Source organism: Haemorhous mexicanus, chromosome 7 (genome assembly GCF_027477595.1).
Source record: "Haemorhous mexicanus isolate bHaeMex1 chromosome 7, bHaeMex1.pri, whole genome shotgun sequence".
Taxonomy (NCBI): Eukaryota; Metazoa; Chordata; class Aves; order Passeriformes; family Fringillidae; genus Haemorhous; species Haemorhous mexicanus.
Window position 1 is genome coordinate 17775248 of NC_082347.1, and position 72089 is coordinate 17847336.

The 72089-nt window shown below is 40.0% G+C and overlaps 2 protein-coding genes across 3 annotated transcripts; both read right to left on the minus strand.

Annotated features, from left to right (window-relative positions):
* Positions 1-1527: 1527 nt before the first annotated feature.
* Positions 1528-5596, minus strand: LOC132329563 (pulmonary surfactant-associated protein A-like). The gene is made up of 5 exons (XM_059850766.1): positions 5199-5596; positions 4183-4263; positions 3417-3620; positions 2710-2787; positions 1528-2013 (listed from the first exon to the last, which is right to left on the minus strand). Exons 3-5 carry the CDS (start codon positions 3571-3573, stop codon positions 1637-1639), a joined length of 612 nt encoding a protein of 203 aa, XP_059706749.1. The 5' UTR covers positions 3574-3620; positions 4183-4263; positions 5199-5596; the 3' UTR covers positions 1528-1636.
* Positions 5597-10177: 4581 nt separating this feature from the next.
* On the minus strand, positions 10178-59337 carry LOC132329797 (pulmonary surfactant-associated protein A-like). Of its 2 annotated transcripts, XM_059851252.1 has the most exons (11): positions 59167-59337; positions 54757-54830; positions 37126-37231; positions 34943-35033; positions 33857-33956; positions 32044-32184; positions 24342-31886; positions 20048-20135; positions 12525-12663; positions 11437-11514; positions 10178-10738 (listed from the first exon to the last, which is right to left on the minus strand). In XM_059851252.1, exons 9-11 carry the CDS (start codon positions 12646-12648, stop codon positions 10362-10364), a joined length of 579 nt encoding a protein of 192 aa, XP_059707235.1. In that variant the 5' UTR covers positions 12649-12663; positions 20048-20135; positions 24342-31886; positions 32044-32184; positions 33857-33956; positions 34943-35033; positions 37126-37231; positions 54757-54830; positions 59167-59337; the 3' UTR covers positions 10178-10361. The 2 variants fall into 2 exon arrangements, with proteins under 2 accessions (XP_059707235.1, XP_059707236.1); XM_059851253.1 differs by lacking the exons at positions 20048-20135; positions 24342-31886; positions 32044-32184; ... (3 more) ...; positions 54757-54830; positions 59167-59337 and adding an exon at positions 14681-14933.
* Positions 59338-72089: the final 12752 nt, after the last annotated feature.

Genomic DNA, 72089 nt, shown 5'->3' on the forward strand with positions numbered 1-72089 from the left:
TCCCTAATACCTAAAAGACAAGCAGCTTACTTTGCAGAGAGTAACAGCAAGAAGGATTCACAGGCCTGACATCAAGCAGAGGGCTGAAAGAAGGCCAGGAAGACCATTCCTTGCCACAGAGCAGGTGGTGAAACCACGTGCCCAAAATAATCCTGTAACTGAATTAAAGCCAGCGCAGGAATGTTGTGAGTGGCAAGGTGCTGCTCTGGAGTTACAGTGATTTGCACAGCTACAAGGTCCCAGGCAGCCTCCTTGCTGGCCCCCAGGTTCACACAAGCTGTGAGCACACCTTCCCTCCCCTTTGCCTTCCATACCTTGGCTGTTCTGTCTCCCAGTCATGCAGAGGGTGAGGGGAGCTGATCTGGCTCTAGAGCTGGACGTGTCCTTGCTCAGGTTTCTGTGACCAAGCTGGGACTAACACAGTGGGAGTGAGTGTGGCTCATGTCAGGAATTTGGCTTTATGGAGGCACCCCCAGATGCTCAGCCAGCCTTTGCACCATGGAGCTGATGAAGAGCCTTCATTGCCTCATGTTGAAGTCAACTGCCCTGGAGAAAGGAAAAATCCAAATCTGACATCTCTGAGTGTGCAGCTATGCACAAAAAAAAAAAAAAAAAAAAAAGTCTAAACCTGGGGAATCCTCACCTTCAGTAGGTGAACAGACTCAAGCAAGAAAGCTGAGAAAGATTTCTCTTAATCCTTTAGCTTAAGCTGGATGGTGAGATGGTGAGCTGGATGAGACTGAGCAGCTTCTGCAATGAGTGCTGAGTCACTTGGCATCCTCCAACCCTGCCCCTGGGGGAATCCCAGTGAGGGCCTGACAGGCATCTCTGTGGTGCCCAAAATCGGTTGTTTCTGAATCTTATGACAATAAAGCCTAAAAAAATTTGCCTTGTCATGGCTCTGCTGATTTCCCCTAAATCACACAGGCCCAGTAATTTTCCTGCTGTCTCCCCTGTGTTTTCTTCCTCAGATCCCATGTGAAAGGGGACCTTGGTCTTCTTGTGCTCCTTGAGTCAGGAAAGGCATTAGGAATTCTGAACAGGTGGCTTCTGCTCACCTCTTTTGAGGTGCAGGAAGGCTAAAGCCCTGCTGACTGAAGTGTTCCCATGGGAAATGCAAGGAGGGTGGCTCTGTGCCACCTCAGCAATATTGCTGGTGTCTTCTTTAGGGCACCTGTTGGGGGTCAGGGTGGCCAGAGCAACGTGGGCTGAGCAGGGAGTCTATATGGGGAGTTTTGGTGAGGGAAACTTCCAGAAAGGGATCAAAATACACACAAACTAGAGGTTCATGGGTAAAGGAGTACTGGAAGATCTTGTGGCTGCAAGTCACTTCAGATATGCAGCCAAGAACTCTAATTTTTGATCTTGTAATTAAGATTAATCAGCAGACTAACAGCAGTAGGAACCCATAGGCAGCAGTATTAAGGCACTCGGTGGGCAATGATTAACAAACAGACAAAATGGCCTCTGCTTTCATCATACAGTTTCCTCTTTAGGGCTGGCATTTGTTCAAAAGACAAATCAGACTGGGAAAGAGTGCATTTTATTTTTTCATGCTGCTTTATCTAAGTTCACTAGCTACAAAGGAAGACACAAGTGATAGGGAAGCATATTCCAGACAGCAGCAAGGGAAGCACTAAAACTGGCAGACAATAAGGTGATTCTTGTTACACCTCTTGTCATTCCAGGTGCCATCAGTGTACATCTCCACACACTCCTCCTCCCCTTTGCCAGAAGGTTCGTTTGAATACCAGTTAGTATAGCTCAGCTGAGCACCGTTCAGGAGCTGGAATCTTCCTGGAATAAGGGATTGTTTTATCCCCAGGTAGGCGTAGGTGTTAAAATATTTCACAAAGTACAGAATGGCATCGTTCTCTCCAGGGCTCTTTGGAGTGGCAATAGAGCCTCCAGCCTCTTTACATTTTTCCACTGTAGCATCAAAATCAGCTTTTTTTCCATTGGTAGCAAAAATTTTTCCTCCTGACTCTGTTATCATCTTGTTCAAGCGAAGGACTGCAAGAGGAGGAAAAAGCTGTTAAATGTGTGCACTGTTAATTGTGTGCTCACTTTGCTGTCAATTTTAACTCTTGTTACTTTGCTCCATAACTTTAGATTAAACCCAGGAAAAGGTAAAGGAAAGGAGAACTTGAAATCAAAGAAATTTGAAAATGGAGAAGGGGGAAAAGGAAACATCTGTGTATTTACACAGATGACGAAACAGGAGAAACACGTAAGAATTTGGAGGAGGAAAGGAAATGAGGAATCTTTTTTTTAAAAAAAAGCATATGATTTTCTTTGAGACTCTCTATAAGACTCTGAGGTGGTTTGCAGTATACCAATGTTCTTGAGTGAGAGGAATCTTAGATCTGGTCATGATTGTCTTAGTATGTTTTTGGTGTTCTGTTTGTCTGTTGGGGGCACAAGGTGTGCATGGAGCAGCTCTGCATAGGCAGGGGTTTTAATCTGCCACATTCCTGCCTTGCTTGCACTCATACTTCAGAGCTGTTACCCAGGTGTCTCCCACTAGTTATGAAAATCTAATTCCCACTCCCCCATCCCCATTTGAAAGTTTTCACTCATTGATATACCAGTGAAGAAGATATAAAAAGGAATGCTATAAAACTGCAGAAAATTCTGCCTTCTTCCTAAGAAGCAATTTTTGCCCACCATTAACCCAGCAGCAGCAGAAAGTAAAGGCAGATAAAATACCTCCTTCCAGTCTGGAAATCCGATGTTCCAACTGATGGATGGGGTCCCCATGTTCATTGCCAGCCCGAGCTGTGAGATCTGTGAACAAAACCAGCTGTCATGCACTTGGCTTTACAGTGTCAGTCTTGGCTTTCAAATAAAGCAGGGCTCATCATGTGAAATTAATATGAACTTTTGAAATGTTTGTTTGACAAGTTTTGGTTTACTGCTGTGTTTTTAACAGGTGATATCTTCACACATTAATCTTTTTAAGGGTAAGGGATAAGTTCCTGGAAGTCACCTGTAGAGCAGAGATCCTTGTGGAAAAATGGAACTGGCAATCTGAGATAGTTTTCTCTCTAAGTGATTGAGCAAATCCAGGTAAAACTCTGGCACTTGTGCAGTAGGTTTAGCTGATTGTTAACTGTGTCTAGGGACTGAATCCTTGATAGAATCCTTCAGGCTGTTCAAGCACTTGCTTACAGCTACAACCTAGGACTCAGCAACAAGTTTCTTGTCTATGGAAAATTCAAAACTTTTCTCTGTGAGTTGAACCACTGCATCATTGAATAGAGATTTAAGCATCTTACTTCATATAAGGAAATTAATATTAAGTCCTGATTATTTTATTTCAAGTAGATCACAGATCAGATTATGGTAGATAGCACTGAGTTTTCAAAGCATAAAAATAGAACACAACAGATAAAAATGGAGATCACTTCACATACCTGGTATTTGTTGCTCATCTCCACTGTTGCTCCTGCCTCCAAAAAAAGGCTTGAAAGGGAATGATGGAAGAAATCCTGCAGGTTTGCCTTGAGCACAGAATGGGAGCAGGAAAAAAGCGACTGCTAAGATTTTGTGCAGCTGCGCAGACAGCATCATTTAAAGCTAAAGGTAAATCAGACTGGTTTAGTCTCCAGGGTAGAGTCCTGCATTTAAATAAAAAAGGGGAATGTTTTAGAATTTTTCGGAGTGTGAAGTCTTACATATATTACACTTTGCCTGCAGTGACATGAATGTCATTCATGTAGTTGCAAAGTTATCTTATTTCAGACAATTAAGATATTTTCCCAAAAGACAGTCTGCTAAGTCTACAAAAGTCTACAGAGCAAAAAACCCAACGCATCCCCTCAAAGCTCTTTCCTGTACATCAGACACCATTATATGCCATTTTTCCCCATACGAAAAGTTACAGTTTCATTTTACAGGAAAGCAATAGACACATGGCTGCTTTTGCAAGAAAATGTTTAAGACAAAGTAGGACATGCTGTCTTTGTCAGTTGGTTTAAGAGCAAAACAACTGCTAATACTTATTCTTCTACTGCAGCACCCATTTTTTAACATCTCTTCACCTAAGGTGCCATGGTCTATAAAAAGAGGTGAAATTGTTAAAAATGTTGATACACACGTTGAAATTGGAAAAGTTTGTGATACAGTTTAATAGATTCAACATAGTTGAAGCAGCAACCTATCTAAAGATGTTCAACTTACCTAGCAGCTCCAGTGTGAATTAGAAAGGCTCATTAAATGGTCCAATTTATAGGGCATGTAACTTGAGATTCATCTTCTTATCTACAGAGAGCACAAAGAATATATCATATGATATGAATTGGCATAAAAATGGAAATCTAATGAGCTTTAACTTGAATGATAGGGGGAATGTTTTCTTCAAGAGGTAAACATACTTAAAACATGAGGAAAGTGTTTGAAGGTACTTTTGTAACTTGTAGAAACACTTTCACAGGTTTTAAAACACCAACCCTGGAACAGAACAAATTTCTCAATTCATATTTGAAATACCTAATGTTTCCACAGAGTGGGTGTGGAAATGTCACAGAAGATAAGCCATAACAAGTTCACCTGAAATATAATATGCACCAGGAACACCACCATCATTTTTTGTTAGACTGAGGACTTACCAGTGATTAAGACCAAAGTCTCATAACTAAACAAAATCTCACAATTGTAGCAGCAAAGGCAAATGACAGTGGTGCATCTGCAGCACATGCAGAGGAGGCAGCTAGAGACACATGCTGAAATAACTTACAGAATACTCCAGGGGAGGCTTATGTGTCAGAAAGAGCAGTTTTCTCCAGTGGAGCAAGGACCTCTTGGTGAAGGAGAAAAGCTGCTTTATGCCAGTTCTGTAAGTACAGAGGCCCAAGCTAAGAAGCATCACTGGAATGGAGATGGCCTTGCCAAGTATTTTACAGCTGTACTCAGCAGAGAGTTGGCTCTGTGCAGTGAAGGCTTTGAGGAAAGGTGTTTGTGTCTATATTCCAGTTCAGCCAAGTCAGATGTGGCCACATCATGCTTGTGGTGTCAGGCCAGCATCCTGATGTTGCAGCAAGGCCAACAGCCAGGACAGCTGGGGAATGAAGTGCTGTGAGACAGGATGGGGAATGCCAGCAGGATCTGTATTAGTCTAACCAATGCTGCTGGGTCTAGGCAAGGCTAGGTCACATCCACAGGTGCTGTGCACCCGTGCCCTGATCTTCCACACTCACCTCCACCTCTGATGTGTGCCTCAACACCTTTGTCCTTGGTGGTGTGCCCAAGGATGCTGGATTAAATCCTGCTGCATTGTTTATGGAGTGCCATTGAGTGCACCAGTCCTGTGAAAAACAAACAGGCAGCACCCAGCTGTGTGCACATCGACAGAGGAGGGCTGTTTTCAATTTGCACGAGTTACCTTTGTTCCAAGCTTCTTGTCAAATTTCACGTTTCTTAGCTTTTGAGTGTTTGATGTAATGCTTTCAACATTCTTCTGGCAGAGATTTTTAACTTCTTGGGAAAAAAGCCCCACCAAAATCAAACAGAGAACATGAGACAAGCCAGTACCTGGGTTCTAGATGGGCCCTGGAAAAGGTCACTGGCAGATCCTGGCTCTTTGCATCCATGGTGAGAACAACTTGAACATTTAACTGCACCTGGAAGAAACCACAAGTTAGGCAAGTGTGAGAAGAGGAGGAGGTTTGGCCTGCAGTTGTGGGTTTTACATGCTGACTCAGGGCCTGGGAAACCAGGAGGGGAACAAAAGGTTTCTTGTGATAGACTCCCAGGGAAAAACTGATGTAGATTGGATAAACTATAAACCTTTCTTGTCTTGATTTTCATCAGCATATTAATAAGATGGTGCAAGTTAAATAGATATTTAAATACACCTTCATTTCTAATATGCTTGTTTATGATTGCCTAATAGACTATTTTATATAACTACCATAACTTGTAAACTATTTTCTGATCTTTCCTTGAACCACATATCACAGAAGTCTAGCAAGATTCAAGGACACAGATCTGATAAAGAACAAACTATTTTTGAGTATTGAGGTAACTTTTCTTCAGTTTCCACATCAATCAGTAAGAGGTTTCCTCGTTTCAGTGGCAGTGAAGCAAATGATGGATATTCTGAGTAGGTTGTGTTGTGCAGTGTATGTAGGCAAAGGCAAAACCTGCTAAGGACAGAGGTTGGTCAGTGCTGCTTTCTTAGCTGCTCTGAGAAATACAGACAGGGATGAATGGCTGTGTGCTCCTTCCATAAGCCTGTTTGTAAGCCTTGCCTTGGTATACTTAGTCTCCTGAAAGTTAGGCTTTTTCTTCCATAGTGCTATTCACAAGTAACTTTACAAATTGTTTTCTTATTCTCTGTTTGTATTTAAATGCCCCCAACCCCAGCAATATTTTCTGTGTAAGATGATTTTGTTCTGTTCTGCTGTTTCTACCCTATCTTGTTTCCACCTTGTCCTGTGTTTTCTGCACCTTTTTCTCCTCCAGACAATTGTCCCCAGCAACTCTCTTATGCCTGGGAATAACAGGAAGAGCACAGAGCATGGGGAGACACAAGGTCCCATTTCTCAGACGAGGTCTAAGGGTACTTTTGCTGAGCACTAAAAGCAATTCAGCAAGTTGCAGACACTTGGGATAGCAGACTTCAACAGGCATTTTTAAAAATTAAATGATGAGCAGTATTTTAGAGCAGAAAGTCTTCATTTTACCTGTGATCAGTGCACATGAATGCTACTGCCATCTTGCCCCATGGGCTTAGATGAAGGATCCATAAGGAGGGCTCTGGATGTGTCTGATATGTCACTTGGTGCAGCTCAGCTGAAAAAAAGCACAGAAGCTGCATAGCCAATGGAAAGCAAGAAAATATCTCATTTCTTTAAGAGTTAAATAGTTCCCATTGCCACAGCCTCCTCGAGGGTTAAGGTACCTTTGCTCTGCAGGGTTGTTCAGCTCCTGAGCCACAAGGGCAGAGATGGGTGAAAGCTTCATTCCAGGTTTCACTTGGCATCACCTGGGTTACAGCCCTTGAGGTAAATTCTGCCAAACCCTGGTTTCCTAACAGGGACTTCAAAAAAACATCCCAGTCCTCTTACCATGTTTTTAAGGTGCTACTCTAATGTCCAAGAATCCTGTATCTATTGTGTTTTGGAATCAGCTGTGTTTGTGTAGCTGTTGGCTAACAGGATTTTACAAAAGCGTTCTTCAACTTCCGATAATGAAAGATCGCTTGCAACCTGATACTCTGAGCTCCAGCCCACAATTTGTAAAAGATAAGGCAGCCCTGCCAGCCTGTGTCACATCCTGCCAGTTAGGTTCTCAAAAGGCTGAACTGGAACTCAGTTTTCTTAAGAAACATGGGCCATGGGGTTTTTTTAATCAAGTTTCTACAAAAATGAAAAAAATTTGTGTTTGCTGGAACCGATGGTCATTTTCTTCACATGTGGTAGGGATTGATTGATGGGGGCTGGTGTGAGGTTTTTGAATGATCAAAATTGATACTAGTACTTCTAAGCTGAAATAATTAATTACATTACACCTTTATAAAAGAGGATATCACTCTAGACCAGAGAAAATTCTCTCTGAAATAAATATCCATTATTTTTGGGTAAGTCTGACTTATATGTTAAACATACCTCATTAACTATATTCAATTTCTCTGATGTGAGACAGGATCCACTTGCCTCAAAAGGGTTGGAATTTTTGCCATCTTTTTACTTGTACTAGGATCTCAATTCTTAAAAAACAGCTTCTATAGCATGTGGGGAGTAACTAATTTTCTGATTTAAAGATCTTACCTTTATGTTGCATTTCTGTAGCAAATTATTATAAATGAAGAGAAAAAGATTAACCTGGATTTTTCCTGGTCTGGTACAGGAAAAAATACATCAGAAATTATTATTGCACTTTTAAGGAAAGGTTTTATCAAAAATTTTTATATTACCATAGCAGAACACAGAAACAATGTATTTTGTTTCTTCATGTGCCCAACCTCTCTGTCCAAAAAAACCAAAACCCAAACATAAACGGAGAATTCAGATCTTTCACAAAAAATAACAGACTGAAATGCTGGTATTTCAAATAGCACTTGAGGGTATAAATTGATAGAGTTATACACCTTAACACCAAAAAAAAAAAAAAAAAAAAGCCATATCAAAATAAAAAAACAACAATTTCTGGATACTTTTCCTCTGTGGAACTGCAAAGAATAATCAAGCAATATTACAGATCAAGTGTGAACCATAAAGAGGAAAGTACTGCCTAGCAGTTCTCTGGCTGGATTTGTGGACCTTTTATTTTTCAGCAGCATGTATGTGTTTTATTTGATTTTTTTTCTCCTTTTTTCAATAATAATGGCTAAAGCAGAAAAAATTGGGCTTTTAGACATTAGATACTTTGCTTATTGATATAATAAATACTAGCTTGTGACTGGAAAATAAAAATCTTATTTTTCTTAACTGGAAAAGCACCCCTCTGTCTTGAAGTCTAAATCTGTTTAGATGTAGATTTAGATATAGACGTTATGTGGTGTTAAAACATTTGTAAAACGTTTTTACCCATTAAGGGTCTTTACAAGAGATCTCTACAGTCATTTTGCAATCCCAAATGTGGTAGAAATAAATTTTTCATTAACTATAGGAATAGTTTACCCCAAAACAAGACAGTTGGGATAGTTGGAGACATATGTAAATGGATATGCTTTTTCAGTTCAGAGAGTAAAAGATGATGTTGGAAGGGATTTTTTGGGGGAAGGCTTTGGTGACTTTCTGTGACAGCTAAACACTTTGCTCTAACAAAGAAACTGCACAGTTAGACTCAAAAATTGCCAAATGAGGTTTGCTTATTAAAATACTAATATTTAACAGGTAGTTTTAAGCAAACCTTCAGCCCCTTTCTAGCAGATTTAGTGTAGCTGGTCAGATCTAAACCCAGGAAAATGAAAAGGTATAAATTTAGCCTTACTTTTTTTCTCAATGTAACCACAGAGTTAGAGTTGTCATGGCTCCATTCCCCTCCTGTTTGAAACTTTTGGCTGAAATGGTCCCATGATCATAGGTCTCAAAACAAGCTGCTTTGGAAAGCAGGTTTGAAAGCAGGTTCCCACTTTGAAATCTATCCAGCGTGGTCCTGGGTGTACCTTTTCCAATTCAGAATCCCAGTCTGCTCTCTTATCAGTGGGAGTGCTGCATGAACCTTGCAGATGAATCATCTCTTGCCAAAATTTTGGCAGGGCTTGCAGTGGATGGGACTAAACCCTACCCCTCTTCCTCATGGGAGCCTTGGGAACATCTGGGAGTGCCCAGAGTCAAGTCCAGCTCCCAGGGGCTTCCTGCACAGAGCCAAATGTGGGGGAGGAGATTGTGTTTAATGCATCAATTTCAAAGCTAGTGCTTTCTTTTATTTCCCCCTTCGGGTAGTGTGTAAATGAGGATGGATGAGCCCAGGTCTTCCTCACTGCAAGGTAAGAATGTGAGAATTTGCTGCCCCTGCTCACCAGCTGCCCAAGCAGAGTGGAAGTGAGAATATTCTGTGAAAAGTTCCTTCTTGGTCCTACCAGATTTGAGTTGAAGTCTGTCTGTGCTGCTGCTTGGTGTATAACATCAGCAGAGATGTTTGTGTTTGAACTGATTGAACTTCCACTCTTAGCTGCCTTCCCAAAATATTATCTGCTTTGCTCACTGTTTTGGGAAAAGACAGGTAGCCCTCTTAGCACTGCAGTCTCATGGTTTTCTGAGGGAATGTGCTGTTTTAGCAACAAAATGCAATCTTTGGCATTTTATGCATCTATCTGCTTGAACTGAGTGCAATATTTACCTTTGTGTTTTAAAGAGAGTAGCTTCTGAAACTAGAAAAATTAATTGTAACTAGTATTATTGATATTTTTATAAAACAAAAGGTGGATGCTAATGAATCAGTGAGTGGCTGAATGTGACACAGGTGCTGTGATTGAAAGTGAAGTCCAGTAATAATTTCTCCAGTGAAGTCAACCTCTGTGCATCTCTTTTGAGGCAGAAACTATTAAGTACTTCAAAATGCTTCCAACTATGAAGCCACAGGCAATTTTAATTTCAGCATTTCCAATCTCCCAAGTCAAACCTTGGAATTTTCCTCTAATCTTCATGAAGGTATGGAGACGGTCTGCCATGAAAAATGAATTCTGAGTATTCCCAACCCTCCAAAATGGAGAAACACATTGGGCACATCAGCTCAGGCACATTTTAATCATGTTAATCACTTAGCACATTTGGCATTTTCCTAAGGCTAAAAAATATCACAATATGATTCATCTTATATTTTAGGATACAGAGAAATGGCAGGAATTTAATCAACCTGAAACACAGATACTTCATTACCTCCATACTCTGAGGTGGCTGAAAGGCCATTCTTTAAAATTCACAGATTGTGAGACGGTACATATTGCACTTTTTGTCATTCCAGGTGCCATCAGTGTACATCTCCACACATTTCTCTTTCCCTTTGCCATTGGGCTCGTGCTGGTGCCAGTTGCTGTAACTCAGAGGCATGCCATCTAAATACTTCACCTGACCTGAAGTCTCCCCCTTTCTAATGCCCAAGTAAGCATATTGGTTATACTCTTTCACAATGTCCATGACAGCTTTATTCTCCTCCTCATTCCTGGGGGCAGCAAGAGTTCCTCCAGCCTCTTCACAGGATTGTAGTGCAGATGCAAAGTCCACTTTCTTCCCATTGCTAGCAAGTATTTTGTCTCCTACTTTTCTTATTTTCCCATTCAAAGCAAGCACTGAAACATGAAAAGAGTTTGCTTTGTAAATTTTCTAGGGCATACTGATGTAAAAGCAAAGAGAAATCAAGAGATGAAAACTAAAAGTTCTAAGAGGAACAGAGGGAAAAATTGAGCTAAGGATGAAGAGAAATAGAAATCTTTAATGTTATTTATTCACTAACTGTTCATTAATATATTTTGCTGCTTGTGACCACCTGTCCTTGTCTCCAAGACAAGGATGTCCCACCAACATCTGCTAAATATCAGCCCTGTTTTATTTTGGGTACTTTCTAAAGATGGTCTGCGTGCTTCAGATTTGAGCAAGGGAAACAGAAAAGTGATAATGGTTTTGGGAATCCCTTTTCAGTACAAAACAATTTACCACCTTTAACAATCTGGCTGCTGATAGATAAAAGTGGTACAAGACAGAGTTTCCATGAATCCATGTGGAAAGTGCAACATCAGGTAGTTGGAATATTTTTAAAAATAAACTCAATTTGAATAAATGTGCATTATGATTGCCAAGAGGAATCTGCTTCTCTCCAGGGAGACAAGAACCCTGACTTCCCCTGCCTTGAGTGAGAAAATGGAGTTTTGGAGGGTAGCACCCATTCCAAATGCAATTTCCTTCCTGCAAGTTGTGATTCTATAACTAACTTTGCCTATTGCACTTCAAATTGATTGTGAGCTGAAAAAGTAACAAGGGGAAGAATTACCAGCCTCAAGTTGGAAAAGTCGGTGCTTCAAATGTGCTAAAGCATCATGGTGTTTGCTGGCCAGAGAATCAGGCACACCTACAGAGATGAAAACAAAAGTTATACAGCTATACTCGGCTGTGCTGCTAGGAACAATCCCCTGGAAAAAAAACAATTATTTTCCACAACTAACTTGCAAATGCATTTTTTAACATCAGCAAGAGTAAAATAAATATTTTCCCAGTATTTTCTCACATTGTTGTTAGTCTATATTAAAGCAAACTAACAAAAATATCCAGTCCTCTGAAATGCTGATAATTCCCCTCTGCAGAAAAGCAACTGAAGCTTTACAGGTTGAAGCCTTTTGTTAGTTTATCTGTGAAACTGGCTTTGCCAAAGAGAGGTTTCATTCCAGTAATTGGTCATGAACAGGCATGAGGGATACTTTGAGGAGGAGACAGTTTCTATGGCACTGTGTGATTTTCTTTCTTTCTTTTCAAAGTGCTGGGTGTTTATCTTGCTTTAATGGGAGCCATGAACAGTGGGAATGGAAGGTTTCTGAATAGTGTAAAATACATCCAGCACTGCTTGCTAAAGATGGGAACCCACTGTAAAGGTAGATTCTTTTTTTCTTACCACTTCCCACAGTTAACAGGGGTCCTACATGTAGAATAAAGTCACTAATGTACTCCCATGATCATAATTCAAAATTCACAGTTAAACCAAACTGCAATGTAGAAGCACAAAATGTTGCTGCATCCCCAGCAATGTTGCAGCTCTTACTGCACTTCACAATCCATTAAAAAAACCCCATATTTGACCTAATACAGGGAGACTGGGAGTAATTCTGATCATGCTTTAGCCTTGTCAGCAGACCTGGAGAAAGCATTTCTACACATAAATAAAATATTTCTGTTTAGAGTGTTTCTTTCCCCAGAAGGGAGGGGAGAACTGTTTTTTAGAAAAAAATTAAACTGCCCATTTCCTCCATTCTCTTTTCCTTCCTGTGCTGAACACATCTGCTTCCTTGAGAGCACATGTCCTTCTGTGTCATCTGCTCATGCAGCCTTTGTGAGGTGGGTCTCTTGCAAAAGAGGAAGGTTGCTTACCATTCAGACCATCCCTTCCAGGGATACCAGGTAGCCCAGAAATTCCTGGGCATTTACTCAATGCATGGCAAGTCACTGACAAAGCAGCCAGTGTTATGAGGATGTAGGATGAGTAAGACAACATGATTTCTCAGGCCAGCTGTAAAAAAAAAAACCCACACATTTGTCAGGCAATGATTCTGGAAGAAATTGTAAACATGGGTTTACACAGCTGCACACTCCTCCCCCCCATCATCCCTTACTGAAATTTACATTTTTTCCTTGTTTAAATAAGGTTTATATATAGAGATTTCCCAGATTTATTTTGCAACCATTGTGTACTTTATACACAAAACTCTTTCCAGACTGATAAACTTGGAGTAGTGAAGATAAATTATCCCTTTCACTGTCACTGACTATTTGTTGGATGAATCCTTGAGAAATGATAGGCTCAGAGGTAACTGATCACACTTAAGCCATTAGCTGTCTGCAAGGAATGTAATCACTCAATTATGCATAGGATATTAACCTGCAAGGCAGATGTGCCACAGTGGTACTGGTCAGGTTTGGGAGCTTGTTAAAGCACAGCACTATCTAAGCACATCTATTTGGCATAAACTGATACTCTTTTACACATGGGCAAAACTTTATAGCTCAATTGACATTCCTATCCTGTTTTGAACAAAATTCCACAAGCCTGAAAATGTCAGTTAATCTTGTAGAAAATGAAGTTTTGCTGGTTGGCAATAGTCTTATTCATTTTATTTTATCCCTGCAGATAAAAAACATAACTAGGTTTATAATCTTAGTGCTGAGCTATCATGACTAAAAAGCATTTTAAAACTGGACATTGTGGGTTGTTTAAAGCAGAGTGAGTGTGTGTGCTGTGCAGCTGTGAAACCTGAAGGTCTGTAAGATACTATGGCATAGAATTATCCAGTTATTGACATCACTCAGTTAAACTAACAGGAGATACAAAGAAAGTTCAAGATGCCAGAATGGGTATCTGTGTCCAATGGGGTGATGCTCATGGGTTGACTCATACAAAACAAATAACTTAAGATCCATTACTTCACTTTTCTATTGGCACAACTCAAAGAGGATCCTGTACCTACTCTCTCTTATAAACTTCTATCTTAAAAAAAAAAAAAAAAAAAAAAAAAAAAAGCACACATACTAGGTTCTAAATCTAGCTCCACTTGAAATTTAAAATAAAAGCTTGGTTGGCTTGAATGCTGCAAGATGATTAACACCTAGGTTCATCAGGTACAAAAAGGTATTTGCTATTACATTTCAAAGTATATCTGCCAAGCAGAATCAAAATATCAGTTTTGTGTCATTTATTGAGGTGAGCTTTGAAAAGAAAAAGCATTGTTCATATCTTCCATATTGACTCTGTTATAGAAGACTTTTGAGATTATTTTTAAGCTGCATCAACAGCAACTTGTTTTTCTAGAGGAATGTCTCCTCAACCTCAATCTGATGTGACATACCCTTGAATATGCAAATACTCAATTATGTCATAAATTTGCAGCATACAGGATCTGTTTAGCTAATAGCAGTATGGCCAAGAATTTGCACTTGAAAGAATGTAAAATCAAATCCACGTGAGAGCACAGTGCAGCACTAAAGGTGCTGCTGAGTTTGGTTTGTTGAATTTGAAGCATCTCGAGTTGCTTACCCTTTACTGAAGGCCAGCAGACCCCTCTGGAAACCCAGGCCAGTGACTCAGAGAGAGCAGATTGTTAAAGACCCTAAGAGAAACCTACCTTGGGTGGCCAGGAATACTTACATCCTTGAGATAAGGAAATGCAATTACAACATGTAGCCTTTGCCTGGTGATGATCCTTCAGGGAATTACATTTGAATGGACTACTGCATCCAGCTCATAATTGGATTATGATGCAGAGTCAGACTCCTGATCAGTTATATAGCAAAACTGAAAAAACACAGCCCTTCAGTTTTAATCCAGTTTTAATGACCTTCATCAGTCATTACTATCTAGTGTTCTTCAGGCACCTCCTTATCTACCAAAATTGCTAGTATAAGCAAAGTAAAAAAATTACTAATAAAGGGAAATTTAATTTTAGAATGTAAATATGACCACAGAAATCAAAAGGAACAGGTTTGCCTTCTAGCTGAAATTTTGTGATTTATTAAAAGGAAATTCAACTTACCCTTCTGCTTCAAAATGAAATGAAAAAGCAGTTCACACAAATTCCTTTTATATAGTGTGGTGTTTGTTAAATGATATGGCTGAAGTGGAGACTGGATACTGAGGCTACGAATGAGCTTTTTCAGTTTTGCTCACATATTTGTTATGCAAATACTGAGGTCAGTTTTAAGGGTTGACAAATTTCTTTTTTTTTAACAAAATAAAGCCAAAGTTGTAGAAAATACAATCCAGAACTAACAGATAACCCCAGATTTGTAGACACAAAAGATATAAAAACGTAAAGTAACTTTTAGCAATTCTAGGCCACATTTTAAAACTGTTGTTTTATAAAAGCAAAAAATGGCAGATGACTACAAGTGGCTCTTGTGAAAGGAAAGATACTCTTGTGATTAATCTTAGGAAAGCCTGGTATCTTCCAGATAGTCTGACCCAGTAATCAGAATTCTAAACTCTCCTCCCCTCTCTGTATCTGATGTACTTCTCTTACCTTAACATAATTTTCTAGCTTTGTGCTAGAATGCTCATTTAGGTCTCTCTTGCACAAGGCAGCTGCTCCTCTCTTGGTCAGAGATGGGTCTTGGAAAAAATCTGTATACATGCACAAAATTCTCAAATGGAAATCATTTTCAAGGAAAAGAAAATGAAACCAGAGGTTTTGCTCCTGTTGTTTCCCAGAAATAAATACTGGGATTTTGTAGCTTCCTTCTGGTTCTGATGCATTCTACTCTAAAATGTTTGATCCTAGATGAGGTTTGTTTTATAAACCTCAGCAAGCCAACACATCAGGTCCTCACCTGAGAGATGGAAATACCTCAGCTTCACAGATTTACTGTGTTTTGTCAGTTTATACTGAGGTCTCTTAAGGATAGGATGTTTTCTGTTTTTCATTTGCATATTACTGAAACTATTTAAATTTTGTCATCACCCCTAACAATAGTGTTATTCTTTCTGAATCATTCCAGCAGGATTCACAGCTGCAATCTAACACCTTCAGGCTCCCTGCTCAGCAATTAGAGATGTTTAAGATCAACTAGCTGACCTAACCAAGATAAAATACCAAAGCAGAAGATACATTTAGGATTCCCCTTAGATGTAGTGCAGGCACTTAAATCCAATTCCATTCACAACTGTGAGCCTTGTCCTGCAGTTAAAAGTGCCCAGCATGGCCAGTTCTCCATCTCAAAAACCCCCACAAATAGCAAACTGACGATGTAGCAGGTTTCCTTCTTAGCAAATGATCAGTCAGCACTCACAGCTGTGTGTTCTAGACCATCTATCTTCAAAGTCCTTTCTCTACCAGATGGGCAGCAGAGCTCTGAGTGCACATTAGTCCTTTTACATCACCACTGGAAACTATTTCTCTCTGTAGTCCAGATGAGGTAGATGTAAAAACACTGGTGTTGAGTGCATAAGATTAGACAGTACCCAACAGAGAAAATATTTTTTTTCCAGTTCCTCTTGCAGTTTGGAAATGGCACAGGTACAGACACTTGAGCACAGTCAAAGACACAGCTAATTCTGTTTCTGGATGGCAGCAGACCTCTGGGGTACATAGGGAATTTCTTCAATTCCATAATAAGATGGAACCTAATGGATTCAGATTTTGAGAAGCAGTATTTTAAATTACGAGGTACCCAAGTTCTTGGGAATGTTACCAGAACAAAATCTCAGCAGATCTAATTTCTAGGCAACTCTGCAACAGTTGTAAGGGCTAGTTTTTCTGCTGCATCATTGCATATACATGCAGCTCTAATACATGAACAGGATAAGTCTCTGGAGATTTGTACTGTTTCTTCTACCTAAAACCGTTTATATTATAAGAAAATTAAAGAATTGAAAACATTAAACAGGGAGATGAGTAAAACTCCATTAGCTTATCTCTATCCCTTTATGAAAGTGTGGCATGAGCAAAACATGGCTTATGATCTAGGAAAACCTTATCAATTCTTATCTTTTGTTAAAAGTTTTGAAGAAAGATACATTTGATAACAGTTGTTCTCCCATGAGTCAGATCATACTTACACAATGGAATCTGATAAGAAATCTAAAACATAATCCAGTGTGAGAGATTACTTAGTCATTAGATTTACTTTCCTTAGTTATGCAGCAGAGAATGAGGGAAAACAAACATACTCAAACAAGGAAGAAAGAAAGTAAATATTTTTTCTGCAACCTAGCATCTCTGTAGAACAGCTGGGATGGGAATTCTGAAATTTCCAGGTAAACTTGTGTGGTAATGGCTGAAGGCCTTTAGCTGGGAAACACCACAAAACTCAGCCAGGGAATTTTCATGGTTTCAGAGGACTCCAGGTACTGCGTTCCTCCTCCTGTCATTAGGAAGAACCATAAGAATAATAAATTTAATGTGCTGCCAGTGGGTTTAACCCAAGCCCTGCTCAACTCTCAGCAAAGGAGATGGGGGAAAAATGGAATCTGATTTTCAAAATGTCATGTAGCCAAAAAGACTGCTTCTTTCTATAACAGCTCTGCATGCTACCCTCAAAAAATTAGCTGCCAAGGGGGTTCAGAATCAGAACTAATTTTATACAGCTTTCAAGCCTCTCATTTTCAGAACACAAGGTAAACTCCCCATTTTACTGTTTTGAAGTGAGCTGATTACTAATTATGGTAACTTAGCATTCCCTGATCTGTGTAAAGCTATGCCATGCTCTTTCACATAAAATAGTGATGTACAGCCTTGCTAGTTTATATTAGCAATTTGTGAGATAATTTAAAGTGTGTCACTGTGCTGCAAGTTCCTGATACTGACTCTGAGCAATTCTTGGTACAGCATCTGTATGGTAAGCAGGTGTGGTCAGTTCTCCATGTTCACCTCTTTCAAAACATTAACTTTTTATATTTGTATTCTAGCATTTCCACTGCAATTTATTTGCTGAGCTTTAAATCACACAGAGTTAAGTGTCTCTAGTTAGCTTTAAGAGGGCTCATAGGCATCACTCAAGACTTCATCAGAAATACAGGGCACTAAGCACATGTCACCTCTTATGTCATGAAACAACCCAGCAGGTGAAGTGTTACCTCCTGCCCTCCTGCAATTCAATTTTATTGACACAAAGCCAAACAAAAATATGGGAAGTTCAACAGTCCCCACCTTTGGAAAATAAGCAGCACTGATAAAATAGTTTGTATGCTAATTTACAGTGCACTGATGCAGGGATGGGGAAAAAATGTAGACAGTGAGGCACTTAACCACACTGCTAATACTGAAATAAAATTCTGCTGTGTGTGCCCTAGACCTTGAGGATAAACATATCACAGGAAGAATGTAATTGCTGATGAGACCTGTTTATATTTATGAAAAAATCATGGCATCAGAGAAATGCTGTCAGCTCAATAGTACACTGTTCTTCTGGGCAGTGGATCCTGGGGAGATTTTTACATCGAAGTGTACACAGGTGGATGGGGAAAAAGAAGGAATACTGAATATAGATCACAACTTTCCAAGCAGAGATGGGGAACAGCTTGGAGTATTGGATTTTCAAGAGCTGGCTTCACCAGACTGGACTGAACCTTAACCCTAACTGAAATCCCTTTCAATCTATCAATTTTCTATTCTAGGAAAAACAATTAAAACTTTGCTATCAAGAAAAGAGGTGACCAGATTTCCATTAAAAAAAAAAAAAAGTCATGGTTCTCTCCTGCCAAAGAACTTTCAAGTTAAACCTATGTTAACAGAAGTACCTGGCCTTTGCTTTCAGATTATATTAGGTTCCTTCTCTCTCATATACTTCAAATAATTGATTTAAACTACAGATATCAAAGTGGTCTCTTGGGTTTTGTGAAAATGGTAGGCAAGTTACTAGATTAAAGTAATTTTGACTGAACTATTGTTTCTATGCCTTGAATTAAAAAAGGAGAAAATCAACCTGAGCACATTAAAACAAAGGCTTCAAGCAGCTCTTGCTTTGACAAAAACAGACTTTTAGACACAGCCTTCTTCCTTCCTTTGGGCAGGCCAAGTGCTCTTCCCTTCTCCCTTCCCATATTCTTTATCCAGGTTTAGTAAAAATTTGGACCATACTCTAATCAGCTTCTGTCTTGTCTTTTCATAAACAGACAGAAACCAGAAATGTTTCACTCTAAATTCACAACCTAGTAATGTTTTTCAAGTCTGTTTATTGCCTGTATCAGAGCTAGAATAACTAAAGTTTAGAGAGATGCTATTCCTAGGATCACTGAGGAATCCTGTTGCTTTTCCCCTCAGAGCATCAATTCACCTTTTTATCCTGTAGGACAACTGTATTGTCCTGTATTACCAACTCTAATTCCCCCTTGCATCTTCTGCAGCAAGCTGCCCCCTTACAGGAATACTGCATAACAGCACAGGACACGACTCCTAATCTTTGGTCAACAGCACAAGGAAATTACTCCCTGCAGTGTCAGTCAGGTGTGTCCCAGAGGAGTAAACATTGCCTTCTTTCACTGGGAACAGTGCCAAGAGTATTGCTGCAGGTGTCCTGCCACTTTGTGCTCCCATAGACATGAACTGCACCATTTACCTCCCATCAAAAGTGGTAATAGGAAGCAATTTATGCTTGAACAGCCACTGGCCAACACTGCCTTGGAAACATGTGCTTGCAATTCATATCTTGCCCTTATGAATAGCCACCTGGCTCTTGTTATCAATTTAAAATAATCTAGCCTGCTGATAGGAAAAAACTTCTGCCAAGCTCTTATTATGTTGTTATTGCTGGGAAATGGCTGTGTAATGTCTCACTGATAAGTGTTAGAACACATGTAACCAAAAGCATTGTTAACCTTTTATTTGCAACAGAAATTCAAAGTCCTTGGGAGAAACTTGTGGTTGAAAACACATGGCAGAGTAGCAAAGGAAAATAACAAACTCACCAAGCTGCTGTTAAGGTCTGATGATCACAGTGAAATGAAGCTGCTTTGTATTTTACTGAAGGGACATAACCATTAATGAATTCTCAGCAAACACCCCCTATTGTGGTTTTTATTGCTCTTATGAGCTGAAAATTAAGATAACAGCTATTACAGATTCTATTTTCCACAGATTTTTTTCAGGAGAGTGAACACAAAATTCTCTGTGTTTTAGCTGATTGTGCTGTTGGAAGCACATAGAGCTTCACACACCAAATCTGCTTCCTTTGCACATGTTTGATCCTAATTTGTGCAAAAGCAGAGGAGCATTTTATAGCAGACAGCTCATAAAGTACCTCATCATTTCAGATCCCCTGAAAAGCAGATATCCTGAGCACCTGATGGGTTGGTGAGGCCCAGCCCTGCATCCACCCAGCTCCTGCAACTGCACGTTCTGTTTCAGCAGTGCTGACCTGCAAAGGAAAGGCTGTCAGTGCCCAAGGAAGCAGATTCATCTCCTTACCTTGGACTGATACATCTCAGCTGCCTTGAAACTACCTAAGGTGCAGTTATTGCAGAGGCTTCAGTGCAGAAATATTCTTGGAAGGTTCCTGCAAGGGTAAATGAGAAAAGCTCTGTTTAAAGCCCCTTGAAGTTCAGCTAATAGATAAAAACAAGGAACAGATGAAGACTCAAAGAAATAGAAGTAAACCAAACAGGAATGAACAGAGTTCTACACCCTCAGATTCTCTCTCAAGAGATGGGAAGATCTTGAATGTTGCTTGAGGCCAAAGTGATTCAAACTGAAATCATTTAGTAGGTTATTAAAACATAGCAGACTTAACTTGAATGACAAATCAAAGAGAATGTTTAATAACTCTGAGAAATGTAATAACCATGAATGTCAACTACTTAACTAATAAAATATCATTTTGTTATTCCATGGGGGTCACCCCTTACAGCCTTTAAGTAGCTTTATATGTAGTTTTGAAGATTAAACACTATTTTTGTTAGTAAGAGAAAACAAACTGTATAGAATTATTAACAATCATTTCAGCTACCTATTCTAGTATAAAATATACCTTTTATAGTATAATGAAAGCATTAATTATATTTATTTATAAATTAGCTTTGGCACTCTTACTTGGATTTGAGGATTCATTCTAGGCAGACAGGAACTGCTTGTTCCCCAGGACAGGAATCTACACAAGAACTCCTCAAATATGCTCATTCTTCAAGTAGTCTCACTGTTTGTCTGCCTCACCAGAACATCTTGGGACCCAAGCTAGAAAACAGTTTTTCCCCCGCTGTGCCTGTGTTCAGCCCTGTGCCAGCCCAGCCTGCTGGGTACAGCAGAGTGCCTCTTTCACAGGGTCAGGCCCTTGCCATTGTTCCTGTGGACAATCCCCTAAAGCTGGAGTGATTTTAAGTATTAACTTATAAAATTTAGTTTTCAAAACCTGGAGAACAACTGTGCTCCTATTTTGGTACCAGTGTCACCGTGCCAGTAGTACATTGCATTTCTCTTGCACCTATTTTCCCACACAAATGGGGCCCAACTGTTTAATCACTGCCATCTTTTATTATGGTTTTTCACCTTTCCTGAGGAACATACTTTGTGACTGTTACAGAGGTAAATGATGTAATATTTTCAAAAACTCACACAGTTTGCTAGAATAAAGACCAAATTCAGAACTATTTTGAGAGTGTTTGAAAAAAAAACCCTTAGGACTGCATCATTCAAAACCAGTGGAGAGCTCCCAGTAACTTGAGACAAAGAGTAATATTCAATTTTCAGTGAAGGTATATACATAATATACTTAAGCACTGCAGATACATTTGAAATATTTCTCAAACAGCTTTTATAACTGCTATTGTGTGAGAAGCTGAAAACTTTTCTTGTCATCCAGTCCTGCCGTATTGCTGCCAACACTTATTAAAAATACGGGTTTTGCTTCAAGATAGAATCTAAAACATGACTTTATAAAACATCAGGAATAGAAATATTTTCACTTTGCTTGGAGAACTTTTCCATTGAAAGGCTTTTCACTTTTTTTCACCATTAGTCATGAAAGCTAGAAATGCACTTCACTCATGAAAATGACAGATGAGATTCTCCAGAAGGTGGCAATTGCAGCTTGAAGCTAAATACCATGTAGTAGAAAATAACAGCCCACAGAGGACAATCAGAAGCTTCAAGATAATATTTGCTCCACTAGTTTTTGATGCATAAATAAAAGATCTACTTAACAGGCTTAGGAAGTCCCATAAATACACCCCTTTCCCCATTTTAGCTGCAGCTCTAGAATAAAAAGGGAAAAGGATTTAAAAAGTACATAATTTCTTCCTGTCTTTACCTTCTGTGAATATGTATGGTTGCTTAGGCAGGGTGGAGAGGGTGTAAGGGGACAGAGAAGTTAAATGCTTGTGTTCTGTAGGCAATGTAGTGATGGTCAAACCACTTCTGAATGGGACACCTCCACAGAGGTGTCATTGGACATGTAAAGTGCAAGACAGGAGATAATCAAGAGAGCAACTAATGTAGACAATATGATTTTGCTGAAGGAGTTTCAGGATTTCCAACTAAATTTGGTGAAAGTCTGTGTCTGTCCATCTCAGCTAAAGAAACTTGCATGGTTTAACTTCTCTTACATCAAAAGAAAACTACGAATTATAAATGTGCTTGGATCTAATTCTTGGGGCAGGATGGAAATTCGCATAGAACTTTTTTTTCTACACAGCTGAAGCACGAGGGGAAGGTGGCCAAGTGTAGTAGCACAGCCGTACAGGTGGGAAGAAAGGGAAAAGATTTCTTTCAGGACCCTCCCAGGTAAGCCCAGAAAGCCTGCTGGGGAAAGGAAACAGTGAAATTCAGGCTGCTGCACTGCTGAGCAGGTGCAGGTGTGTTTGCATGAAGCCCAACACAGCAATCTCAGGCTCTGCAATCAGACACCTAAACGTGGGCTGACTGCTGCTCTCCCTCACACTCTGCATTTAGTCCAGCTGCTTGAAATTTTATCTGAATTTAAACACCCTGGAAGAGGATGCCAACCAGTTGCACACTGTGGAGTCTTCCTCCCACTGCAAATGTGGCAGAAGTTTCTTGCAGGATGAAGACAAAAGCTCAGCTCAGAGGGACAAGCTGTGCCACTAGCTGAAGTCATAAACAAAGCAGAGCTCACAGAAAGCCAGGAAAGAGCTCTTACAACTGTCTACCCTGAAGCACTGATCTAAACAGCTCAACTGATGTCTGAATCTTCACTGGGGTCACAGGCCATAAAAAGAGATTTTAACTGCAGGTGCCTCAGGAAAAAGTCATTTGTGCTAGAGAGAGCACAGAGTATCCAGTCATGCTGCTGCTGTTGAGAGGTATAGCAGAGCTTAAAAGAGACACAAGGCTGTGCCTAGGTTTCCAGGCAATCTTGCATTATTTATTCCTCTGAGTATTTTTGGCCAAACTGCAACCCAGGAATCATTTTTCACTCCTTAGCTCTCCAGGTGCTAAGCAACAGCAGAGCCATTTGGCAGTGCTGAAGTCACAGGCCCTGCATAAACCTTCTCCTCTGCAGGTTTAAACTGAAGAGTTTGATGCCTTCACAACAGGACACCAGCCACAGCAAAGAACACACCTCTCCTCTGCTCTGACTCTACATTAGCCACCTGCTCCCCCATATTTATGTGTTAAAAGTAAAAAATAAAGCAGCAAGTATGAGTATCTGCTGATTGAATGGCTTCCTGTTTGCACCTTGTAGCTTCCACTAAAAATTGCCACTTGAAAACTAAAAAGAATGAAAAGAGCCTTTCAGTGATTGTGGTTTTTCACATGTGACAGGATAGCTCCTCCTGAGCATGTACTTAACCTGAAAGTGTGTTTTAGGAAGATAAACACAGCAGCTGATTAACAAATGCTGTTTTCATCCTGAATTACTTATAAGCTCTGTGGAGGTCATATTAGCACTATATGAGTTGGTTCTAATCAGGGATAGAACAGCAAATACAGATTAATTTATAACTAATGTAAAATTAAGTGGTCATCAGGAATGATGATTTAAGCCTTCTGGAAGTCAATAGACCACAATTTCAAACTCTTTCTTTTTAGCACCTACTGAAGAAAGGTGTTCCTCAAGGAAGAAATAGTGTCCCTAACATAAATGATGATAAAGGTCAGAACTTAGGGCACATCTGATAACACCTTGCTGAATTCTAAAGTTTCAACTAATATGATTTAGTAAGAGCTCATGTTCTTTTTCTAGGTGTGGCTCCTGCCCTGTGGACTTTTGTCCAGCCTGAGATCAGATGGCCCTGCAGGCTGTCAGATTCCAGCCTCACTGTTCTGCTCCTCGGGGCACTGCTTCAGGACAGGAGAGCTGACCAGGTTAGCCCAGACTGACAGAGCTACACTTGCACAGCTGCTTTTCCTGCAGAGATGGGCTTTCACCAGTGTAAGAAAGAGCAGTTTGGTTTTCTCAAAAGCAAACTTTCTGCACAGGAGGTGTTAGAGGTGGGGGAGCATTTCCCTTGAGATGGTTACACCAGGGTAAGCCTACAGGCCAGGAAATGCTGGAAATGAGAAGTGACACCAGAAGGAACCTAAAAGCTTAAGGACTGGGAGTTTATTCCAAGAAGTGCAGCTCAGATGTTCTACAGACCCAGTCCTTGCTGGGGCCAAATATGCCTTTCCTGTACACAGCCTGGTTTAAAAGTTAATTATCTAATAACTCTGGGCCATAGGAAATTGAGCATACTATAGGAACGTTTTCCCATTCTGCTTTTGAGAACTTCCAGTGTGTTTAGCTTAAGAGTACTTCTGCACTTACCTGCAAACCAGATTGTGCTTTGTATAGATGCCATTTGAATAAAGCACAGTGCTCTCTGAAAAGAAACATTAACTTAAGGTTACAAGATGCTTCATAAATTTCTCAACTCTATTGGAGATTTGCTGGGAAAAATAATATAAAATCAGTCCAAATTACACTCCAAAGCTGAACTCTTGAGAAAGTGGCTGATATGGCATCAGGAATAGTATTTCTGGGAAAAAAAAAAAAAAGAGTTGAAAGAAAGCACCATTCATATCTTCAAAATACTACTCCAGGTCTTTTGTTTTTTTTTTTCTAAATCAGTAGTTTAGTCACTGCAACTACTGGCTGATGCACGGGGGGCAAAACATGTCCCTGCTCTTAGTCCAGCTCCAGATGAAATGGTCTCACAGTGGTTCACAGTGTTTTTTGTGTCTCAAAAGAGACTTACATAATCATTCCAAATGAATGCATTGGAGACTAAATTATTTCTGATCCCTAAATCCAAATATATCTTTTAAATATTGCACCATTTCCTGTGGTTTTAGGTAATAAATATTGATTAAAAATTCCCAGGCAAAATTTTAAATGTGCTGTTTTTCATAGCTGCAGGACACCAATTAATGCAGAAAAGGAATTCAGTTCACTTAAGAACTGCAAAGATACTTTGCCAGTAATGACAAGGAGGGCATGAAGCAGATCAGCAGATAAATCATACTCTGGAAAATTCATATCCTTTACCAACCAATTTCAGTAATTGCTTTTTTGCTGTACCTGTATAATCTAGTGCAGAGAAAATAAATGTCATTATTTATAAAGGTAGACAGGGAATTAGGCAATGAAAATAACAGCTATAAAACAGATGAGCTGGGCATCAATTGCTCCTCTGTACAGACACATTTCTATGTTCCCTTGGGTCCATAACTTGCCAGTGTAGCCACAATCCTTCTCTCCTTAGAGGCACTTAGCTTAGCCTTAAACTAAGTGGAAGACAAATTGAAAATCTGCTCCTCCATGGTTAAACACTTACAGCCTTCAATGGAAACATTTTTCTTAATTGTCAAACTTGTAGTGCTGGGCTTTCTTGTCATGATGGGCACCTATTCCTAGTTAATACGGTCCATCATTGTGTTTTTGTAGTTCACCTGAGGTGAAAGAAGCTCCCATCAAGAAAATCATAAAAGCTTATTGGATCACTTCTCTCACATTAAGGACCTGTCACACAAACAGGACCTTTTGCTTTCTTTTCTACATGTGCTAAATTCCACTTGGAGAACATTTCAGTAGCAAGCTTTTGTATTTAAGACAAAAAACCAAAAAAATCTGCTTTCCTCTGCATCTAAATCTTGATTTATATCTTCTGTACCTCAGCTGATGCCTATAGATTGCCAGAACACCTCATCTTGCTCTCTTCCTGTGATTTTCTACTGCACACAAAGCAGCTTGCCTGACTGGTTTACTGTTTTATTCCCCTTTGTAGCTACAGCACAATTCATTTTCCAATCACACGGGAAGAGCTGCATGAAAACAGCTGAAACTTCAAAAAAGAAATTATTTCCATGTCAGTAGCTGCTGCAATGGACTTCTGTACTCAGAGGATAAATACAACTCTAGGCTCTCAGTGATCATTATCAGTCAATTTTAGAAGTAGAATAAAAGTGCCCCAGGAGCAAAGGCATCACTAAATACTGAAGGAACATAGGACTGGATGCTCTGTCCATTATTTACATCATAAAAGAATGGATCAGAAGCTGCATTTAGAGAGCAATCTCTCCAAGTTTACAGCTCAGCTCAAAGATGAAATAGACACAAATTTTTCATTTGTTTCAAGATTATTAACAAATGCTTCTCTCACTCTGTATTTATGAGGAACTCAGGCAGAAAGAACCACCAGCCTGCTGAGCATGCCATAACTTATTACCCTTGAACCACTAGGAAAAACACATTTTAACACATAATGATTGGAAATATGAAATCTGTATTTTACTAGGAGATTGAAAATTGCATGTCCAAGAGAGAACAATTATAAATACACCTTGTTTCTGGGTATTCCAGGCCCCTTTTAGGGACACAGCACAAGCACATCCATCATTTTACCAGGCCAAAAAGTATACTTACCTTTACCTTACCTTTTTTGTGTCTATTTAATTCAACCTCCAAAACCTGTGCTTCTGTTTCCAGAGCAGTTACTTGTCTCTGCAAGTCATCAGTTACTATCAGTGGTACTCAAGGCTGTTATTAAATAATTTATACTAAAATGACTGCACAACACCTGTCTCCAAGATGCTCAGCTCTCCTGTAATCTGATGCTACGTGAAAGAGATATTTGGTTTCCAGAGCAGAAATCACAGGCCACACTGCAGATTTGTTCAGGGAATTTGTCCAACTGGGAGTGCCTTATCCCTGACCAAAGTGAACACTTGGACAGGCTTTGAATTCCCAGGGCTGCCAAAGTCATCTTCTGTTCAGAGGGAAAAGCCCAGTTCTCACAGGCAAAACACACATGTGAGCATTTTAAAATTAATTAAAGTTGGAGCAAAAAATGCATGAACAGGCAAAGAAAAGAAAAAATGCTGTTTATAACATGAGACAGAGGGCTTGGTATTTCACCCACAGAAAACAAGCTGGTGACTCATTCCAGGCAATTTCTCCCTCCTGTTCTGTTGGGCAACTCATCTCTATGTAACAGATGGTTTCTTTATCTGCTCCTCACACTTCTGGAAGTCACACCTTTCCTGAAATGGTGCTGTAGGAATACCAGCCACTAACACAAATAAGTTTTGAAGAATATACTAAAAGGTTGAAAACCAGACTATAGAAGCATGAGAAATTTATTTCTTACTTCCATATTCTACTTCTGTTCCTCTCTCTCCTTGCGGTTCTAAAGTTCCTTTTATTCCTGAATGTCTCACTTTTCTAGAGAAACTCTACAGGCCTCTTGATTCTTCTCCTAGAATTTAATTTAAAATAAAAAATTGGTCAAATGTTTCCTACATTTTTCTCCCACTATGTTTCCTTAGTGCTTTAAGAGAGCACCAAACACTGACTCCTTCCCCCTTGCTCTTCCAGCTGCCCATCCTCAGGAAAATAAAACATCTCAGGAAAATTGAATTATTCCGACAGAAACCTTCATTTCCTAGGAAATGCATTACTTTGATGAAAAAGCCTTTACTACCCCTACACATGGCACTGAAAATCTGTGAAATAAATGTCCTCATGTTGTTCCAGAGGTGTATGTTCTCTTAAACCAGAAGGCCAATCTGGTTCAGCTCTAATCCAATCCCACATCACAGTATATGATCTAGAGAATGAGCTAAATCACAACATTATTAAGGATTCCTCTCTGGAGTAGTTTGTTGAAAGATCCTGCTGGCTTTGCTTATTTCAACCATGGAATTGCAGAGGGCACACAGAGGAGAAGTGGACCAGAAGATGTCTATACAGAATATCAGTGCATGCCACTGAAATTTCATGTCATAGTTCATATGAAGTGATAATGTTGAGAATTTCCTTTGTGGATGGAAAGCAAGCCCCTCATTCCAAGGTGGGTGGTTTACACTTGATAACACAGATGTGACATGGTAAGAAAATAAACAATTTCACGTGTACTTATGAAGAGTTTGGGCAGAAGCTGATTTGGTCACTTGGCAGAGAGTGTGACTTGGTTCTGCCACATGACAGAAAGCATTTTGGAGCCATTTGCTGTTTGCAGCAGCTCATGAAAAAATTACCTGACAAATCACACCTTGGGGGAATTCTGCTGTTGGGGCAGAGAGTATGAAGCAATCAAATTATAACCATCAGATTAGGAGGCAACACTAGCAAGCATGATTTCTGGTTTTGAGAGCTGGCCCCTGGAAGAAGGAGCAGTAATAATTTTGTGGGAGATAATAGGAAGTGATTCAGAGTACAAACGGTACAATCAGATTAAAATCTCATTACATCTCTATTTTATGGGCTGCTGTGAAAATGTACAATATTATTTTTTTATTTATTAAAAGCCAAGTATCTAGAGTAGCATTATGAATGCAGAAAGCATGTTCAGCTTCCTGAAATTGTGCAGAGCCCACAAAGGCTGGTGGGGCAGAAGAAAATGAGAGAAGTAAAGAGACAAAATGAAAGATTGAAGAAGGCATGAAACAAGAGTAAAGGGATGACAAGGAGTGCCAAAATTACAGTATTGCTAAACGGTCATGGCTCTGTACCTGTTCACCCTTTGCACCTTTGGGACCATCTGTAGCTGGTAAGACACTTGCTGCAGGAGCACTGCACTGAACTTCTGGGCAGGAATAAATTGCTTTTCAGGTTTTTCTGTGCTAACTGGCCTTATTACTCTTAGCTGTGAAAGCCAAGGCATTGAAAGGAAGAAAAAGAATCATTGCTAAGTCCACAGACCCGCGACAAATCAGAGTCATTTAATAAATTTCTCCATTTGTGTAGTTTTGAGGTGTTACCTGGAAAATACACTCCTGTCTTCAGGCAAAGGAATAGTGTCTGAATCATGTCTTATAGCCCCTGATGGCATATTGCAAAGAAACAACCAAGCTTATGACAGTCTGAAAGCCTCGAGGTCTAATGAAAATACCTAATATCACAACAGCCATTAATCTCACTGTGCTGCAAATTAATTTCAGTGTTTTGTTCACTATATGTCTAAATGTACAGCTTTATCTTCATGCCAAATGAGTCATACAATATTCCAGTTGAGGATGAAACATCAACAGCTCATTGTGTTTCTGCTGGGACTCTTCACACCTAATGCCTAAACTCAAAGTGTTTCAGTGTTTCTCTTATCAGAATCTCCACTAATTGCATACACCCACACCTTAAAGGACAAAAAGCTCAAGTATCTTTGAGCAGCAGTGATCTGAATGCCTCCCCTATTTCTCCTTTCATACTTAGTATATGAAAATGATACATTTTTCCTCAGAGCTGAGCTCCTTTTGGATTCCAAAAGATCTGCAATCCTTTGCTGCCCTCTCTGAGCAGAACAGCAGTAACAGATAGAAACACCGTAAGGTAAAGCTCTGACAGGCTGCACCACAGTGACTGCCCTTGTTTGCAATATGAGTGTCAAATGAGAGGCAATCATACCCCATGGATTCTCTTTAACTGAAAAAAACCCTCCAAAATTAAACTACCACAAACGTGTGGTGACAAAACTTCTAGTACATAAGCTAAATATTAAAGGCAAGTGGCCTTATTTGCTCTTAATTTATCCCAGCTCTACCAGTCAAAAAAAAGAGAAGCCTCAGGAAACACCATTTGGTTGACAGATTTGGGTAACAAGAGAAAAATCTCAACCAGCTTGAATTCTGCTATTCACCTCAATTATTTCTCTTTATTTTAAGCTTCAGAAAATATTTCCCACAGAGAGCAGCTTCCCTTGCCAGGTTTCATCTGATAAAGTAGCATATAGAGTATAACCATTAGAGTATTACTGTAAGAGCATTATAATTGGGATAAAAAGCAGAGGTTAAGAAGCACCATTTTTCTACATTCTTCTTTGTGCTTCCTCCATTAGGCTCCCATCAAAGTTTACAGCAGTGGCACGTATTAAAATAAAATAAGGAAGGTATTTAGCTAACTAGTATAACAAACTTGAATCCTGGTTTCTATTTCTTATCCAATCTCATGGACTCCAGGCAGTTCTTAACACCCTGTAAGGATTTCCTTCTGCTGGTTTTCTATACTATGTTAATTATCCAACACTAGGGAAGTTGGCCTTGCTGGTGTCTCCCTTGAAGGTAACAAGACAAAGCTCGAAATAAAAGAAAACTTGAAAACAAAATGTAAGCCTTCAGATAAGTCCACTCTCTGCAGGGATTCAACCTCACACAAATCTCTGTTGGTTTTGCCAGCCAGGAGCTAAAATCTATTTACATCCATAGTTTCCCAGGGTGCTCCAATCCTTTATTCTAGAACAGCCCAAGAGCCTGTTTACACTTTGGCAAAATGGTGGCAAGTTTTCCTAGCAATTGCATCACTTTCCAAGGCAACTGATGACAATTAGCACCAACAACAGCTTAGATTTAAAAAAAAAAACAAAAAAACCCAACAAATGCACCAAATTTCTCACAAAATTGGAATAAATCTCAGGAAGCTGAAAAGGAAAAAAAACCCCAAAAATAGGTTTTGCAATCCATACCTATAGAAGGATAGAGAATTCCACGTGGAGAATCACATTGTGTGTATTTAATGAGAGTCTTCAGGTCCCAAGGCTTACTCAGTTTGAGATTTCTCATCAGAGATCAGAATTAGGCTTTGAAAGATGACCTAAAACTTATATTTAGGAGGTAGCTAGTTTGGAAAGTCCTTTTTGAAGACAGATGTCTCAGGTAATTGATTTTTTCCTCCTTAAAATATGCTTTAAGCCATCATTGACCCAATGCAGGTAATGGCAGAGAGGGAAACCTGGTGAGGCAGCAGAAAGTCTTTTTTCCAGACCTGGTCCTGGAGGTGCCAACTCTTGGTCATCAGCCCAAAATCCCAAAGCCTGGCAGCAGAGGACAGCCCTGCTGAATTAAAGTCCTAGGTAACCTGTATTTCCACACAGACTACTCAGGGGCAGAATGCTCTTAGACTGTGAGATTGCACCCTCCTGACAGTCCTCCTGGTCAGCTGGCTGGGGGTAGCCCACAAAAGTCCCTCCAAACCACCATGTCTGCAGCAACCTGCAAAGGCTGCGAGGCCTCAGCACAAATACTCATCCCAGCATGGAACTCTTCACTTCCCAGCACCTTCAGCACAGCAGTACACAGGGAAGCTTTGCTTGCCTGGCAGCCTGCACAACAGAGTGCTGGAGGGAAGAAGTGAAACAGAAACCAGCTGAATTTTTAGCACGAGGACAAGGCTGCCAAAAGAAAAAGGTATATCCTCTGCATTTCTACTAAAAGCTGTTATTTTGTGCTTTGTTTTGGCAAGGGGTTGCTCACTTATCTCTGCCTTGCACAATCCTGGTGATTGCCTACCGCAGTCTCCCCACCCCTATTTACAGGGGCTGCAGATGACATCCTGGGCTGAGCCCTTTGCTCTTTGCCTGGCCTTGGGCTGTGGCACAGTACCAGTGAACTCTAGAATCAGCACAGCTGCAGGCACTGAGTTTGACTGTAAGGTTTTTCCCCTTTTTCCAGTCAGTGGATGCAGTTTTCAGTAGCCTAGGAGAGGGAGGGCTCTTTGAGAGCTGCTCGACTGCAGTGACCGCCTGTCCTGCAGCAGAGCTGGCACTGCCCAGCTGGCCAAGGTACCACTGTGTGGGCACAGACAGAACAGCGTGTGCTAGGTGGCTCTGCAACATTAACACCACAAAATTTAATGCTGAGGCAGAGACTTTTCAGCAATTTTTCTTGCAGAAAATTTCCTTACCAAGAGCAAGTTCTGTTAGATGTTTCCAGCTGCAAAAATTAAAGCTCTCAATCCCTGCGGCAGCGTCAGGAGGGGTTTTGGTCCCAGGATCCCATTTCTGGGGCTATTGTTCTCTGTTCTGGTGGCATCAGATACAGAAGTTATAGGCTGTCACTTTTTGCCTTGTATCTTTCTATTCAAGAGCTAGGATAAATTTAGTGTCTGTAAAGATATAATGAACACATCAGTTCAGTGCAGTGCTACTTGTCAGACATGATTTGATAAAAACATTGTAGAGCCAACATCATTAAAAAGAGATTTGGAATTAGAGACCTGTTGGATTTTTTTTTAAACAAGAAGCTGAGATTGCCACGCTGACCTTTGCTGGTTTGGCCAAGAAGCAGACGTGGGATCTCTCCGCTGTCAACACGCAGCATTCAGGGCTCAACTCGTAACCTTGTAACCCACAGAAATGTCTGGTTTGTTGTACAGCTGTTGAACTTCCCTGGAGGTTGCTTGCCTACAAAAGCAGAAGTATGAAGCAGACAGGATTGTCAGCAATTTCCCCACCCCTAGGTTCTCACCAGGTCAAGACATCATCTTGGTGAAACACAGTTCTTCCACACAGCAGAAATTTCACTAAACTCTGCCAAACCCAGCAGGTTTATATGAAGAACAAAATTTACAGGACTATTGTAAATATCTGCATTAAGCAACAAATAAAAAATAATAAGGGCAGGTGGCTTAGTATTCACAAACTATTAAATGTTTTTCTTAACGGAGTAAGTAATTTCTTTATCTGCTTATCTCTACATCTTTCTTCAGAATTACTTGGTTGTGATTCCATGATTGCATACAGACCTCCTCACTATTTAGATCCTTGAATGTATCTTCTTTCTGCAGACCATTATTTTGGGGGAGTGGTCTTATGTCTGTGTATTCTTGAATATCTAGTGAAACTCTGCAGATTTCCTTGGAGAAGGAAGCAGCTCAGCACAGGAGAACATTTGGCTTTTGAAGTTTCAAAGCTGCCTTTGGAGCCATCAGTTTTGAGTATTCTTCACCAGCAGCAATATCTTATGGGAATAACAGAAGTGGGAACTATACCCAATTATTTTCATCACAACATAGCAGGGTGACAGCTCCCAGACACTTGCAAAAGAATAAATGGTTAAAGCACGGGGTAGAAATGCACAGCTACCTCACTGATTCTCTTTGATGTCAGACCATCAGAGTGCTTTTATTCTGAAACCAGGAGTTCACAAAGCCTTTCACACTTTTCATTGAGACAATTAGAGACAGGATTAAAGACTTTTGAAGAACAAAACTCTAGGAATAACCTTGCCTGAAAAAATCCTCAGATCAGGCATCATGGAGCACTATTCTTAATAGGTGCTCACACAGTGAGCATAATTAGAGCCCTTAGAAATATATAAAATGGAAGCTGTCCTGTGCAGGATCATTTTCTTGTGAATTAGCAGTGATTTATCCCTTGTCTGTGTATCCTACCACACATCCATGCTTCTTCACAATCAGAAGGATGGAGCAGAGCTGAAGTTCTTTATTTCTTTTGACTTGTCAGCCTGCCAAAGGGACTGTGCACATGAACATCTGCTTTCTGTTTTGTTTTCTATCTGGAAATAGTCAATCCTCATTAGTGATATAATCTTCAAGTGTCCTGTGATTGCTTGGTATGTTAAGAGCAAAGTAAAAGCATCAACTTCTTGTGAGGGAGAAGGGAATTTCTACAGTAGGACACACTAGGAACAGTGCCACAGGAATAACACAGCTTGCAAGGCTGAGCATAATCTTGACAGAAGCAGTTAAGAGAGTGAGACAGTTCTGAAGCAGACCATACCAAAAAACACAAACAACCTGCTTAATTCAGGGGAAGTTCTGTTTGACATTCAAAGCTGATGTTTCCCACAGGACCCCTCACTTGGGATACTGACTATTAAGAACACCTGTATTGAGCTTCTCCTCCTCTTCTGAAAATCTGCTGAGTTTCCTGTCATCAGAGGTAAAAGACCTGTGAGCTTTAAAACATGAGCTTCTGAATGAAGATAAATAACATCAAGATGCTGCTATTACCATCCCCAGTCAGCTCTTCTACTTCAGTTACTATATAAAAGTTTGACTATAAAGTCAAAGAACTTCTCTCTTCAGCTTCATGGAGCTTTAAGGGATCTTACCTTACACATTTGGAATGCATCTGCATATGGGACACCCATCACTCCATAAAAGTTTTTATCCAGCACCAGGCCACTCTGCACCCAGCTTTCTGTTTGACCCCTGCAAAGAATTCATTGCTTAGTGAAACTGGAAAACTAAGCACAGTGTAAATCTTTGTATATTTACATCTTAATCTTTGAGAATAGCTATGGCTTTATCCCAATATTAAAGGAATTAGGGAGCTAGAGAGACAGAATATTGCAGGTTTTTGTCTGCTCCAGTACACTTGCACACAAAGGTGCTTTATGGTTAAACCTGAGTTTACACCTTGATATTTACTCAACTGAATCAAACAAAAATATTTTGATGCTGACACACCTGTATGATGCTGAACTGTTCAGCACTATATTGCTCTGAGCAAGAAGTGGTTAAATGCTGCCATCAAACAGGAACAAAATAAAAACAAATGCCTTCCATACAAAGCTCAGAACACATTATCTAATTGTTGGGCTAAAGGGGTCTATACACTACTGGGAAATTTCTGTCCTTCATTCAACTTGGAAAAACAGGAATATTCCCACTCTGTTCCTTTGCTTTTCCTTCATCTACTGTACATGAAATGTAAGAGGAAGGACGTTTTTTTCTGTTGAGGCTCCTTCAAACACAGGCCATGAGGAGGTGATCTTGATGCTTAAGGGCTCATAAAACACCATGGCAGATATCCAGCTCTTCACTCCGGCTGCAACAGAAGATGCAGAATGGCAGCTTTTGCCAAAGCTGCATGAGTTGTTCACATTTGACAACTGATCTGTCAAATAAAGATTTCTCAAGGGTTCTCATCATTTTGCAGCAAAAATTTATGAAGCTGAAGCCTACACTAGCGTGCAAGAGCTGACATTCACGTACAATTGAAGTATCAGAAGCTGCAAACACATTTACTCAAGTGCACATTGAGAAAGGTTTTGTGAAGATTGAGCTGATAAGAATCCAGATAAGAATCCCATATAGATTTAGTAATACAAGGTATAGAGTTGGCTCACACTCAGGAACCTTTAATATGCACAGCAAAACTTGTGAATCATGGTGTAAATACTGAGATTACCTACCAAGGTTATGGGCTCAAGGAAGTCCCTACAGTTCTTCATGATTTTTATTATGTTTCAGCAGGATTTTTTCTTCTTCTTGAAGTTAATGATTCTGGAAAAGATTAAAAGTCGTTAGTAGGGTCTTCAGGACCTGCATTTCAAGAGCTGATCCAAAACCACTCCCTAGGGAAAACAACAGAAGCTAACTAGGCAAGTGAAAGCGCAGCCCCCAGTGAATAAAGTGGCCTGTAAGGGACCTCTGGTGGACAAGAACAGTGTTAAATTTCTTTGTATTTCTTAACAGAGGAGTTTATCCATGTAACTAACTTACAGCCATTCAGTTGAATGTTATCTCATGTTATAGAATAATCAAAACCATTTTCCACTTGAACAAAAAGGATTTGATACAAAAAGAAAAGGAAATTAATACAGTTGAATCAAAAACTCTAAAATCATCTGTAACAATGGGATTCTTTATTGCTGTGTATGTACCACTAACAAAGTGAAGCTAAGGCAAATTTTCAGGTGATATAAAACTCACAAGCAGTGAGTTTCCAAGGGAAAAGAGTGATCCTTTGAGGACATATCAGTCATTCCAAAAAAACATTTCCCAGGTTGGGTGAGGTGATGGTACCTGTTGCTTCCAGCACATGCAGTGGTTGATCAGAGCCACTGTACTCAATCACAAGAGCTTATGTAGCTACTTATTACAGTGAAGAATATCCCCAAGGACCTTATCCTATTCCAAACTAAATATTTTTTTAAAGTGTTACAAGCTTGGGAATTTATTTTGATCTCATGGCTTGAAGAGGCTCCGAGCTCTGAGCTTTGGGACCTCTGTTTTCAGAGTGCATGTATAGTCTGACAGACCACAAATGTGCAGATCCCTCTAGGATCACAAATTCCCCTTTGGTAACTGGACTTGTCTTCCCTTGCTGCTCTTTCCCAGTCTCCACATGGAGCTAAAACTCTGATAGCTTCTCACGTGGGTATAACAACAGACATGGGAGATGGTTTGCTGTACAGAAATAACACTCTGAAATGGTTCCCTAGGAAAAGCAGCATGTCTTGGCAACAGTTGTCCTGGCAACGAAGTCCCCTGGCAGAGGGTGGTGGCCACTGATCTGTGGAAACTGGTCCATGACACATTTTTTCTCAGAGACCTGAGTGGATAGGGACTAGAATGGGAAAGCCCCCACATTTGGCTTCCCCCCATCCCTTGGATTGACAGGAAACTCTCACCAGTCAAGAAGGCTATTTGAATGGTTATGGAATTCTGCCTCTTGAACACAGCTATAGGGCCAACTAATTACAAGGTATATTAATGGACAGCATCCTTTCAAACACCATTGTTTTTTCTTTTTTTATCTAGTCACATTAGGAACCATCTTAACTCCCCATCAGGAAGGAAAATTGCACTGGAAAAATCACAGCAGAAAATGTCAGCACAGCCATAAGAGTACTACACAGCACAGATAAAAATGACAAAGCACATTTTTTTCTAAGTAGCTTTTCAGAAGACTGTGAAAACTTTTGTGGCCTGTATAGCTTTTGATTTCATATCCTATGTGGAGTGTGGCACACTAGGGCTAGCAGAAAGGTTGTGCTGCACTTGTAACTGCTCAGGCCAGACCTGAGCCTGATTGAAGCTTGAGGCTCATAACCAGGAGCTCAAATGGTGGTCCTTGACCTGTGCTCAGCAATCCCTGGTTGCCTGCTATGACCTGATTGCTCTTCCTGCTCGAGTGGCCTCACTGCCAGTTGCTCTGCCCTGGGGACAAAGCACATGCTCTATTCATTGCTGCACCTGCCCAAGGCATTTATTGGCCTGGCACTTGGGGCTCAGATGGACAATGCAGGAATGGCTCTGTCCCAGCAGCGTTTGCACACACACATAGGGTGGGAGAGAACAACACACAGAGTGTCCCTTCCCAGCCCCAGCACACTGGAACAGCAAACCTCCCTCACAGGGAGGGCAAGCAGCCCTTTGGCCACAGAGTTTCTGGTTCCCAGGAAATCCTGCTGCCCAGGAAAAGCAGGGACTCAGAAAAAAGCCATTTCATTTTCATGGGCTTGTCATCCCTGAGCTGTCCCTTTCAAAGCACAAGTGTGACTGGAGCCTCGGGGTGACTGAATGGCCAGCAAATGGTAGAGTGGTGAGCAGGAACTTTTGAAACGGATCAGCTGAAAGAAATGAGAAGTACCTGAGTCTATGCCAGCTCTGAAGGGCCAGTGTGAGGCTGAACGAGACTACACCAGGACATTGGGGTCCAGAACAGCAACACTTCCAGCAGGTGCTCAGAAACTGTTCTGAAAGAAACATTTCTGTTTCAGAAAACATGACTTGGCAACAAGATTATTTCCTCTTGAAATATTTCTCATGGTTTATTCTACTGCTTTAATCTGAATTACGCTAATTCATGCATAGGACGAGTCTATTTAGCCATGAATATTTGGACACATACATTTTCATATAGGAGGAATGCAAAAGAGTTTATTAGATGATAGCACAGCCATTGCATGAATTCAATATTTGCACAAGAAGCAGAGAAATGTTTCTCATCAGTTTACGCTTCCCTTTCCATTACCTGCACAGTAAACTCAAACACAATAAATGTTTCAGGATGATATTAGGCAGGTGGACTCCCAGAGATTTTCAAGGAAATGGAAAAAAGCACCTCAAGCAGTAAATCATACATCTTGAAACTTGCATAGTAAACACTTGGAGACATATAAAATCCCACTTCTAACCTAAAGGAGTAAACAACTTGAAAAAATGGGCTCAGACATAAAAATTGTGAGCTGACTACAAATGATCTGCAAATACATTGACGGCCTGTATTTGTTCAAATACATTATTCATAAGAAATAATTTGAGTTTTAGTTATATGCAATTTATGTTGCATAAACTTAAGCAAATACTTGTAACCAAAAGCTGTTTTAAAGAATTAATGAGCAATCTCTAAATAAATTTCTATTACTAAATAAAATCTTCCCTGATTTGCAAAGCCATATGCTTCTTTTAGCATATACATTAATAAGTACATCTATAGAGAACTGAGGCCTGAAATGCTGTGATAGAGAACTTAGATCTGATTGAGCTCTCACTAAGCAGGACTGGTGTGAGGTGAAACCACTGCTTTTGAAGTGTTCTTAAAATATTTAGGATTCAACAGCAACAAAGTCAACTGAATTCTTGTGCTAAACTGCTACTTCTCTAGAATCAACATTTCTGAATTTTTAGTAAACAAATAAAGAGAAAGGGGAATGTAGCTTTTCACCTCTACTAAAACAAACTCCACTGTGCATTGCTGCACTCCCTTGGACACAGAATTTGTCAGTGAACATTTCAGGCTAAGAGGCACTGCAGTACAGGGTGGCACAGTTTGAATTGCTGTACCAGAGCTTCCTGTGGAACAGCATGAGGGGCGGCTTCATTTACATTGTCTGCACTAACTCCATACTCCTCTGTGCTAACTCTGAACTGAACAAGTGCACTATGCTGAAGCAATATTGATATTATTATTGTGTAAATTCAAATATTATATAGAAGCCTTAATAAACCAGATGCTTTTATACAGTTGGAGATAACAGGGAATGTCTACAAACTAACACCTCCCCCAGTTATTACCCTCAAAAGTTGTTACACAAATAGATGAAAGAACTAGTCTGGCTTCCACAAATAGTTGTCTCTTAAATCTGAATTTAATGAAAGTACTCAGGCTGCTTGACCAACAGTTGAGACACTGCAAAGCTTTCCTCTGACAGGGATAATACTGAAATAGAAAAAGAAAAAAAAATAACAGCCAATATTTACAAACAAACTATATACAATTGCAATTACTCAAGCAAAGTAGCTCGTACCACTTACTTTCCATTAATATCTACCAGTCCTCTTGCATTCACTTCAGCCAAAAATGTGAGTTGTACAAAAACTTCCTATTCTGTCTTGACTTATCCATCCTCTTTATTTCAAAACCACTTTTAAAATTCTGAATAATCTTGAAGTAGTTTCCCAGCTTAGCCATGGGGCAGAGGCTGTTGTGCAGACTGACCTCCCTTACAGGAATGCTCCAAGGCTTTGCTGTTTCCCTGCAAGGCAGCCATAGGCTGTCACACAGAGGATGGGCAGCAATGCCCAACAACCCGTTTCCCTCCAGTGCCTCCTCTGGATCTGACTCTTTTGACTACAAGGACAACAGACAAAATTTTACCTTTTGTAATTGTCATGCACAATTTCCTCACATTATGGACTAAACCAAAATAGTCTCAAACCAAATGGAAATTTTGTTTGATTTTAACCCCCTCCCCTCTGGTTTGGGTAATTTATGGAACAAACCAAACAGCTAGCTGTTGTCATTAACCTTATAGCATTGCTTCTCATTAGAAATCAAAGCTGCTGCATGTCTACAGTAGCTTTCCACAAAATATGTCTTGGTATCTGGAAAATATTAGGGAGTGAATCCTAACTGCTCTTAAAAGCTAGCTGCCAAAAATATGAAAGTCACAAAGAGTTTTAAGACCCAGGATTTTGAAACACTAAATCTTTCCAAAGAGAGCGAGCCAAAGACATCCTGATGTGATGGCAGAAATGCAGAAATGGGTTTGTTAATATGTTCTGACAGCACCCCTGGAGTCTCCAAAACCTCTCAGCCACGTCCTGTCTGGCAGGAGCTTTGCAGCTCCAGTGCTCTAAGAATGACTGTGACTCTGCCAGTCACTTCTCCTGGACAGTCTGAATAATCTTTAAATGGGCACTGGTTTAAAAACAATTTACACCACCAGCTGAAGTGTATAATAGAACAGGATCTTCTGGCACAGACTGCTTCTGTTAGGAATTGCTCCAGTAGCTGAGCAATAACCTTCTGGAGAGCCTTTCTGCTGCAGCTCAAACACAGCTCTCATCTTTCTGTAAAGTTTGATGCCCCAGAGTTTTCAATAGCCTCAATGAGGGCTGTTTTTAGAATTGTTTGAAAGCCTACCACTCCTTTTTTTTATTTTAATGAAACCTAATTTAAATATGTTAGCTTAAATAGACAGAATTCTGAAAAATATGAAATAGATCCCCAACAGCTTTCATGCAAACAAGAGAAGACATAAAAAAGAATCATCATTTTTACTCAACCTTTTCTAATCTTATTTTTGATAACCATAGGCTACATTACAGCTCTTCAGACACGCAGGAATTGCCTAGCAAATGACAGCTAACTAAGGTCACAGGAAGATTTACTGTCATTAATATCACCTCACAGTAAGAGGGAATGTTCTCTTCCTGTTAGTGAGTCACCAAACACGGTTTCTGTTTGTCTAAAAGTGATAAGAGCAGCATACAAGAAAGTTAATTTTCACTGATGACAGGGTGAATGGAGACTCATGTAGCTGACAAACTTCAGTGTAGAATCCAAGCAGGAATGCTAAAGTAGTGAATTGTTTACTGAGATGCAGTACAGGCATAATGGGGACATCATTTATGCACTATAATAAAAAAGATTACATATGATATATTGGCAATGTGTGAAGCAACGTGCACATTTATACCAAGTGACAGCCCAGGGACAGGTAGATTAGAGTCTGAAATTACCAGCAGGATCCCTCTTTTCACTTTCACCTTTGTCCACTGTTCTCTCTTTACCACTCTGTTTCTATTGATCTCAGTTTGAATATTAGGATGCTTAAGCATTTCTCCTGGCTGCATATCATCCATTTCAGGTGATGGTTATGCTGAGCTGCTATTTATTCTATAGCACTACTCTCTGCTGACTGCCTTGGAGAAGCAAGGGGCCCAGCAGCTTGGCAATGAAGTGCTTTTGATGTCTCAAGTCACCTTCAAAAATATCAGGTTTTAATAATTTTCCACTAGCACTCCTGCTTTTTGGGAACAGAAGGATGAAGAGGACCCAGAAACACAATCCATCTAAATTACTTTCGGCACAGCAGAGCAGAGTGGCAGCTTCTGGGAGCCTGCTGAGCAAGGCCACCTTATTTGCCAAAGTGCCCCACGTGTGAGGGCACTGCACACAAGTGCATGGCCAATTTGCCAACTTGCTTTGATGTCAGTGCAGCTGAGTGCTGCTGTTCCAAATGAATGTTTATAAAGGGGTTTCCAGCTCTGCAGCCCTCAAAGATCTAGGGCTGCAAGATCAAATGTGTCCTGGAACCAGATACCCCATGAGATGGCCTTTGCATCAATACCCTTTTTACTGAAGAATTACTTCTGTCAGATCTCTGAAAAAGCTGCAGTAACTCTGGGAAATGGTTTTTTTCCTAGGAGGAATAGTGCATTTCTTGTACACAATAATTTGCTGTTGTTTATGCCATCAGTAATCACCACTGGGCATGCAACATCTTGGCTGCATCCCTCAGCTGAGGGCAAAACAAAACCTGTCCAAATCCCCTGCAAACCCCAGCTCCTTCTGGTTCAGCTTTCAAAAGGCAGCTGCATGAGGGAAGCATCTAGCAGAATGCCCTGCCTAGGCTTCATCACCTCCCCTGTCTAAACAAGGACCTTATCTCAACCTGGAAAGAGGAATTGGGCCTTTCTTCCCCTCACATCAGGTTTGTTTACTTTACCTTGTCTGCCTACACTTTTTATGGGCCTTTTACTTCCTGTAAGAAAAGGTTGACCCCTGCCACCCAGCTCTTCTAATGTCTGTGACTGCTGTGCTTTGTGCTCCACCAAGCCCACATTTTCTAAAAAGAACCTCAGCTCTTCATGACCCAGTGAGTTCAATCAGAAAAGCTGAAGAGAAACAGTGCAATGAAGCAAATGAAGCAAATAATTAATCTCACAACTTTGCCAACATTTGCAGCTTTCTCTTAAAATGACTAGGGTGCAGATTATAACTGATAAAATGAAACCCTGGTCTTTTACTACAAATGCAAAGTATAATATTTGATACCTATGGATCTTAACAGGAACTCCAGAACTGAATATATTCAAGAAGTTCAGACATTTGCATTTAGATCCTGCTTGAATGAATTCCTATGATTGCTGAGTGGCCCTTTAAGTCTTCCTTTTGGCCCTAATAAAATGATTTAAGTGCAAACGAGGCATTGCTTTCTGTGCAGTTTTCCCAGGCAGATTTTGGAAAGATACCCGATGGAAAGAGGTAAAACAGTGAAAAGATTTCAGTGCTATGCAGTTGATTTCTTCTTTCATCACAGGATAATGGACACAGAAACCAATTTTCCACATGCACCAAACAACTGACCAAGCACTGACCTAGATGCATCAGAAATAAATAAGTTTATCATTTCAGAAAAAAATTCAGTCGCTCTTCTGAAATAAAATTAACCCTTAATACTGCATTTATTAAGGGAGTTTCTGTGGTAAATAGCAGTTGCAATATGTCACTATTTGGAATCACAGATTTTTATTACCTTGTTTCAGAATGTATTGAGTTTCTTAGAAAACGTGAAGTGATGATATTCTATTTATAGCTGTGCCATGATGATGAAGTGGCATTACTGCAAGGTATAATTATGGTGAGTTAATACTGGCCTTATTAGAAGCATGTCTTGACTTTAGTCTCTATTACTAGCTGAGCTTGGAGGCTCCTCTGACTGGAAAATTGCTGTTTTATCTTAGTCTGCCTATCTTTATTATCCTCCACACCATTTCTGCTGTTCTAAAAAATTCTGCCAAGTGCAAACATTTATTTCCTTTTTCCTCATATTTGCATAAAATAGCATTAGATGATTTTGCCAGTGACATTTTTAAAGAGAAAAATAGGAAAACAAGGCAAAAAAAAAATTACTGAAATACCTGTCTTAAGAGGATAATGGCAGGATTAAGAACTGGGTGCAATTGTGGGATATTTGAGAGGCATTTCCTCCATCCTCCCCAGGCTGCTTACAAGGAAACCACAAGTGCTGGTGTGAAGCCACACTGAGGTGTGTGAAGCCATAACTGAGGTAGAATTAGTAAATATGAAAGGCTTTTGGGAAGGACTAATGCAGTGACTGATTTGTGAGGCAGAAGGACAAATCTGCCTCCTCTTTGCCACTGAAGCTGCCGTGGTGCTGCAGGACACCACGTGTCTGTGACCAGCTGTTGTGGCTCCCTCATCGTTCCCGTGGCACCCGCAGCTGCCTGCCAGCATGGACAGACAGATGTGCCACCATCGGTGGCCAAAGCTGAGGCAGGGGTGGTGAGTCTTGCTTGCTTGAATCAGAAAGGTTTAAATTTTTCTGCCTAATTAGCTGCAGTGGAGCTGTAAAGCACAGTGCCTCAAGGCTGGCTTTGAAGGCACTACTCTTCTAGCCTTCCTTCAGGCAGAGGGATGGATTATGTGACTTTTCATAACCCTTAGTAACCTTCTCTTCTACACTTTTTTTTCACTGGTTTAATGCCTTAATAGTACTTTCTTGCAAGCAGCTTCATTTCATGAGTACTCAATCTCTTATGACACCTACATTTGCATTAGAGTTCTATTTTTAACTCAACTTGGTAGTGGGAAATTTTCAGACCTTCTCTGAAGTTAAATTTCTATCTTCTAGCCCTCTAGAAACATAAGGTTTCTGCAGAACTTAACAGGAGTCAGAGTAATGGTTTTTATGGGTCCAGAAAGATGTAATTGTTTGAGTAGCTTCTTTTAGTTTTAACACAGGCATTTCTAATTACCTTAATCATGAGCAGAAATCCTTTAACTGTAGGTCATTTTGAGCATGCTCGGTAAGGATGTTGCCTGAGCATTCCCAGATAGCTAATGAATTGTTAGTTACAATTAAGACTGAAAAAACCTTCTTAAGTCTATAGAATTTCCCCCCCCCTTTTTTTTTTTTTTTTGACCTTTTATTTCCTTCTGGCTTGTATTCTAGGGAAAAAAATAAAATTGAAATGCTCATAGATTCTTCCCATCTTAGTGTAAAATATTGAACTGGGCTATGTATCTTACAGCACCATGTTTGCCTTAGAAAAAGGCATGAAGGATTCATGAAAAACCTTCTGAAACAACAACACTAGTAACAGATTTAATTCACTACCAGACCAGAGCCCATTTAATCATGGTAATCTAGAACTGAAAGAACCATAGAAGAATAATTACCTCTGGAATATTCCACCCTCATTTTACATGCTGCCCTCATGTTCCTCTAGTCTTTTACCACAGAACTGCATGAAATCAGGAGCTTTTATAAACCTTCAGATCAGCAATGCTCACAAACATTCTTTCCATGCTTGGCAGGTTGAGGACTGTACTAAACACAATTTTAATGAAGAATAGCTGAACATAGTTTCCAGTGAGATAAATTGTAGGAAAGCCACTTTACTGCACCTGGATCCATTCTGACCCCCACTTCCTTTCTATTTCTGCTGTCTGCCTGGAGCTGCATTCTGAGCAGGGCCACAGCCTGGAGCATGTTTGCAGTGCCAGAGATGCCACTTGTTCCTGGGACTGAAGTGCTCAGTCTGGCCTGCAAGGGTTAATGACCAAATTAGTGGAAGAGCTGTTGGCTCTCTTTAGCTGCCCATGCTCCATAAGGTAACTATATCACATCCAAGTGGGTTGATCACCTCTTTTTATTCTGAATTTCTGCCTTTTAACACATAAAACGAGTGCTCCTGTGTCACTCTTAAACTCTTATGAAAGTAACTCCCAGATTGTCTGCCCCTTGCTCAGAGTTAAGGGTTTGTCATGTCCCCTGAAAACAGGACAGCTTCAGAGATGGGACAGAATGTCCCACAGGCTTGGAATCCTTTATTCACTGAGCTTGTGAGGGCTTTAACTGATAATTTTGGGGTTATTTCTGCTAAGCCCCTGAAGTTCCTGTGAAAGCAAAATTCAGCCCTTATAATCCTGTCTCAACACCCTTTTTGCTGTTTGACTCATTAGCTGTAGGTAATGCCCAATTGCATCTGAGCTCACAGTTGCTCTGGAGTCACTGAGTTTGTTCAAACAGAACTGCACTAAAATCCAATTTCTAAGCTTATGATATTGTAATTAGCAGCCAAAACCCATCCAGACTGGATCTCTGGAATACAGATTCATTTTTCTTGTTGTGAAAAGAGGTAGATGTGCACAGGTAAGCTGCTTTGTATGAATGACTCCAGTGTATGTCAAGGACAGAATTTTAAAATTTCAATAATAAGATGGTGACCATTAACATACCCTCTGTAAATGAGGAGACATGTTTAATGGGTGCCACCTATTCTGTTAAATTTATCATTATTACACTAGGTATGCCATCAGAATTTCATCTATTTTAATATGATTCTGATTTTTAAAGGAACCTTTTTTGAATGCAGCTCCACCAAAAGAAGACAAAATGGAAATCAGAGGCAGAGAGTGCACTCAGTTACTTTCCCCATGATTTTTGTTGCTTTTAGAAGTTTCAAGCAGAAATAATTTTGGAGTTCACCCTCCCATTAGCCACTAAGCAATTAGTAGAATGATCTCCAATTCCTCCCCCATGCCACTTTATTGTATGTACATTTACCTAATTAATCTAAACAAATAATCTAAATTTTTTTCATGGTAAATAAATGCATTGTACAAACAAAGGAACAGCAGCTGATAACTAATTAACTGATATGTCTAATTCATGGCATAATAGAGACCAAATGTATATCATAATCAGGCTTCTGGAGTATTTGATAACACCAGCAACAATGCTTGTGAAAATTCTGCCCACACACATTCTACATTTAGGAGGGATCAAAAATATAATGAAAGCAAGGAAAATATTTCTGTGGAATGCAAGAGCTCTGGCTCATGCCTCTGAGTCAATTTGCATGATGCTGAACTTAGCAGTAAATACAAAATCTGAAATACAAACAGAAAATATTTTTCTTTTGCAATATATTCTCCTCAAGCTCATGGTCTTCAGATCCCATCTGGATTTCCCAGCATTTTTTACCCACTCCCAGCTGTCATTTTATCATCTGTTGTATAAAGCGGATATTTAATTATGGGCTGCTGTGGAAGACATTCAACAGATATATCCCTACCTACAGCAGAATGGTAAAAGAACTAATGATGCTTTTTTTCAATTTCATACACTGTTTTTCCCTGATCAAAATACAGGTCTTGTGATTTTACTAATTGATAGCCCAGAACTCAGAAATATTAGAGCCATCAGAGCTGAATAATCAAAATATTATTAGGGCTTTATAAGGCTGTCTACCACAAGTAGTCATTAGAGGACTTCAGCTGTGTCTTCCAACTATTTCCACATACATCTAAATTGCAATGACTTAGTCCTTGAGCCCTGATTAATAAAAGCAGGGTGTGCCAAGTTACTAACTCAGTTTCAGTAATTATGAGGCCTAAGAGAAAGATTCTGAAAAATGACAGAGAAGCTGATTTTTCTTAACCCAGTTTAAAAGGAATAAAATCTTGGCAGTATATGAAGCTAGCACTACTCAAGCACTGAAAAATCAGATTTTATACTGTTTATCAGAGGAGAATAATGACCCCAAGTCATTCCTGTGGCCTCACAGGAGACAGTGCTTTACAGGCTGCCCTCCTATATCTGGTTACAGAGAGTCTAAACACAAGAGTTTCTACCCTCTAAAATCTGACAGAAATGACAAACCTGAATTTATTTTAACATGTTTGTTAGTATTAGGTGTAGATTAGATCTTAACCTCTTTCTATTTCTTCCTTATGTTAGTCTCATATCTGATTTAGGGCTAAAATCATCTTGTCATCAGGGATCGTCCTTTCAGGGAAACCTGGAGAGCTTCTAATTCTGCTTTAACACGTTCCAAGACCTTGCAAGAGCAGGTCAGCATTCTAGTGAAAATGGCTCTGGGTTTCCCTCCTCTGTTATGCCATTGTAAAGTTACTTTGCAGAAACGCTGTGGAGACTCTAGTTTAAAGAAATGTACTTCAGCCTCCAAGCAGCTACAACACCACCAGGATGACAAGGCTGAATTGGAGTACTTACTCGAGTTTTTTAGCAGGTTAGAAGACACTGAAGCTTGGGCAGCCAGATTTACATTAGCCAGAAATGGTTCTCAAATAAAAATTGGCGAAGAGTCTTTATGATGGGATCAGAAATATGCCAGCAACGTATTTTTCTATTTATGCATTCTTGAGCAAAAGATTTAAACAGATTTATAGCACTACATAATTTAAATAGCAATCATTTGGATCCACTTAAGAAGCTAGAGCCATGAATAAACATAAAATAAATAACTGCATATCCAAACATATCTTTTCTCCTTTAAAGCAACCGTGTCTTCATTAGTACACAAACACTGGGCTGCTTGAAAGTGTGAGCAGGATTTGGGCTGGCAGTTTTCCTTCAGGGACTGCACCAGGACCGGGGGATGTGAAACTGGTGGTAGCAGCATCATTCAGCTGCTGCTTGCACTTGGGTAGCTGGATGCAACATAAGGCACATGCAAGTTTCAAAATGCCCAAGGGCAAGCTAAGCATCCACACTAGGAATTACTGCATTGCATGCATACATACAAACAGAACTTTCATCACTCATACAGCTTTTATTCTTTGTTTTTTCCAACAGGTCCTGGTAAATTTTAAATGTTCGAACACTTCCTCAGTCTTGGTCATTGTCACTTTATGGCTGTAGAAAGAGCTACTTTGTTGAATTTGTCCTCTAAATCATTTATAATTTGTACTAAAATGGGGGCACATTTTTAGCCCTGGAACATCCTTTTCCTGCCATTTCCATGGCACAGAGCTATTTGTGCAACCACAATCTTTAGGTAGCCAGTAATTTTTAAGAAAATGAATTGCTGTATTTGTGGCCTCACACTACACAATTTAAACCCAAGATTTTTACAATATTTATGATTGGCAGTCACAATTACATACTTGTCTAATGAAAAATTTTGTATCAGCTCTAACAGTCATTTATGTCTCAGGTTTTCTGTTTTAATAGCACAAATACAGGAAATGAGAAGAATTAAAAACCAGTGCTAGTGTTCAAAACAAGGTATGAACACATACTGCATAAAAAGAGTTCCATGATTGATATCTAAAATACAAATGTGTGAAGAAACAAAACTTTGGCAAATTATGTACTGCCTTATCTTTAAAAACTTAAGAGAGAGATAAAAGAAGTAATTTTAAAATTTTGTATGAAAAGATCCTCAGAATAACCCCTTTCCTTAGAATCAGACTCTTCATTCATGCACATGTTCACCATGGATGAATTAACAGGAGCTTTGGTGGTGTCTTAGCTGTGCCAGTTTGCAGGAAGCAGGAATGGCACCTGCCACACATGAAATTATGACAAGAGAAACCAAAACTAATGTAAAGCTTAGTGTTGACACAGGAAGGAAGGAAAAAGCACCCTGCATTGATTGCTGCCTCATGTGCTGCAGATTGTTCTGTATGCCACCTGGCTTTTCAACAATGAGGAGCAATTATTTACAAAGATCACAGAATCTCCTAAAATTTTCCTCAGAGTACTTCAGTTGGTGCGGGATTGCTACTCTCATTTAAGTTAGTTCTTTAGTTACTACCCTCTTTCTGTATAAAGCACAGACTAGGCTGGGATTGAATAGGGCCATCCCTTGCCTGTCCCCCCTCCTTCCCTTCACACTCTGCTCTGAGGATGTACAAAGATTAAAAAAATAAAAATTTTATATATATATAAATTTTATATATATATATATATATATATATATATATATATATATATATATATATATATATACACACACGTGTGGGTGTGTGTGTATAGACATTAAAATAAGTTGCTAGAAGGCTTATGCTTTGTCAGAATCTCATTACCCTGGGATTTCACAAGGGCTGACCCGTAAGAACAGACTTTAACACTGCTCTTGTCAAATGTTTCCCACTGGAACTGTTTCTTTATTTTCAGCCTCTGACAGCCTTTAAGAAATCCAAATTCTATGGCTCTCCAGATAACAAACCAGGCTTCAACCTGACCTCACTAAGAGCAGTAATTACGAAGTGAGAAAGCTGAGTTTATGGTAACAGGAACTTTTTTAGGAGAAACCCAGGAGGACAAACACTAGTACCAAGAGTTCATCTTGTCAGTCCAGCACCTTTCCTTAAACTCAAAGAGAAAGACCACTCTATTTCTATTTCCAGTTACCAATAGATTTCAAATAGAGATTACAAGATTGTTGCTACCCGTTCCATAGAAAGGACACTGCTTTTCAATTCTTTGTTTTCCCTTACAGCAGTGACAGGCAAAAGCTAAAAGATCACACAGGGCAACTAAAATAGTGCTTTTTCTTCCAGGCAGAGAATGAGAAAGAAAGAGAGAGAGATATCTGTGCAGGACAGTTTATAAGACTGAAATACCTCAGCAATGTTGGCTCTCTGAGCTATATTGAGGCCAAGACCTTTTGAGCAGTGCCCATAATCCTTGGGTCATTGACCAGCTTTACCTCCCACAGCTTATAAGCACTCTCTTGATCCCCCCTCTCTGATCAAGGCCTCAGACTCAGTAAAATCCTTTCCATCAAATCTTTTCCACTGTTTCTTTTCCCTCCCCTGCATTTGCCCAAAATTCCCCCTTACCCTATACAGCCTGTACAGAGTTAGTACATTACAGCATTTTGTTCAATCTATTTTAAGTAATGCTTATGATATTGCTGACTTAAATCAAAATTACATGTACTGCTCAGTTACTCAATGAGATCATGCTTCCTACAGGTATTTTGATACTCAGCAAAACATTTGTTATCAGACAGTCCATTCTACCCTCAGGCTTTTGCTCACAGGATAGACAGTATTTCACTCAGTACTCCTATAATACTCTATCAAATGAATCCTTTTATCTTAAAAAAAAAAAAAAAAAGGACAGAATTAATATTTTGATCTTAACACATCCTTTCTTTTTCCTATGGCTGCAAGTTAAGGAAAGTCCTAGCAGTCTTAGATGGACCATTAACTATAAAAAGTCACCACCAGGGTTCTATTTCAAGCCAAAACTGAAAGATCAAGTGGATAAAATTATCCCCCAGGTGAAACACTTCAATACAAATGAGGAGAAGCAGGGTATTCTGCTGCCCAATCATCTGATGACTGTAACTTCCATCTGTGCCTTGCTGAATCCTGGCAGAGGGCTGGACTGCTTAGTCTATTATTGCTCAGCCAGCAGGATGACTTTGTTATGGCAGGGGATGTGGGGCAGCTTCTCCAATAAAGGCAGGTATCACAGAAAATTGGTAACTGAAGAAATAGAACTTGAATGAGTTTATGACCTGGTTGTCTATTGGCAGACAATGCATCAAATAGGGATTGGAGTAATTTGTTCTGTAGGATATTTAGATTTTTATTCAGCACATATCACTGCCTCATGAATCCACTGTGGTTTCTTACCTTGATATACTGGGAAATTGAAGCCTTTTCTGTTTAACAGGAAAGAAAGGTACTTCTACTGCCATATAAAAATAGTAGAGATGAATTAAACGTTACACCTTAAATGAAGTGTATTCCAGACAAAGCATACTATCCAACATTCATGCTTAGGTGGTATGTCATGAATCAGCAGCTTTAAATCCTTCCTTTGAAAATATTTGCTGGTACTTTGTTTCTTTGAGTGAAATACGCTTTTAGAAGCAATTTTATGGTTGAAGATTGCACATGTCCCTTCAGTATAAGCAAGCCAGAAGTTTATTATTTAACTATGTCCTTTAATTATGGGATTAATCTTCAAAGCATTGTGAAGTACATTTGCAAAGTCACAGAGAGAATAAAAGGCTTATAGAGGATAAAAACCTCAGAGAGCATAAGAGGCAGCAATGGTATAAGTGAATGGTGATAATGAAAAGATACACATATGCTCCAGCTCTATTTACACACTAAGATTAGAAGGTATAGGAATGAAGGAACCATGGTGCTTTTGTCCCTTTACACTGGCAAAGCTACAGTGGCAGCTGTCTGTACAAGGCTACTGGAACGTTTTACAATCAGCTCTTTCCCAAAACTGCATGCTATGCATCAGCTGCCCGGGGTCATCCTCACTGGGGGAGCTGTGATGCATCACAAACCTTCTCGAGTTCTTTTTCAATACACTCAGAAGGCAGGAACTGATTTACTTTAGTGGACCCCACAATTATTTCAGACTATTAAGTTAAAATCTCACAATTTTCTGTCACTTCTCAGTGAGACCTCCCAGATGACACTTGGTCACCCTGAACCCTCTGATTCCTCCAGTGGAGGAAAGAAGATATTACAAGCTAATGTCAAAACCAGTTCAAAATTGGAACAAAAGTATGTGATGCTGGAATATTTGTTCCAACATCTGTTATCATTTTGCATAAAAATAATATATTTAAAATCAACTGAATTTGTACTTGACCAACTAAGAAAAGAAACAAGTCACTACTGGACTCCTTAAATTTCATGTCATGAATAAATTATCTACCTTGAAAGGAAACAAGACAGAAATTTCTTTCTAATAAAGATATCAGATCTCTTCCTTTGTCTGTCATACTGCAGGTGTTTGAGCTCAGCACCTGTGAATACATTATGCAGGATTCCTTTTTTATGTTTTTTTTCTTCATTAAAAATTCTTCATTGATTCATAACAATTACTCTTTTGACAAGAAATCTAACCTAGTGATATCAGGAACACTGAGCATAAGTTATCTGAGGATACTGGTTAATTAGTCTCTGATGGAGTTAATATCTGTGCAAATAATTAGCATAAAATATATGCAGCACTTATCTAAAATAAGTGGCTTATTGGCCATATGTCTAGCTGTGTACCTCATGCAGGACATACTTCTAGACAATAATATTTCTTTTAGGTACACAAATCAGTTAATTATTTTCCCTCTGAATTTCATTTGGCATAGTCACATGCTTCATAAAACAATAGAAATCCGGGAGAAAAAAAATCAGTGTAGGAGGGGGAATGGATCCAAATAATTCGGTCAAACGTCAGGGGGAATTCAGAGAGGCAGCCAGGGCAGGCAGGAGAGGATCTCTTGTGTTTAAAGCAATGCTGCCTGCTCACTTCATCTTAACACTACTGGAACGTGTGGTACCAACACTCTCACCTCTCCCAGAGCACAGCTCCTGGCTGGAGCCCTGCCTCTCTTCACAGCCCTGCTGCAGCCTCCAAATGCCCTGAGGAAGAGCAGGGACTGCCCGCAGTAACAACTGCACGAGCTGCTTGGTGCTGCAGAGAGAAACCCAAATGTGCCTGATGGATCCCAGCACCAGCGTTCCAACCCCAAATGTGCCTGATGTATCCCAGCACCAGTGTTCCAAACCCAAATGTGCCTGATGGATCCCAGCTCCAGCGTTACAAACCCAAATGTGCCTGATGTATCCCAGCACCAGTGTTCCAAATGTGCCTGATGTATCCCAGCACCAGGATTCCAAACCCAAATGTGCCTGAGGTATCCCAGCACCAGGATTCCGAACCCAAATGTGCCTGAGGTATCCCAGCACCAGGATTCCGAACCCAAATGTGCCTGACGTGTCCCGGGGAGCGGGGCCGGCGGGGCCGCGGCCGCGAGGGGGAGCGGCAGCGCCGCGGTTCCGCAGCCCGGGAGCTCCGCCACCCCTGACCCGGCACCGCCATCCCCTCCCGGAGCTGGAACCCTCGCCCTGGCGGTCCCACAGGCCGCTGCTTCGGGAGGCTGGGCGGTGCCGCTGGCCGGCGATGCCAGGGCCGCTCCTGGCTGGAAGAGCCGCTCTGCTGACAGCGGGAGACACCAGCGGGGCGCACCTGCTGCCTGGGCTGGCAAGGGATTAACTGTGTGCGACCTGCTTCCCTGCCATGAGTGGTTATATGCATGTCATATTTAATATCATTACTACCAGGTTTGGTGACAGTCAGAAAAAACTGGGATTTCTTCCTCACTTGCAAATACTTTGATTTCTCGGCTCCAAATCACGCTGTGCTTTCTAGCCTCAACAATACAGACTAAACTCATGAAACACCCACACTGCTGTCCTGCCCTCACCGATGTTCCCTCAAATACAGTCATGCTGCTGCTGCAAAGAAATCTATTCCAGATCCACTTGTGACAGCTGAGTGTCAGAGTTAAAGCACTTTGCTGGGGATAGTACAAAGTTTGTCTTCATTAGCACGTCTCAGCTCTGTGGCTAGAGCACATAGCAGTCTCCAGCACTGCTGTTTTGATTAAATGTACTCCTGGTACACTTCAAATAGATTTTTACACAGAACATCGTGGTCTCTCCAAAGGACTGTTTGACATCTGAGTTGCTCATCTGAATGTGGCACACATTCTGGCATTCCCATTTCATTTTGGGAACCAAATTTCACTGGGTTCCATACAAGTATTGCACACAGTGAATTTTCAACTCGAGCAGTGCAGAGTCATGAAACTGTAACTAAAGCTGCTGCTCCTTATGGCAACAATGAGCGAGGGTATCAGATGACTCAGAGCCTTTCCTTCTCTTATGCTGTCTTTATGTCATGTTTAGTTGTCAATTAATTAGAAGATATGAATTGAAATGTCTTCCCTCTTTTAGCAATACTTCTGTATGAATTTTAATCATTATGCAGCACAGAGCTCCAAACTGTGCCTGACATACAGCTGAACAAGGGTTATGTTGTTACATTTAAGTCCTAATCCCTTTTCTTCTTAAGTACAGACAGATGTGTTTAATCTATTTAAATTTGCCTTAATTGTTTGAGTCTATAGAAAGCTGACTGTACTTTCTGCTTTAATTTGAGCGATTCCAAGAAATTAATATGCACTAAGCTGTTTCCCTAGATATTGCAGACTTGTGTTAGCAGTTACAGTGACTAAGCAGACACAAAGTCCATTCCCTGGTGATGCAAAGATGCCCCACGGTGTTTGCCACTGCCTGTTTTTACCTTGATATCCAGAGACAGAGGAGGCTCTCACATGGTTTTAGGATGCAAGGAGCCATCTAACTCCTCTACTTCCCTATGCCACTTGTTCCCACTGACATCCCAAATGTGGCATCGATGTCAAATTGCCTGTACCTGATTTTCAGCCTGGACAGCACGTGAGGAAAACTGGGTTGCCCTTCCTTACACAGTTGCAGTGAATAAAGTAGTGACATTTGTCATGTGTCACCTGGACATTTACCCCTTCACATGCAACACTAAGCTCAGCAAAAGAACTTTATTCTGTGTTAAAAATAAAGGTAATGAAAATAAATGAAAGAAAGTGCAAAATTGCCTACAAGGTAGCCAGATGGGCAGCCTACTTTAATGTTCTCATTTGATCCGGCACATGAAAGAATTTTTATGTCCTCTTGCATTTCCTTTAAACCAGAACTTAAACAATGATTTTTGACCCTATTGTATGACAATTCCCAAGATAATTCTTTTTCCATCAAGGCATTAGTTTTTCACTGTGACCACACCCAGATTAAAATTTAAACACCAAAGTCTGATATTGTTTCTGTTACCTAATTAAGTGTGAAATATTTTAAATGCAACACTAACGGGATAACATCCTTAAGTGTTTTCTGTAAGCCTTCTGGGATTCAAAGCCTTCATCACAAATACATAAAGGCTACTTAAAAACTCTCATATATTAAATGCTCAAGACAAACCACTGTGAACTGAGGTATCACTTCTCCCATACTAGCAAAAAAATTTTTCCTTACATTTATGTGTTTTATTCAAATAATATTGTTCCTGGAACTGTAGCCAGTTTTGGAAGTTGACTCAAATTAGAAAGCTAAAGGCTGCTGAACACATAAAAAGTTCTGAGTGCATAGCTCTGCTCCTCTCACCTCACAAAATCAACTTTTTTTGTTCTCTAGTGCCAGAGAACTGTCATGTTGAAATAAACAGATGAGAAGCTACTATTTTTCACTCTTGCTGGCTACTGCACTTGTATTCAGTATCCTGCAATTCAGTACAGTTCTTTAGCCTGGAACACAGTGAAGACTTGCCAGCCTGATTGCCATGAGGTAAATCCTTACCTGCCAGTGCAGGATAGTGTCAGACTCCTGGGAAATGGAACAGAATGCACGACTTCCCCCGCCATCCTTGGTCACTAGGAAAAAAAGAACAGATCTGGGTCTTTCTAAGCAAGTGAGCATGTTTCCTGAACCTCTATTTACATTATTTTTATTGCCACAAGCATTTCCTCTCCCCTTTTGACTGTCTCCCTGGTTCACAGAGTTTTGTTTTCAGGAAGAAAATGTAGAATTGAGGGAAGAGTGAAAATCTAAGTTCTATATAAAGCCTAGGTTTGGTCCTATTTTCCTGATCTGTCAAACTGTCTCTTCTATTTCGTCAGGCATTCGTGTGCACGATCCTGGTCTCAGTGCCATGGAACAAACCTTTAACAATGTAACTTAATGGAAATATCCAGGTATGTACAAGGTGCAAATAAAGTCAGAATCTGACCTAGAGCTCATGCTTTACCTAGAGCTCATACTTTACCAGGTGTTTGTGTCTATCGCATTTCAGTTCCAGACTTGGTTTTTTTTTTCCTTCCCTACGACACTCCAAATAGAATTTTTTGGAATAGAAACTTCCCCAGTTTGAATGAATGGGGTTTTTTTTAAGTGAGAAAAATCCATTTGGCTGTATTCCAGCTATCTAAATAAAATCTTTACTGACTTTAAATTGTTTTTACGTATGTATTTCCTTTCACAGGTGTCACAGAGATTGCTGTTATTCATGACATTTATCATGCAAAGAATATATGCTTAAACTCAAATATTGTGACACAATTAAAAAAATTTTGTATGCAAAAAATTGCTTTGCTTACATGCATTTAGACAAGAATATATTCCAAATTAAGGAAAAATAATAACCATCTCAAGAAGTAAAAAAAGGAAAGCCATATTTTCATTTTAAGATCCCTCGACCACACCCTATATTTGGGGATACACCTGGAGATGGGGAAAAATTGTTTTTTTCTCAGATGTCTTTTAAAGGAGTCTTTCTAGTATTGAGTGTTTTTATCCATTTTATTGGGAATAGGATCAGGTCTAAATTTTATTTTGCTTCATTGATGTCTAATGTGCATAAATATTCATGAGTCAACACCTGGGGTTGGCTATTTTCTAAAATCTGTATAACTGTTATTGCAGTTTTATCTGTGGTCTGTGATGTCTCATTTGAATTCATGAGACCTGTTATAGATTTTAAATATATATGAATTGATATTAAAGTCTAATGAAGAACAAGAGTCCCACCTGCTACCTGCAATTTAGTACCACCTGCGTAAGAGGGAAGTAGGAATCTTAGCAGTGAAGATGGAAACTTGATTGTTTATTAAAACTTCAGATTTGTTTTGATCATTCCTTCTAATCCCTGTTGATAAAAATCATGTTCCAAAATGGCTCCTTTCCAGATTTCTGTAGAGATCTTGGAGCTTTAAGCCACTAAAAGTTTGGCAGAGCATCTAACTGCCATATTTTTGTTAGAGAGGAAAACTACTTAAATTCCCTGAGAGGAGTCTATTTTATTGGCAACTTTGCTCACATATCAGACTCTCTTTTATGCTTTCTTATTTCTGAGATCTGCAAAACAAATTTTATTTACAGTTTTCAGCTTAGTTTTGTGTCATGAGAATTGCATTCCAATTTACTTGCACATTCATACCACCTAAAAGATGAAAGGTATTTGTCATGGTACCAAGCAATATATTTATTCTCACTTTTAAATACTTTTCAGAACTGTTTTCCCACCAAATTCCATCAAGAGTTATCTCTGAGCTCAGATAGAGAGGAAGATTGAGCTCTCCAAAGTGACCACAGAGAGGTTGTGAGTATCAGGGGATATAGGACATGATGGCAACCTTGGTAGGATCCTGGTGTCCCCTGCCCAGGGATAATAGGACATCACAAGATACTTTTATAGTGCATTTTTAATTGCTCTTTAAGATTAGATTTGTGGGAGGGAGGCAAGTTCACCACTGATAGCAGCAAGGCTGGTGCTTCACAGTGTGGCATCCAGCCTGAAGAGAATAGAACAAACAGAATCATTTTCTTTGTGTGTGTCTAACCCCAAATCTGAAATCTGCTATCAGCTCTTTGTATGAGAACAAACTTGCTAATGGGCTGTGACTGCAACAGTTCATAATCATCACCATGTTCCCTGCAAAAGCATGAAAACACAGGGCTGAAGTCTGGTCCTTGGCTATTATCACTGTTCTCACACAGCCATTTTCCAGGTTTTTAACCAAAGGAAAAAGGAGAAATACTTGAAAGATTTCTTTCCTTGTTTCTTTCTCTGACAAGTGGAAGAAAACAAGCAGAAATCTGTAGTGAGATTATAGAGTACTGCAGAAAAGCTGGGGTAACAGGGACTCAGACACAGATAATAGAAAGGTAATTTTTATTTTTTAATTCAGATTGAAAGCAGACTATCACAATGAGCCAAAAATGTTCAATTTTCCCTAGGTGCATCAATCTCCTTTACTAAAGGCAGTTTTAAACTGTCAGCATTGACCCCTAGTTCCAGCCTCCATCATGCACCATAATTAAAGAATGTCTGTCTCCATACCACCAAAAAATCTGCAATCAGCTGCAGTATTTCCCTTGGCAAACACATTTAAGTGACATTCTCCCCGCAGCAACAGGAGGGATACACCTCTCCAGAGGTGGGAAGAAGAGGCAGCAGCAAAGCTGACTTGTTACAGCTCCTGCCACTTGCACAGAAGAAAAGCTTCTGCTGTGCTAATAGAAACCTGAGTGCCTTACAAATGGCACAACAGATGCTGTGCACTGATGAAAACAATATAGACAGTGATGCTGCAGGAACTCTTCAGGCAGAAACGTCATGTACTGAACATCTCACATGTGAATTGCCACAGCAATGATTTTGGGAACGTTTGGCCGTGCCCTAAGCTAAGCTCCTGCACTGTCTGAAGTATTCCTTGGGGTTTTCATTTCCAGATGGAGAAACAATAGCTCTAAGTTCATCATGTCATGTTCAGGATGACATCTTCCTCAGTGAAACACCCCCTGTCACCAAAAGACAGTGCCAAGCGTTGGGTGTCAGCCCAGTACATGGGGTGGAAATGGAAACCACAGCCTTCTGCTGCTGAGACAGCAGCCAAGAGTTGACTCATCCCAAGACCTTCCCACAAATCCTTGTACACTGCTTTTTACATTAGAAAACTGATACTGATACAAATATGTGCTGCCAGGACGAGGGTGGCAAGATGGGAGTAAGGAGAAATAATTATCCAGATAATTTTCTGCTTTATGAGTGCTCTCTGAGCATTCCTGGAAGTTTATAAGACAATCACGAATCTTAATTAAAACTGAATACAAAATAATATTTAGAACTAGAAATAAAGTTCAATACTACCTGAAAGATAAATCAGGACTTTCTTTGGCAAATGGGTTGCCAGAGGAATGACTGGCCAAGAATTCACTCAGAGCTAATCTGTGCTGGACATACTGTTTAGCTGCATTATCTGATGCTACCTCTTCTTCTGATTCAAGGTCTGCCTCATTTGTCAGGTCCTGTCCTTTATTCTCCAAACACAATGGTAAAGTGATTGCCAGTGATTTCATGCTTTTCTGTGCCCAGGACAATGGGGTTGTTCAGCTGACTGAAAGAGCTAACACGTACTTTATGATGAGAAAGGAACAGCCAGAGCCACCAAGGAAAGGTGGGATTCTTTTCATCATTCTATAGCATCTTCAGCAGCAAATAGCATTTCTAATACCATAGCTTTAAAGTGCCTGGGGTTTTCTTAAAGTAGAAAAGCGTGGCACGTTGAGACAAAAAGATTCTCGGACATTTAATCCAGTTAAAATATTCAAGATTCATTCTGAATTGTATTAGTCCACTGTGATTCAAAATGTTAAATGCTTCATCAAACACTATCAGACAGAATAATTTCAGTAGCCATCTGTGACAATGGGAGTGAAGTAATTGCACAGTGGGCTTCTACAACAGCATATAATCTCCTGAAGTCTTAAAGGGGGACCAGTTCAACGCTTGCCTGGCCTTTTGCAGGCATCCTCTGATATGTTGATGCCTTTCAGACTCATTAGAAACTATATCATAGGTAATACAATTAAAGGAAATCCTTCTTATTGCAACAAGCTTCAAAAAGAAAAGAGGACATTTGCAGAAAAAGAAATTAACTTGGAGAAAATGAAAATGAAACCACTACTGGCAGAGAGCACTAAAGACTGAGGCACAAACCTGCAGTGCACCTGCATCCACCATCCTTCCAAAAGATACCTGCTGGTCAATCATGTCTGAGGGGCAGCTTTAGTAAAAAATAAGTAAAATTTTTAGTCTCTGTCTTTTCTCTTGATTTCAAAAGCTGTAGAATGTAAGGGGTGAAATGCACTGCCATTAAAGCCAAAAGAGTATCTCCTGCTTATTTCAAAGTAAGCTTAATTTCAACCAACCTTGTATTTTCATGGCTGGAAAGCAAATGACTTCTGCTCTGGGAGGAGCTCCCACAGTTTGCTGATGCTATTGAAGATCATGCTCAGCCCCACTCAGAGGCTGCAAGACTTCATGGACGTGGTCAGCATTTGACCCTCAAAGTGAATGGCCTGCACAGTCCTTGGGCTGAAATCCTGCAAAAGGCAGAAATGAAATTACTGAGTGCCCCCTGCCAGGGCAGCATCCACAGAGCACTGTTACACCTCCTGTGAGCACAGCCACTCGTCCAGCTCTGCTTGGGCCCCTGAGAGTGGCACCTCACTGCTCCACACCAGAAAGAAAAGAGCCTTCCACCAAATCATCACCAACCTGCAGGAGCTGCAGGAACAACTCTAAAAGAAGAGTTAAACTACTATAGGAAAAACTTAGAGAAATGAGGCAATGGCACACAGACACGTAGCTATAGGCTCTATTTATAATTTATGGTTTACAGATTTATAGTGTGAAACTGCAGTTTTATGCAGCAAGATTTACAGCGTGAAACTGCTGTTCATACTGTCAAGTATGAAAAAAGCAAGTTTCTAGGTATTTTTTTCTTATTAAACAATAAAGTTACATAAGTGTGAACAGCATCTTTTAAAGTGAAACTAACAATTTCACTTTGAATATGGGAACATTTAATAAGAGATAAATATACTCACTGTAGTTAATGAGCTGTTCAGTCATATTCTGCTCCTAAAATATCAGCTTGAACCCCAGCTCTACTGGGATCAAATCCCACTTAGGAAAAAATAAAACGGAGAAAAGGAAAGCAAAGAGCATCCGGATTATAAAACAAACAAACAAGAACTTAAAAAAATAAATTGTGAGGCTAAAGAGTGATGGGGGGAAAAAAAGAGGATGGAGACACAGCATTTTACTGGAAAATACAATGTTTTCTCAAGCTGAAATCTGTTAGAGCTGATGTTAGAGTCTTTTTTGTTGTACACAGGATTTGCAGTGAGCTCTGTAAAAATGTATAGAGTGAATTTAAACTAGTATTTTAGGATCCATCTTCCCCAGTACATGTCTGGAAAATGTGACTTTAAAATGTGCTTTGCATTGGCAGGGGAACAAAAAAGAAAAAAAAGAGAAGAGAAAGAAGGAGGAAGAATAATCACGACAGAAAATAAGAAAAGAGAGTCAAGAGCTTCAAAAGAGAGGTTTACAAGTAATTCACAGAAAGCCAGTTCCACAGTAGAAATTACATCTGAGCACAAGCCTCTCTAGAATGGTTTTAAGAATTTCTAGGATCACAGTAAGATAGGTGTTCTTCCTTTTGTAGAACAGGGAAATCTGAAGCTAAAATATTCAGTTCCAATCACAGTTATCTCAATGTTTGTGCCAAGGCAAAAGGAAGTCAACTGAGACTCCAATATGTTTGGCTTCAAAATTCTGGTTAATTACTTGAAGGTGTACTGGCCTTCATGAGTGTTGGGACACGATCAGCCCCAGTTCACAAAAGAGAAAGTGACATTAAAAAAACTCTTACAACTAAAAAATTCTTTCATGTGATCACTTTTGTTGTGATCCTGCTGTTCTAATAGCACAACTGAGAGTCCACAAAGACCTTCTATATATGAATGACTATTATTTTCAAATGCAAATAGCATTGCAAGCACATGGATTTTAAACCATAAATCACTACAAATCAAAGTGGGCATCATTCACTTCTCTTCCAGTGAACTATCTCTTTTCCTGAGTATCTGTTTTTCCTGCTGTTCCTTCTACTGCTCTGTGATGGTAGGTATAGGTTTAATCACACTTGATGGAGTGCCAAATTTTAGGCAAACAGATCCAGTGATGCTCATTAAGAGAGTCTGGCCCTGTAAGTGCACAATGGGGGTGATCTCACATGGCTCAGAAGATGGTGACATTTAGAATAGTGTCTAGAGGCTGTAAGCACTGTGATAGATATTTTTCCTCATAAATCACAAAAGAAACAAAACTACATCGAAGTCTAGAGTATCTGGAAGAAAGAGAGTAAATGATTCATGGGGAGACATCACATTTGCAAGATCATGCTGTGGACAAACTCACTTCCAGCCACATTCACAGAAATGTTGTTCTTGGCTTAACCTTAATCTGCACAGTGTGTTCATCTTTCTGCTCAGCCTAACACCAGACTCACAGCCAAGACACACCAATTATCTCACACAGCAGATGCCGAGATCAGATTGTCTACAGTATTCTGGGGCTCAGATCACAAATACTGTCACCTCAGTGTGGCCCTGGATTTACAGGTTCTAAGCATTTGTGCAAACACATCCCAGTTTTGGATAACTTGCAGTTCATGAGGAAAGGGGCCTCAACGAGGAGCTCTTAGCAAAGAGCAATTGCAGCTGGGGAAGAGGGGAGGGAGCCAGCCCCCCTGCCTCCAGCAGCCTACCACACCCTGACCACAGATCCTTGCTGGCCTTACTGGGTGCTAATTCCTCAATTAGGGCTTCCCATTTCTCACATTAGAGCTCCTCCATGGCTGGGTGAGGAATGCAGTGCAGCCACATAGGAATTTTGATATCCCAACTTTTACTTTCTGAGCAGCTGCCTGTTTTCTGCTTAGTCATTCCACACTGCCAACTCTTGGTCTGCTTGCATGGCCTGTTCCCAAGGCAGGAATAAAATGAAGAGTGAGGCTCACAGCTGTTGGCATCCTGTATCTCAAGATATCTGATATCTTCCTCCCACAGGCAGACTTTCCATGGTCTAGCTATGCCAAGTTTGTTTAAACTTCAGAGGCAGGCTAAAAAGAGTAGGGGAAAATTCTCTTTATCCCAGGTATAATGTGTTTTGCATGACACAAACAGTCTCTGCCTTCCTAAGCAACTCACATAGTGGGTCTTTGTTTAGCCATTCCCTGATGGGAAGGCACTCTGCACAAGCCCTTGCAAAATAACTCCCCTGGGTCCAAGCCCCAGGCTCAAGGTGGAAGAGGAGCTGCTGCTGCTGCTGCAGGTGAGGCTCAGCATCTGGCAGGCTGTGAAAACAGCCAGGCCAGGGCCAGAAGCAGCAATGATCCTCTCCCTGCTTACTTCAGTTGCTAATGGCAGCACTGAGCAGAACAGAATATTTTTTTCATCCACTGAAAAATAAAACCACTGCACCTACCAATCCCCGTGTACTGCTTATGAGAGAATGATAAAATGCAGCTATGGTCTATGTTCTACAAATAAAGCTCCATGAGAACTGTTTTCTTCCCCTCCCTTCCAAAATCCACTGAGCAATCTGCATTTCACATGTGTTTCCAACTACTGTGTTGGTCAGCTAGCACACAGATCTGAAGGAGGAGATGGATGGCAACAATATAATAAACAGTTCCCAGGAATGGGTACAAACATCAGCTTTGTAGCTCTCCTGTGAATTGAATGGATTCCTGTAAGCTTTTATTTAACAAACAAGTAGCATGAGTGGAGAGAAAAACTGAAATGATTTAACATACTTCTGAAATGCTAACGCTGCTCTAAATGCTTCCTTCTCCCAACTGTTTTTCCTTAGTGAGCAGATTTGGATCAGGTGGATTACCTGGTCTAGCTGTGATTGTATTTCAAGCTGGTGTCAGCAAGAAGAGCAGAAAACGCCCAGGATGACATGACTGCACCAAAGAGGTGCCTAATGCCCTCTGGTTGTAATGGCCCATTAGTGCTGAAACATTACCCACTTCTGATGGCAATCAGCCTGTACCTGCTAATCACTGCACATACGGTGTCGTGTTGGCTTTTGCTACTTGATTTAGTTAGATATGTACGTAGGGCTATGAAGAGATCTTAGAGGAACACAGCAAAGGAGTAAATAAGACAGTTTGTAAATATTACTGTTCTTTTCTCATATAGCTCATTTGTGTACGTGAGATACATATCAGAGGTGTCCAGTGGGGGAGGGACAAAATGAAAAGCAAAGAATGGGTTAATGAATTAAAAAGGAGGGAAAAAAAAAAACCAGGAGTGAGAAATAGCTTTAGTTTTGCTGTATTATGTCGATTGTGCCAGCTTTCTTCCCCTCACAGGGTATCATTCATAGCTGGAAAAGTCTTTGGTGGATAGTCCTATATTTACATCACAGAGAACCCGTAAGACACAGCACCCCTGCCTCCATTTCACACATTTCCTGAATCATCAGATGGAAAGAACAAAACATTAAAAAATGTGTGAATCCTACCACAATAAGAAAATATCACAGGACCTCTGGCACTAGAATTATTACAGCTGCAACACTTACTGCTGTCTGTTTACATTTGCAACAGAAAAGGACAGTAAAAAGGAAGTTTTATGTGGTTTAGGAGCTGTTTAGAGCTAGGCATGAAGGTTTTTCAGCTGTCATCTCTTTAGAAATGGCATGTCCTGAAGACTGACACATTTCATTGGAATACAAGGCAGGCCAAGACTTTTTATGGTTCCAAGGTGCCACAATACCACACTGAAAGTAAAGCCATGCAGAAACTGTAACATTAAATACAGCTTACTGCAGGTGCAGGAAATATTTTTGGGTTTTATTATCATTTATACCTCTGAGGATTTCTACCAGAAACCTACTGCTAGGAAAGGAGAAAAAACTTGCTGATATATCACAGCATCAGAATTGTGTTAGTTTGTGAAACGTGTTTGGTAACCATGGGTACTAAACAATTTCATAAGGATTTCACATAATCTAGGAACTATAAATAGACTTGGAAACAAAGCAGGAGCTTAATGCAATATCCACAGGTTGGGAGGCAAAATGTTCTTTGCAACATAATTTATTTCTGTGTGCTCCAACGAGCATTTTTAAGGCATTTCTGACAATATCATAATTTCTTTCTTTGTGCATATCTTCTTTTCTAGCTTATCCTGCCCATCACTTGTGACTTGATCAAGCTGAGCCTGGGTGATAATGAACCTGGGAGTAATAATAAAGCCCCACTTAATTTATTTAAATTTTAGAGGAAAGTGTGCAGAGTAATGTGTATTAGCCAATGCTGAGGAAATTTAACCAGGTGAAAGATACATGAAATAGAGTATTTGTTCCATGTTACGAGGGTCTTTTTTAACTCTTTGCACACTTACCTGGAAAAAGAACCGAATATCTCATGAAGACAAACCAATAAACATAGTAGGCAGTTCACTACCCAAAGTTTGGATGACTCAATATAAAGACAACTCAGTTAATCAAATAATTAAACTCATTATCTAAAGCATTTTACAACAAAGCTAACAATAAATTAGTCTTAGCATTTCAGCTCCTGAAGAGAGCTTAGAAATCCATGGTATTACAGAGAACTCTGTTTAACAGAATAGTGGCTGCTATAATTATAAGTTCTATTCATATTTTAGCCTTCTCCTTTATCACCTTCACCTCTCCTTTCAGTGTGTGTGCTTCGAGAAGAAAAAGCACCTGTAGATTTTTGGGGGAATTTTTCTAGTGTCTACAGAAAAAAGTAAAGCAGCATCTTGTTTCAGGGTTACTCTGGCACCCCATAATGAAAGAGCTTCAGCCTCAAGTGAATCTGTTTCAGCTTTAAACATTTTTGATGAGCTGCTTGCTCATATCTTTATTCAGCTTTCTTTCACTGCACTATAGCAAAAGCTGTACACATCTATATTTTCTGTGAATAAACTCCCACCCAATCACAGATGCCTCAGACTTAATTTTGACACAGGCTTCCAGCCCAGCCAAGCCAGCCTAATGGGGTCTGTGGCATGATGTTCAGACTCAGATGAGACCCAAAGCACTAATGCAGTGGGACTTCAACCACAAGCCACAGCTCAAGTTCTCATAATTCATCAGCTGTTAATCAAATCACTCAGGGCTCCAAGGCTGTGGCTAGGCTGGGTGAAATAGCTGGCAGCAACACGTGCAGTGAAGACAAAGGCTGGGAGCACACGGAGCCAAATCCCAGCAAATGCTCCAGCAGTTCTTCCCTGTCAAGCTAACTCATGTGTGCTCAGTTTTTAATGAGAAATTCTTGATGAATTTAACACAAATGGCTATTTTCTAAAGGCTAGCTAGCACATGGATTTATACTTGTAAAGCTGGAGCTAATTATAGATTTTTTTCTTGGTTTTTGGCTAAACTTGTTGTTAAAGTGGAAAAATATGCAGAATACAATGTTAAGGCAAAGAAGTGTTTTTCTCATCCTAGCAAGAAGTTTCAGTTATTAGATTTCTGATATTAAAATAAAAGTCACCAGCAATCTTTTCTAGCACTGGCTGGCCACCATCATCTCTGTAGCGTTTTAATTGTCTAAAGAGGATTTTCATTACTTACCTGATAGTATTTTAAAAGTTTCTCTTTTTTGAGGGTTTACTTGGACAGAGCCAGCCCAGTGGATGCCCCAGGGGTTCCAAGATGCACACTGGGGCTCTCCAACATGCCAGCAGCCAGCCCAGCTGGCAGGGCTGCAGGGACCCTGCCAACCTGCCCCAAGAAATCCACTCCTGCTGGGCAAGCCTCTGCTGAAGGAGAGTGGGACTCTGCAAGGGGAGACACAGAGTGAAACCTGAGAGGCAGGAGAAGGCCAGGAGCACCACTGCCATCCCACTCCAGAGGTGAGCAGGTCATTTCCCAGCAGCCTCAGTGCTTCCCCAGATGTGCCTGGGAATGCATTTTGGATCACTAGCCAGAAATTACTTTTTCATGCAACAACATCTTTGTGACCATATAAAGAAAACTTCTGAGAACAAAGGTGTTTAAACAAAACTTACCATTTCCTTATTTTATTCCAAAATTGTGCTTGGCTTTGTACCCATTAGTAAGCATCCTCATCAAGGGTCAGGCTTGTTTTTCAAGGTATTATTGTGGTCTAGTTCCAGGACTGAAGTCCAGTGCATAGAGGGCTAAAAACAATTTTTCATAAATTTTCTCTCCCTCAACCACCCTGATACTGCACAAAGGAATTCTTGCAAAGGACAAGAGAAAGAGTAGAGTATTCTCTCATTGTAGATCTTGCCACTGAGAGCCTCTGGGTTTGACAGGCTATGCCACTACTCCACACCTCAGAAAACCATCACCATAAGTGCAGATTAGTGTATAAATTCCTTATACATCAACATAAGTGCAGATTTTAAGGCTGACTTCAAAATGTGAGTTACTATGAAATCCAAACATTGTTTAAAAGGAAACACATAAATAGCACAGCTTCCAGTATAGTATGATGAAAATCTGCATTTCACAGAGCTAAGCTAACAAACTGGAAGGAAAGAGATTACTCTCTCAGTTCTTCCTTGGGAAGCCATGAGACCAGGTACATACAAGACAGTGACTGTGGGGAAACTTAGGGTTCTCTGTTAAAACTTGGGTTTCTATTAAAACTCAAACTCAGAGTTTTCTCTTCCACATTATCATCCTTGGGGTCTGTTTTTTCTTTTCCAAAGGATGCAAAGCAAAAATTTCACCACTGCTCTACTGAATTCCTGTTGCAAGGATGAATAACTCACAAGGCTGAAGCTGCCTACTGTTACTGTGGTTACCAAAGTTTCCTTCCCACTGAATCTGAGTATCAGTTCTGTTCCAGTTTGCATATTTCAAGCTTCTGTTACTGATAAATGTTTTTTTTTTTCTTTTCTATCTGCTGTACTGCAAACAACAAAGTATTGTTTACCTTTAAAGCAGTCTTTGACTTCCATCCTCTCTGCAGTTTCTCAGGCTGGGCCCACTTCTCACCAGTTATTAATTTTGGGTGTTTCCATTGATTCCATCTGACTCCAAACCCTACAGGAGAAACGCCAACATTTCTTGCAGTGGAAGGGAGTTAATTACACCCAGCAGAGGATATGGAGCAAGTTACAACCACACATCTCCAAGGATGTAAACTGCACACCCTTGCAGGAATGACATAGCAGGGAATCTGATATACTGAGCATGTACATAATAACTGTGCAAAACTTGTAGGGCTTGTGCTTTAAAGAAGCACCAGACATGCTAAACAAAGACCATGAACTCTGAAATGGACACACTTTTTCTTCCTCCTTCTAAAAATCCTTTTGGTAGACACCAACACCAGCAGAGGATGGCACTGCTCCTCTGCACTGTTTTGGCAACAAAACTGGACACTGTTCTACAGAATTCACATTGGCAGCTTTAATCCGGGGTGAATGTGTGGTTGGACCAAGGTACAAAGAAGTTATTGATGAAAAACCATATCATAAGGTCATTCCTAGGTTCCATTTCTCCACAGATGATAGCAAAACCAGTAGAGCAAGATTCTGATGATATCAAATAGCATCTTTGATGCTGTATATGCTTTACATTTTCTCACTTTTGAAAAATACCCTGCCAGTCCCACAGGGAAACACACACAAATTTTCATCTAATATAAAAGTGCAACAGCTTGAAGACATACAGTGTTTGAACAGCAGCTCCTGGCCTGCATTCCCCCTTGTATTTTTTTCTCTGTAGGGCATATACTCTGTCTGAAGCACTTTCTTTGGTTCCTTTAAGATTAGCAACAATGGTCTGGAGCCTTTAGAGCAAAGCAAACTCTTGAATCTTGTCAGGGTTTAATCAAAAGTCATCTTACTTAATTTTAAAATACTGGTTTTTAATTTTCCTTTTAAATTTAAGGTTTTAAACCCACAGGATTTTGTTTAAATATTTTGAATAAATTAATTCAAAGAGAAATTGCTTGACCTTGGGTTTTTTAATTTGGCAGAGATGAAACAATTTTAACTGTCTTAATGTAAAACCTATGCAGATTAACTTTAGTACAATATGCAGTGCTTAGTAAAATGCATTTCTGACTTTGGAACACAGATAAGCCCTCTCCCCTGCCTACAAAAAAACCAGAACAATCCAAAACAACCCTAAAAAGGGAATATATTGTCACCATAAAATCAGAGGTCATTAAACACAGAACAGAACAGAAGCAAGCCAAAGAATTGCTGAAGGCCTCTGTTTCCAGCACAGCTGCTACAATAGAGAATGAACCTAGCTGATAAACTAACTCCCAGGAAACTTTAATGGATGAATTAGAGCCCTCAAGGTTGACACTAGATATAAATTAGTGATAAAATATAAATGAATGATATTTTACTAGATATAAATTAATGAGGTCTATGTATTGTGATGAAGGATTGGCCTCTGTTTGCCTTCTGTGGGCTGACAGTGCTGAGTGTTTTCAGAAGCCATTGAGAAACAGCCCATCCATGTTTTTAGGAGCACATCTCAGGACATCCTGGAGCTCCAGGGTCCCTGCCAGGACATCCAAGGAAGCCATTCCCAAGCAGAGAGGAACGTGAGACCCCTTCAGTGACAGTGCTGCTGCCCATGTGCCCACTGACAATCAGAGCAATTTATTGCATTGCAGTGCAGGCCCCCAGAGCACTGGGGCTTCTGCAAAGCTTGGCCTGCTGAATTCCTGTGAGCCTGTCCTTTCACTTGATGCACTGCCAGATTTTTGGTATAAAGCTGGAACAACATTGTCATTTCCCTGGAATAACTGACACCCTAAATACCAAAGTGATGGGCAAAAGACATAAGGACTGGTCCCAAGCAGTGAAAGCAGCTGAGTGGGACAATTACAGAGAGCTACTGAATAGCAGTGGTGCAACACAGAAGGTTTTCTAAATTTTTGAGGATTTCTAAAGTGCAAAGGCAATGAAACACAAGACGAAGGGAGGTCTGGTTTGGAAAATTATGCTGCTGTCATTTTGCTACAAGCCCATGAGATGCTCCTTCCACCTACCTCCCAGCCCTCTGGAATATATAAACCTCTATAAATTTTAAAAAATATGTAGCAAGAGTCAATAGTTATACAAAGAACAGAGCAGACCAAACCCAGTTTTCCCAAATTTTCCTAATTATGCCCTGATTAGATGTTCACTGTATTCAAAGAACAACTCTCTACTGAAAACTAATGATTTTTTATGTCATGTCTGCCACTGAATGTTATTTCACTGTTGATAAACCAATGCATTTAAGGTGGCATTAGCAGAAGATTTATTTTTAATTTCTGTTTCAAAGAAAAATATGCAATTTTAATTCCATTTATTTTTGCAGTGCCTTTTTAGCTCAGCTCTGACAGAAAGGAAATCAGACATTTGGAAAAATGAGCTAGGTTGATTGAATATTGATAAGCCAATTTTTAATTTATCAAGGTTATCTAGAGGAGCTCACCCGACGCTGCATACTAACAAGAAATATCAACACACTAAGTGGTGTGTACAGTGAAATATTTCTTTGGGGAAAGAGCTCTGGAAGGACTGGGATTATTAAAATTAGAACCACACAATGGGGATAGGAAGGGACTTCCTAGGAGGAAATTAAAAGCAGGTGACAAATGTGACAAAGAGACTGAGATGAATAGAGGGCAAATTTTGTATTTTGCACTGGCTGCAACACAAAACCCACAACAAATGTGTCTGGATAAGAGAGACATCCTCTGAGATGACACCCTCTGAGGTAAAATGGGACAAGCAATGCTAATGTTTAACTCCTCCAAAATTTCACAGCAAGCCAGGTGATTGTTACAGACCTTACAATACACACTCCACATTGTCAAAAACCTGCAAGGCTTGGCAGCCCCTCATCAAGGACAATGCCCAAACAGCTGAGAAGAAGCATGTGAGCATTAATTTTTAGTCTGGGGATGCAAAAATGAGCAAAGTGTACTGCAACAAGAATAATGCCAGAGGAATATGTAAGATTTTGGAAAAAGTGCACTGATTTCTCTCTTGACTCCTAGCAGCAATTAAATAAAATTACATTTTATAGCAGTACTAGACCAATAGCAGATGTTTGTACTTGTTCATTGGAGATAAATAATTAGAATCCTTCATTTCATGGATTTATCAATAATTTAAAAGCTATGTGAGACTCAAGTGAACATCAGTGTGGGCAGGAAATGCTAGAAATGAAGCTTTTTACAGGGTTTCTCCCTCTCATGAAGCTAAGAGTACTGAAGCCTTACTGAAGAGAGCTTTGTGTGTTATCTTCTGCTCACTCCCTGTGTCAGCAGCAGCAGAGGAGCTGTGGCACCTGACCTGGCCCTGTCTGACCCCAGCCAGGACAGCCCCAGCCAAGGTGTCTCCACCCTGACTGCTGGGAGCACCAAGTGGGAATTCTCCACCACAGCTGCATAAGGATCTGATTTCACAGATGACTTCCCTTACTGCTGTCCTGCATAAAAGAAGAGTGTCTGATGTAAACTGCCTTTGTTAATACTCATTTTTACATCTTTTCCAGCCCTGCAAGACCTTACTTTCCACGATCTCTCACATATTTTTCTATATCCAACATGGAAATTGGATATAGATAGCATCCTCCAGACCTGGACCTTACAATTTAATCTTTTCAAAAATTCCTCTAACTAATATTCTCTCAGTTCCATAGTTTACAGCAGATTAATGCTGTAGCTGATTTACGCTTCAGAGACAAGTGCAAAAAAATGTTCTTAAGTTTTTCCCACTCGTGGGATCATCAGGCAGACTCAAGAGAATCTCTGGACCTCCCAGTTCCAGTCACGTGCTGTTCATGTTTTCACTTTCCCACGTGCCCCTGTCACAGCTACTCCCCAGCCTGATCTACATGCTTCATTCACTGTTTAACTCTTCACTGGTCTAAAGCAATGTCTCCATCCCTTGTTCACCTGGTTTACCTCTCACTAGGGAGGTCCCATTCACCTCCCAGGAGCAAATTCTTTTACACCTTGTCATTTGTTCTTGGCAAGTTTGGAACTGAATTATTTCATCCCCAACTGGTTACAATTCAGCATAAGTGACACTTATCTACTCATACTTTGTCCTCCTTTTAGGAGGGCTTATCACCACCATCATTTGCAATATCTGCTCTTTTACTCCCCTCTCCCTTGCATTTAGGACACAGTCTGATCTCAGAACAGGCCTTTGAAAAGCTAATTTTTGATTCTATCTTAGCACCCAGCCACTATTTCTAAAACAAGTGACAATAGAGTTATAAATCTGCTACTATTTTTAGAAACCTACCTTTATATTTGCATACAGAAAAATAACATTTCTTATTTTTTTCTGAAAACACTGATATTTCAGAAGGTTACAAAGAAATAATCTGGTGTGTTTACCACAAAAAGCCTGAGTTCACCTCAACACTCCAAACCAAGTATTTGTAATTAAATTCTCACATTTCAGCAAATAATTATCAAACAAGTTATTAATGTAGAGGGTCTAAAGCTACAAATTTGAGACAGATTATAATTTGCTGCACTTAATGCATTGTGAATATACCCAAAGTCATGATAAAGGAAAAAGACACTATTGTACTTTATTAATGGAAAAAAAAAGCCAAAAATGGTTTAAATTTTTTTTTAGATTCTGTAAACTATTTTATATTAACATAATTTTGTGCTTGCATAGGATATATGTTTTTAACTTTTCAGCTGTGAGACTTCATTGATATAAGTTTGCATTGTCTCATACCTTTCAGAGAGAATGCAATGAGCATAATGAAGCTGGAACTGACAGAAATAATCTGCTTTTGATCTCTTCTGAATGACCCCTAGTTCTGCTGTGGTTCAATTCCTCCTATCTCTCAGACCATATTAATTGAAGACAGAAATCTGAAATATTAAATTGATAACGGACGGCTTTTAATTTCCTTCAGACCTTATCATGCTGCATCAATGTGCACAGCTCTGAGGATCTGAGAATCTCTGTGTGAATTAATGATGCATCTCCATATCTGCATGATAAAGATGGACTGCTCTGACAACATTTACATCTGATACTATTAGAGCCTCTCCAATGATAACCATTAACAAGTCCATTAATGAGAGCATATTTCCCTGAGGCCCTGTGGCCATTTGACATTGTAATCTAAATCTATACTCTCCAGAAACTCTATTAGAAAGCAATGAAGTAAGTCCCTGAGCTATACAAAGGTTATCAGCCACATTATCTCACTGAGCAAAAAAGATGGGGGAGGCTTCCTTCAGTACTGGCAGTATAGAAGATTAAAATGT

Bases quoted from the DNA above. Each gene is read 5' to 3' on its own strand.
- LOC132329563 (XM_059850766.1), bottom strand. From the start codon at position 3,573: ATGATGCTGTCTGCGCAGCTGCACAAAATCTTAGCAGTCGCTTTTTTC. The intron at 2,788-3,416 runs GTATGTGAAGTG...TTTTGTTCACAG, and splicing joins AGATGAGCAACAAATACCAG to ATCTCACAGCTCGGGCTGGC. The intron at 2,014-2,709 runs GTATTTTATCTG...CTCCTCTTGCAG, and splicing joins GATTTCCAGACTGGAAGGAG to TCCTTCGCTTGAACAAGATG.
- LOC132329797 (XM_059851252.1), bottom strand. From the start codon at position 12,648: ATGTTGTCTTACTCATCCTACATCCTCATAACACTGGCTGCTTTGTCA. The intron at 11,515-12,524 runs GTAAGCAACCTT...TCATCTCTGTAG, and splicing joins TGGAAGGGATGGTCTGAATG to GTGTGCCTGATTCTCTGGCC. The intron at 10,739-11,436 runs GTAATTCTTCCC...TTCATGTTTCAG, and splicing joins ACTTTTCCAACTTGAGGCTG to TGCTTGCTTTGAATGGGAAA.